Consider the following 72,089-nt stretch of genomic DNA (forward strand, 5'->3'; position numbering starts at 1 on the left):
ATCCTGACAAACTGTATCACAGTATGGTATGGCAGCTGTAGCTACTATGACCGGAAAGCCCTGCAGCGGGTAGTCAAAACTGCCCAACGCATTACCGGCACCCGGCTACCGACCATAGAGCACATATACCAGAAACGCTGCCTACGGAGGTCACGGTCCATCATCAAAGACCCTACCCACCCCAGCCACAGTCTGTTCACCCTCCTGCCATCTAGGAGACGCTACAGATGCATTCGCACCCGTACGACCAGATTTAGGAACAGCTTCTTTCCCAGGGCTGTCATCCTACTGAACTCCACAAATAAACTCTAAAGCCTGCACATCTGTCAATGCACTTTATTATGGTTATGTTTATGTTAATGTATGTGGAATGTTTAAATGTCTTAATCTAAATGTACACTCTCGGGAGCCGCAAGCCTACATTTCGTTGTGCTGCACTTGTGCACTAACAATGACAATAAAAGTTGATTTGATTTGATTTGATTTGAAGTTTTAGTTAGCTAGGATGGAGAAGACCGGCATTCAAAATTTTGCATGCTTCGCCGAGCCAGCCACGTTGGGTCCAAGATGGATGAGGTGGTTAACGTCTTTTGAGCTTTATGCCGACGGCAAAGGACTCATTATCGATGATACCTCTACAGGTGCCACAAAGCAGAGGAGAAGAGCTCTACTTCTACACCTAGCAGAACCAGATGTCCAGGATATCTTTTCGACTCTATTGGACACAGGAGAGCCAGCAGACTACACGGCGGCAGTTAGTGCTTTGAATCACTACTTCATGCCCCAGGTCAACGCAGCATTTGCTAGACAGACTTTTCATAAGTTGTCTCAGAAGGCAGGTGAGACTGTGCAACAATTTGCTACTCGCTTGCGGCAGGCTGCTAAAGACTGTGCTTTTGGGGTGGATGTGGATAATCAAATAAGAGACGCTATCCTGAGAAGGTGCACGTCAGCCTATGTGCGGAGGAAATTGCTAGAGGAAGGGCAAGGTCTAACGCTCGCCCGCACATTACAATTGGCCTCACAATGTGAAAACGTTGAGGAGCAGATGTCAGCCATGTCATGTACAGAGAAGGCGGAGACAGATACTGTTTGTCGTGTTACACAGAAATGAGGATATTATGCGAAAAGCTCAACAGAGAAACCAAAGGGAAATGGCGATAGGAACAAAAGGAAATGTTACAGATATGGACACACAGACCACATGGGCAGTGATCCGAAATGCCCAGCACACGGACAAACGTGTCATAAGTGCAAGGGAAAGGATCATTTCTCCAAAGTATGCCGCATAAAGGGTACAAAGAAACACAGTGTGAACAACGTAGAGGAACAAAATGGCATTGCATTTGCTGTTACTGGAAATAACGTGACAGAGAGACTTACCTTTTGTGTGGGGGGAGTAAACCTGAGAATGTTAATTGATTCGGGTGCAACTAGTAATGTGATAGATGAGAATACATGGGAAAGATTAAAGTCAGAACACATTAAGTGTCGGTCATATGTCCCTAAGACAGAGAGAAAGTTATTCTCTTATGCTTCTAGCCGACCACTGTCAGTTAAAGGTGTATTCACATGTGGGATTACAATAGGTAAGAGAACTGAGCAGGCGGAGTTCATTGTGGTTAAAGGCCATGGAGAGCCGTTGCTAGGAAGGGAGACAGCCATGAAACTGGGAGTTTTAAAAATAGGCGCAGATGTCTCAGCTGTGGTAGATGTAAGACAGCTACTAGAACAGCGGTATCCAAAGGTGTTCCAGGGAGTAGGAAGGCTGAACACAAAACAGATCAGTTTGTATATCGATCCACAAGTGAAGCCTGTGGCCCAGCCACTCAGACGTATACCATTCAACTTAAGGGGGGCAGTAGAAGCCAAAATAAAACAATTGAGGGACATGGACATTATCGAACCTGTAACTGGTCCCACCCCATGGGTAAATCCTGTGGTTATTGTACCAAAAGCAGATAAGGATGTAAGGTTATGCCTAGACATGAGACGAGCAAACCAGGCAATAGTGAGGGAACGATATCCAATCCCCACCGTTGATGAGATACTCCAAGGTATGAACAGCTCGACGGTGTTTGGTAAGCTAGACCTGAAATGGGGTTATCACCAGCTAGAACTGACCCCTGAGTCACGAGAAATCACAACGTTTGCAGTACATAACGGAGTATACAGGTACAAGAGGCTGATATTCGGTGTATCTTCAGCTAGTGAACAATATCAGCACGAGATAGCTAATGCCTTAGCTGGAATAGAGGGTGTTGAAAACATCCCGTACGACATTATCGTGCATGCACATGACCAGGAAACGCAAGACAGAGGCCTGCACGCTGTCATGACCAGACTAATGGAAAGTGGACTGACACTAAACTCAGAGAAGTGCCAATTCAACATGGACCGATTGATTTTCATGGGAATCCTGTTGTCTGAAAAGGGCATCGGACCAACAGCAGAGAGAGTGCGAGTGGTGGCAGACGCTCGGGAGCCAGAGAATGCTACAGAGGTGAGGAGTTTCTTGGGACTCGTTGGGTACAGTAGCAGATTCATCCCGCAGTTTGCAACGCTATCAGAGCCACTGCGACGCCTGACGAGAAAAGACACACCATTTAAATTTGGATCACAACAGAGACAGTCATTCAGTGCACTCAAGGAAGAGTTGGCCAGAGCCGGCACTTTAGCATATTTTGATAAGAACGCACCAACCAAGGTGATAGCAGATGCCAGTCCTGTAGGTTTAGGCGCAGTACTAGTTCAGGACCAACAGGGACAAGAGGTGCCAATATGCTATGTAAGTCGTAGTTTAACAGACTGTGAGAGGAAATACTCTCAAACAGAGAGAGAGGCCTTAGCTCTTGTATGGGCTTGTGAGAGGCTGCATCCATATGTGTATGGCCGAAAATTTAACTTGGTAACTGACCATAAGCCATTATAAGTGATATACGACCCACACTCTAAACCCTGTGCCCGCATAGAGAGATGGGTACTTAGATTACAGTCGTACGATTTTAAGGTGATACACATTCCAGGCAAGCAAAACATTGCAGACCCACTGTCACGATTGCTGGGGGCGACAGCAAAACAGGAGAGACATTCTCATGGCTCAGATGAATACATGAGATTTGTAGCTGTGAGTGCGACACCAAAAGCACTCACTACTAGAGAGGTGGAGGAAGCCTCTGCTACTGACCCAGAGCTGATTGAGGTACGGAAGGCAATCACAAACGGACATTTTGTGAACTGTAAAGCTTATGCATCAATTGCAAATGAGCTGTGCGTAGTGGGGTACCTAGTTCTTCGGGGAACACGCATCGTGCTACCCACAGTGTTACACGCACGAGCCCTGGGGTTAGCACATGAAGGACACTTGGGAATAGTTGGAACAAAGCAACATCTCAGAACCAAGGTTTGGTGGCCTGGCATGGACAAGGCAGCTGAAAAACACTGTAAAGCGTGCCACGGCTGTCAGATAGTAGCCAGACCCGACCCACCTGAACCGTTGAGACCAACACCATTACCGGAGGGCCCCTGGCAGGATGTAGCTATAGACTTACTGGGACCCTTGCCATCCAACCACTCCATTCTTGTGGTAGTTGATTATTATAGTCGCTACTATGAATACGACATCATGACCTCCACAACAACAGAGAAGGTTATTGATAGTTTAGAGTCAATCTTCAGCCGTCATAGTTTGCCAATCACCTGCAAATCTGATAATGGTCCCCAATTCAGATATGAATTATTCAAAGAATACTGTGAAAACAACGAGATCAAACACCTGAAAACGACAGCAAAATGGGCTCAGGCTAACGGAGAAGTCAAGCGCCAGAATGCATCGCTGATGAAGAGAATCAGAATTGCTCAGTCAGAAGGACTAGATTGGAAACATGAACTTAGAAAATATGTGACTGTGTACAGGAGCATTGACCATGCCACGACAGGAAAGAGCCCGGCAGAGCTGCTCTTTAAATGGAAAATGAGAGGAAAGCTGCCAGTCATCACAGAGTCACGCGCAGACATGGAAGTACGTGACCGGGACGCAGAACAAAAAGGCAAGTCCAAACTGTACGCAGATGAACAGCGGAGAACACAATACTCAGAGGTGGAAGTTGGCGACACGGTGCTGGTACGGCAGGACAAAGTGGACAAGTTCACCACTCCTTTTAATGCTACACCCCACAAAGTTTTGAGTAAAACAGGGAGTCAAGTAGTAGTAGAACCTCCAGATGGAGCACGCTACTCGAGAAACTCTACGTTTGTGAAGAAATACAGAACCAATGGAGCAAAGGAGACACTCCATGAGCAGGAGGAAACACAAGGGACTGAGGACAGTATAGTAGACCCTGACACACATACCACTGTGACACAGGCAATACCCACTGACACCAACATGTCAGACATACCTAATACAGCCAGACCTCAAAGTGTTAAAAGAAAACCCCAAAGACTGTCTGATTATGTCACAACATAAACTGTGCGAGAACTGCATGTGTGATGTTAAATGTTTAAACCTGGGAATTATTTAGTTGTGTGGTAAGACACAAGTTTGTAAAAAGTTTATAAACCAAATAAGTTATGCAGTGTTATTGTAAGCAACTGTTTGTAAACTGCAAGTTTGTTTCCAAGGAAAAGGGGGATGTCGTGTATTGATTGCGAGTTTGACACCAGTCAATACTGTAATGTAATGTGCATTGCATTAGGGGAATTACCCGGGAAAACGGCAGTCGGCCATTTTACGCAATAAAGTGAACATCGTAGTTATAAGCCTGTCTGCCTGACTCTGATTTAATTCGACGTATCTACATGCTTGATTGAACGCATTAAAGCATAGATACAACAACATCCTTCCTAAAATGTGGTGCCCAGAATTGGACACAATTCACTAGCTGAGGCTTAACCAGTGCTTCATAAAGGTTTAGCATAACTTCCTTGCTTTTTCTATTCCTCTATTAATAAAGCCAAGGATCCTATATGCTTTTTTAACAGCCCTCTCAACTTGTCCTGCTACCTTCAAAGATTTGGTGTAAAATTGTACCATTTAGTTCATATTGCCTCTCCTCATTCTTTCTCCCAAAATGTATACTTCTCTGCGTTAAATTTCATCTGCTGTGTGTCTGCCCATTCCACCAGTCTGTCTATGTCCTCCTGAAGTCTGTTACTATCCTCCTCATTGTTTACTACATTTCCGAGTTTTGTATCCTCTGCAAACATCACTAAAACAGAATATCTGGTCATGGCCACATCGCTGTTTGTGGATCCTTGCTGTCCGCAAATTGGTTGCTGCATTTCCTACATTACAACAGTTCAAAAAGTACTTCATTGGCTGCCCCTTTAATCCCATGGGTTTTAATTTTGCTAACAAGTCTATTATGTTGTACTTTTTCAAACGCCTTTTGAAAGTCCATATACACAACATCAACTGCACTACCCTCATCCACCCTCTCCTTTACTTGGAGGAGGATGGTGGGATTTGTAGTGTCCGAGTATCAATAATACACGGACTGCAGGAGAACAATAATAACAGGTATTTACTGAACAGAGGGTAAGCTTAAACTGAAAGTACAGAAGCCTGCTATGGCTTTATATACAGGTGTGGTCACTGCTGGTACTACAGTATAAAATCAGTTCTCTCTTAAAGGTACATACACAACAATTCCTCCCCTTTTAGATAAACAGTACATAACATTCATTTAACAATTAAATAATAACTAATTACAATTACAATTTTCTCTGTACTATATACATCAACTGAAATAATCATTTATAAGTTCAGTCTTTGAGGAGGCTTCCTGATCCTGACTGGATAGCGCCTTTCTCGAGTATCCTGTTCTTGCAGCGGAGCCGATTCTGGCTCATTGTCATTGGTTGGTTCGTCAGCTTCCGATACCACTGATTCTGAGGTAGACGCAATCTGTACTTCAGGTTCATTACCAGGTGCACATGCTCATGGTACGGGTTTGGCTTGTTCCTGTGATGCTAGAATCTGGTCAGCATGGCGTCTCACGATGCTCTCTCCAACGTCCACTGTGTACATTAGTGGTCCCTGCTGTGTGCATATCATTCCTGGCTGCCATTTTTCTGTTCGGTAGTCGCGGGCCAAGACTGGTTGCCCTATCTTGAAGCTCCTGGTTGGCTTCTCATTGATGTGCTGGAATTGCTTATCCTCAACATCTCGTCTTATGTTTGGTTTGAGCAAATCCAGGCGACATCTTAGCCTTCGGTTGAAGAACATTATGGCTGGAGCTTGGTTGGTGACTGCATGTGTCGCATTCTGGTAAGCAAACAAGAAATTATCCACCTTGTGCTGTAGTGGTATGTCGTCGTTATACATCGCCTTTATGGCCTTTTTAAAGGTCTGAACAAACCTCTCTCAGCCAATCCATTTGTGGCTGGATGATATGGGGCAGAGGTGTAATGTTTCACCCCATTATTCCTCAGGAACCTCCGGAAATCCTCGGACACAAACTGTGGTCCATTGTCGGAGCAAATCTGTTCTGGCAAGCCATTCCTGGCGAAGATGGTCCGTAGGACTACAATAGTTTTCTCCGTGGTGGTGGAGGACATTTTGATGACCTCTGGCCATTTTGAATGGGCATCCACGGCGATTAAAAACATTGAGTCCATAAATGGACCAGCAAAATCAATGTGTACCCGTTGCCATTGAGATGAGGGCCACTCCCATGGGTGTAGCGGGGCCTGCGGTGGAGCGTTTTGGACCTTCTGGCATCCTGTGCATCTCTTGGTCATATCCTCGATTTCTTTATCGATTCCCGGCCACCACACAAACGCCCTGGCTAGGCTCTTCATTTTTACCCCTCCCAGATGACCCTCATGAAGCTCATTGAGCACTCTATCTCTCACCTTGGGTGGAATTACCACTCGGGATCCACACATCAAGGTCCCCCGGCACACTGACAGCTGTTCTCTCCTTGGCATGAATGCTGGCAACAGTGAGTCGCCATGTGCTGGCCATCCCTTCACCGTCAAATCATAGACCCGAGAGAGTGTCGGGTCATTTCGGGTTTCCTTCTCTGTACTTAAGTTTGTAACAGGTAGATGGTCGAATGGAATATCCCAACAGGGTCCACTGCAGGTGCTTCCTCCACCGTAGGCAACGGTAGGCGTGACAGCCCATCAGCGTTTCCATGCTGTTTCGTACCCTTGTACTCTATGTCGTACTGATGTGCCCCTAGAAAAAGTGACCATCTTTGCAGCCATTGCGCCGTCATCACCGGAACGCCCTTCTTTGTGTTAAAAATGGAGACCAGAGGCTGATGATCAGTCAGTAGGGTGAATTTCTGCCCGTGCAGATAGTGATTGAACTTCTTCACCCCCCACACCAGGCTGAGGGCCTCCCTGTCAATCTGGGCGTAGTTACGCTTGGCTGAGGTTAACGAGCGCGACGCAAAGGCTATTGGCCTCTCTGAACCGTCAAGGAATTTGTGTGACAGCACGGCTCCAATGCCATAGGGAGATGCATCACATGCCAACCGAATCGGTAGTGTTGGATTGTAGTGGGCCAATACTTCTTTTGAAGTGATTAGGCATTTACATTTCTGAAAGGCACGCTTACACTCATCACTCCATTTCCATGTTACTCCAGTTTGCAGCAGGGTGTTCAGTGGGTGCAGAATTGTAGATAAATTCGGCAAGAACTTATGGTAGTAGTTCACCAACCCGAGGAACGACCTCAGTTGCGACACATTTTCCGGTGCTGGAGCCTTGACTACTGCCTCAATCTTGTCTGGGGACTTGTGCGACCCTTCCTCATCAATCATGTGGCCACAATACGAGATTTGTCTCCTGAAGAACTCGCATTTGGGGCAGTTGGCTCGTAGCCCATATCGTTGTAATCTAGTGAGCACCTGCTCCAGGTTGGCAAGGTGTTCACTGTCTTTTTCGCCCGTAACCAGGATGTCATCTAAATAACACTGGGTCCCCGGGATCCCTTGCAGGACTTGTTCCATCGCCCTCTGCCAAATAGCCGGGGCTGATGCTACCCCGAATACCAGTCGGTTGTACTGGAAAAACCTTTGTGAGTGTTTATCGTGAGGTATTTCCTAGATGCTTCTTCCACCTCCATTTGTAGATACACTTGGGCCAGATCAATCTTCGTAAAGCGTTTCCCTCCAGATAGTGAGGCGAAAATATCTTCTATCCGTGGAAGTGGATATTGTACTGTGTGCAGGACTGGGTTCACAGTTACCTTGAAGTCCCCACAGATGCGAACCTTCTTTGGCTCCCCAGGCGTGCTGCTCAATGATTTCTTCATTACAGGAACGATGGGAGTGGCCCACTCGCTCCAGTCCACCTTGGACAGCACACCCGAACGCTCCAAACTCTCCAGCTCTGCTTCAACGGCTGGGCGGATCACGTACGGTACCGGTCTGGCCTTAAAAATTTTGGGTTTGCGTTATCTTCGATTTTTATCATTGCCGTTACGCCTTTTAGAGTCCCAAGTCCTTGTTGGAACACCTCTTTCGCGTCAGTTAGAATTTTTTGACAGTCGTCCAGGTGTGACGTCGTCATCCTTTTTGTCAGTCACAGTTAGCGCCTGAATGGAATGCCAATCCAATTGTATTTTTCGGATCCATTCACGTCCCAACAATGGTGGTCCTCCATCTTGTAGTATATATAGATACAGTTTCTGTGTTTCCTTGCCGTTGTATTTAACTGGCACCCTTATTTTTCCTCTGGGGTAGACTTTTTGCCCCGTGTATGTCTTCAATACAATGGACGTGTCCTTCAAGGGTATGTGTGAGAATAGCCGCTAATAGTCTCGTCGATTCATGACAGTTAGGGCTGATCCTGTGTCCAATTCCATCTTTACTTGGGACCCTGCTATCATGAGGGTGACCCAAATGGTTCGGTGATCCTCCTTTGCGATCACGTTGTGTAACTTTAGACAACTTAGTCTCCTGTTCCCGGAGTCATTATCACTCTCCTGATCATCTGAACTACTGTCTGTCATTTTTTTTACTTTCTTGTACTTTTCCTTAGTAGTTCTTTTAGTGTTGGTTTTCTTTCCCGACCTGCAGACTCTTGCTATGTGTCCCATTTTCCCACATTGCCTGCATACTTTGTCCTTAAACCAGCAGTCCTTCTGATCATGGGTTGTTCTGCCGCAGCGATAGCACTTTTCTGCTCCATATGCCATTTCGTTAGCGTTGTATTCTTGTGCTTTCTGTTGTATTTCCGCAGTTCCCGTGCTATTGCTTCGTAGGATACTGCCACGTTGAAAGCCTGTTCTAGCGTCAGGTCCTTTTCCGAAAGTAGTCGTTTCTGGGTTCCTTCACTCTGGAGCCCGCAGACAAACTTATCCCTTAAGGTGTCTGCCAGTCCTGCTCCGAACTGGCAGTGCTTCGACAACTTGCGTAGTTCCGTAAGATAATCAGCATTGCTCTCATCTTTGTGCTGGTTTCTTTTATGGAACTTGAATCTTTCTGCTATCAGCAGCGGTGTAGGGTTTAGGTGTTCCTGTAAGATATTAACAATTTCTTCAAAACTTTTCTCCATTGGTTTAGCTGGGGTAATTAAATTCGCAATAGGCCGTACATTCTCGCGCCCATCAAATTTAATAATACCGACGCCTTCTTTCCATCGGCCACCTCATTTGCCTCGCAGTACACTTCAATTCTTTCCACATACGTGGTCCAGTCTTCTACCTCGTTGTCGAAAGCAGTGATACTGCCACTCTTCGGCATCTTGGGTGGTTTAAAATGGTGCCTCCCGCGCTTTTTCTTCTTCCCCAATGGATTAAAATGGCGCCTCCCGCACTTTTCCTTCTTCCCCAATGGAATAAAATGGCGCCTCCCGCGCTTTTCCTTCTTCCCCTTGCTGCCACGCTGCTCCTAGCGTTCTACAGGGTAATGGCGGCAACCCGCGGCTTCGGTGCGTCTCACTTTTCCTTCCCCTCGTTTTATTTTCTCTACGCTGCCCGGTTCTTGAGCACCGACCACGCCCTGTGCACTCCACCCTCTCTCTCTCTCTTTTCCTCCCGACGATGCTGCATGGCCCCTTTGCAGAGCCGCTCGATCGAGCTCAAGCCCGCCGCAGCCCGGAAGGGTCAGCGCACTACCTGCTACCAGCACGATTTGCCGGAACACCTCGACTGGGGAGCCAAGCCGAGCTCTCCACAGCCTCCCCTGCAATTCTCCGAACTCCGATGGATCCCTGGGTGGTTGCCCACGGTCGACGCCCGTTGCTCTGACTTCGACCTCCAAGAAGCTTCTTTTCAGGGAAAAATCCCCGTGAGGTGATGCAGTACTGCAGGTGAATTCGAACCTGCTCGTCGCCAGTGTAGTGTCCGAGTATCAATAATACACGGACTGCAGGAGAACAATAATAACAGGTGTTTCCTGAACAGAGGGTAAGCTTAAACTGAAAGTACAGAAGCCTGCTATGGCTTTATATACAGGTGTGGTCACTGCCGGTACTACAGTATAAAATCAGTTCTCTCTTAAAGGTACATACACAACAGGATTAACCATGTCAAAGGCTGCATTTCAAGACTTTGGTGCAGTGGGTGGTGATTGGAGGGATTCAAACAGGGATAAAAACAGAAAATGCTGGAGAAACTCAGCAGGTCAGGCAGCATCTGTGAAGAGAGAATCAAACAGGGAGATTGATTTCTGCGCTCCTCCAATTCTGGCCACTTGCGCATCCTCAAATCCCTTTGCCCCACTATTACCGCCAGCTGTCTAGGCACCAAGCTCTGGATATTCCCTCCCAAAACCTCTCCCTCCTCCTTTAAGACACTCCTTAAAACCTACCTCTTTGACTGAGCTTTTGGTCACCTGTCCCAATACCTGCTTACGTGTCATATTTTTTCTGATAATGTAATCTGTGAAGCGCCTTGGGATATTTTTTAACTACATTAAAGGTGCGATATAAATGCAAGTTGTTGTTGTTGTGTGGCGGGAGAGATAATCACAGACCTGGGAGGCTTTAAAACAGATCGTAGCGCAATATAAAAACAGCTAAAGCTCCAAAGATCACAGGTACAGCTGGAAAGTAATGAAAGAGCGTAAACGTACTGCCTGCGACAAATGTCACGCCCCAAAATTTGCTTGCAATCAAAAAGAAAAGCAACACAGAGACAGAGATTTACCCAGTTCTGCAGCACTGGGGATCAGAGACAGATGCTGCCCAAGGCCATTCAGTCGGGAAATACCACCAGCGATAATACCTTTTTGTCATTAGGCCGCCAGAGACTGGAGGTCCCACTCCCAATGGACCACCAGGTAAATGATCGAAACAACAAGATTAATCCTAAGAACCTCCTTGTGTTGATCTTACTTCAGGCAAAGCTAGCAACTTTAAATATACAAAAACATCTTCTTGAGAAGAAAGAAAGATAGATTTGCATTTATACACAACGCCTTTCATGACCTCAAGACGCCCCAAAGCACTTTGCAGCCAATTAAGTACTTTTTGAAGTGTAGTCACTGTTGCAACCTAGGAAATAGGGCAGGCAAATTTGTGCACAGCAAGATCCCACACAGCAGCAAAAGTGATAATGGCCAGATAATGTGTTACAGTGATGTTGGTTGAAGGATAAATATTGTCCAGAAGTGGGAGGAGGAGGTTGGGAGGTGTCTCCCACGTCGGGCTAGAAAGCCACCAGTTGGATGTCAGCTGTGGCTCAGTTGGTAGCACTCTCTAGATGGGAGGAGCTAGGAGTGAGCAGGTGTTACTAGTTGCCTGATTGCTGCAGGGAGTTGGAGTGAGTTTGTAAAAAGTTGGTGGTGTTTTTTTTTTCAGGTTTTAGGGCCTTTTGGCCCATAAACAACAGCCAGATGGCTGCTGAGGGGTCCGGAGTGCCAGGCCCCTCAGAGGACAGTGTTCCCAAGGTGAATTTAATTCGGGGAGAAACTGTGGTTGGAAGGGAAAGAGAAAGGCCCAAAGATTTGGGCTGGGACCCCAGGAGGTTTGGAAAAGAATACACAGTGGTGGTTCAGTGCAAGGATAAGGAGATACAAGCTTGGGATATTATCCAAGCAGTACATGAGGACTGTGGCGAGGGAAGCTGCTTTGCCTGCCGACCAAAGCCGAATGTTGGGTTCGAGGTGACGGTCAGTGGCCGAGAGGAGGTGGAAAGACTTTCACTGAGTTTGAAAGTTGGCGATGAGTTCTTGGAAGTTTCTCTGCTATATTCGGAAGAGGTGGTGGTCTCATTCTTAAACTTGCCAGTTTATATTGAGGACGATGTGCTAATCAAAAAGTTGGAGTCATGGGACATTAAAATTTGCTCAGCAATAAAGAGGAGATACTATCCAGGAACATGGGTAGCAGATGGAACCCGTTACATAAAGGTGCAGTTCCCAGAGGGGGTGAAGTCATTATCGTACAGCATGAAATTCGAGACAATGGAAGGAGTGCAGTACTTCCAAGTACTGCATGATAACCAAGTGAAGGTTTGTTATTATTGTCTTGGACACGACCACCTTGTAAGAAACTGTCCAGACTTGGACTGTTATAATTGCGGCGAGTCTGGACAAATCACTCAGAGCTGCAAGGTGGAGAGCTGTGGGGTGTGTCACAAAGGCCCCACCCGCTGTGAGTGTGAGGCAGAAGAAAGCTCTATGAGTGATGAGGAGATGGGAGAAGGAGCAGAAGGAGTGAGTGGAACGGCCGGGGGAGTGGAGCAATCGGAGGACACAGCTGGTAAATTGAAGGAGAAAAGAGCACAGGAAGAGGCAGAAAATTGCAGAGCAGAGAACAGGATGGAGATGTTGGAAAACACACCAACTACAGTGGAAAAGAACAAAAACAGCAGAGGGCAGCACGGGTCGAGTGCAGACTCGAGCCTTAATACAGTTCAGCTCTCCCTAAAGAACCTGATGTCCACGGGGGGAGAGAAGGCAGGAGCGGGGAGCGGGGTGCGTGGTAAATATAAGTACTCCAAAGAAAGACTGGGAGTCGGACATCTCGGTGAGCAAGAGGGGGCAAGACAAGGAGAGGGTGCAAGAGGCAGGAGCCGTAAAGGGGCAGCAGGACGGGAGCAGTGAGACAAAGAGGCCAGAAGGGAGCAAGATAGGTGTGCCATTGTCCCAGAGAGAGAAGGATCAGGGAGCAAGGGTCAGAGGTGGAGAGGAGGTCGAAGGGAGCGGCACTGTTGGAGAAACCACGACAGCAGGAAGACTCTCTATGGGAGATGATGTATCTGACGGGGAGCAGGATTATGTATCTGACGGGGAGCAGGCACAGAGGGTTACAGAAGAGCTTGAGAGTGAGGAATTAGAGGGGGACAGAGACATGGAAGTGGGGGGTGGGGTGGCATCATGTGGAAAGGCAAAGGTTAGTGAGATGCAGAAGGAGAGAGAAAGGGCAGCTCCTTGACCCAAACTTAATGCAAGGAAGAGGCTGAAACAGCAGGGAAGGTTCAAACAGGAGGTGAAAAAGAGTCGGAGGCTGCAGGAAAAAGCAACAGCTCGCCGAAAAGTTGGGAAGGAGCATGAGAGGAGGGAAGGGCCAGAGATTAAATGATGGGGAGTTTATCAATCATACTTCCCTTCTTCGGAGCCATGATTACATTGGTCTCGATTAATGTGAACGGACTGAGGGGTGAGAAGAAATTGCAACAGTTGTTGCAGGGGTTTAAAGGCACGGACTTGTTGGGCTGGATTTTCATCGGGCAGTTGAGGCGGGATTGGAGGCGTGTGGGGGGTTAAAATCTCAAAATCGGGGGGCACGAACCCATCCCGCCCCCAACCCGCCTCCATGCCAGTTTCAAAGGAGGCGGATACCCGACCTGTGCTGGGACCCACCTCCCCGAGGCGGGAAGGGGATTAGTGCCAATTAACTGCCTGTTAACAGGTAGTTAACAGGCAGTTTTTAGCCTAATCCCTATTTTTATTCCTGAAGTGTGGGATTCCCAACGGCTCCAAACTATGCCAAGTTAGCGAGGCGGACCATCGGGCTGAAGGGCTTGGAGGGTTCGAGATGTCCGTTGTTCAGGTGAGTGATGGGTGCATGAGTGCAGAGGTAAGTGTGTTTGGTGTGTGTAAAGTGTTTAAATAAGTTATACTTAACTTTTGTAACATTTACAGCCTTCCTTCCTTCAGGTCTCAGGAGTCCCTCATCTCACCGGCACAGAAAGCAGAATGGCCGCGAGCTGTCAAAAGATGCAGCATTCAGCTTTCTGTTCTGGAGAGATCTCTAAATCAGCCTGAGAGGAAGGAATTAACTTAGAGTACAGATTGTCAGTGTTTGACAGCTTCAAAGAGCTGTCAAACGCTGATATTTCAGCTGTCAAAAGCTCTTGACAGATGAAATGTCAATCTGTGATGTCACCTGTTACCGGGTGGCCCTTAATTGGCCTGCTGAGCCCGCTGGGCGGGCTCAACAAGGTCAATCAAGTGAAAATTGCGTGGGCTGACCACAACTCGATGGAGGCGGGACTACAACGCCTCCTACACACCCCTCAATGAAAATCCTGCCCGTTGTGTCTGCAAGAAACCTTTTGGGATGAGGATATCCTGGAAAGAGTTCAGAAGGTTTGGAAGGGAGAGGTGTTTGCAAGTTGTGCAAACAATAACCGTAGAGGGGTGGCTGTTTTGGTGAGTCCGTCCATAAAAGAGAACGGTGCCTTGGTGGACAAGGACACAGAGGGGAGATTTTTACGGCTAAGGGTAAAAATGTCAGAATTTAATTGCGATCTCTTTAATATCTATGCACCGAACGACCATTGCAAGCGTCGTGAGTTTTTTCGGGGGTTATTCACTGAAGTGGCAGAGGTGGAAAATCCTTGTATAGTGGGGGATTTTAATGTATTTTTATCTCGGATGGACATTTCAGCCCAGATGACCTTTAAGGATGATAACTCCAGAGGGATGATTGTAAAAATGATGGCAAATTTAAATTTGGGAGGCTTATGGAGGGACCGGAACCCCATAAAAAAGGAGTTCTCCAGAACAGGTTGGGTGGGTGATGTTTTAAAACAGAGCTGAATAGATTTTGTGTTAATGCGGGAAGGGTTAAGTTCTGAGGTGATGGAGATTTATTATAAAAAAAGTATTTTTCGGCTTTGGTTCTTAGAATTAGGAACAGCACAGTTAAGATCGGTTCAGGGGTGTGGATTTTAAAAAATCAATACCTGAAAGAAATTGCTTATAAAGAAGGGATTTTAAATATAATAAAGAATGCTCGGAAGGAACCATTGTTCTTGAAAGAAAGAAAGAAGAGTTTGGTGGGAAAATTTCAAATATGAGGTAAAAGTTTTTTCGGTATGTTATGGGAAAAAGAGAGCGGCAGCTAACCGGCGTCGAGAAGAGAATATAAACAAAAGGTTTACGGATGTCTGTAAAGCAGTTGACGGAGGGGATAAGGGAGCTGAGACTAAGTTCCGGGTGCTAAAGGAAGAGTGGGAATTATTGCAAGCTGAAAAATGCAAGGAGGCCATTCTCTGTGCAAAGGCTAGAGATGAATTGGAGGGCGAAAGATGCACTAGATATTTTCTAGAGCAAGAGAAGCTGCGACAGAGATTACCATTAATTGGAGAGTTGAAGGTTGGGGAGAAGATCATTCATGAAAGTGGGGAGATTTTAGAGGTGGCTAGCAGCTTTTATCAAGAGTTATATACAAAAGAAGACATTTCCAATTTGGCAATGGAGAAGGTTAGTGCTTTTATTGAAGAGGGTTTAAAGGTGGATGAGAGAAGCATGTGTGACAAAGAAGTAGGATTAGCGGAAATAAAAGTAGCAATAAGTGGGATGAAGGGGGGGGAAAAGTCCAGGGTCCGATGGACTAAGTGCAGAATTTTATAAAGAATTTTTTGTGATTTTAAGTCCATTGCTCTTAGAAGTTTTTAAGGAAATTAAAATTGAGGGAAGCCTGGCCCCATCTATGAGGCGAGGTGTCATAAGCTTAGCTTATATAAAAATAAAGGGGAAAGAAGGGATCTGAAGAATTGGAGGCCCATCACATTATTAAATGTGGATTATAAGATCTTGGTGAGGGTTATGGCAAATCATATGAAGGAGGTGTTGCCGCAGATAGTTTCGCCCTCTCAGTCCTATGGAGTCATAGGCCGGGACATCGCAGACTCTGTGGTCTCAATCCGAGATGCGATAGAGCTCATGGAAGAGAGTGGGAGGGAGGCTTATGTATTTAATATAGATCAAGAGAAAGCCTTTGATAGGGTCTCTCATGAGTTTTTATTGAAGGTTTTGGAAGCATTTGGTTTCGGGGAAAATTTCATTGAGTGGATAAGGATTTTTTATTCAAACATATTTAGCTGTGTTAAATGTAATGGTTTTTTATCCAAGTATTTTCTGATACAGAGATCAGTGAGACAGGGTTGTCCCCTGTCCCCATTGTTGTACACATTGGTAGCAGAACCATTAGGTTACATGATGCAAAAGAAACAAGGTGTAGTTGGGATTGTGGTCCCCAGTTCTGGGCTGGTGTCGGTGATACACCAATATGCAAATGACACAACCTTAACATTGAGAAATGGGGAGTCAGTGAGGAAAGCTGTGGATGTAGTGGAGGAATATTGTAGAGCTTCAGGAGCCAGAGTGAATTATAGTAAGTCCCAATGCCTGGTTGCAGGAAGGGGTAGGGGGGAATGGTTGGGGGAAAGTCCCTTTAAGGTGGTGGAGGTTTTGGAAGTTCTGAGGGTGCATATGGGGTGCAAGAAAGACAGGGATGAAGTGGATCGATTAAATTGGGAACTGAAGGTTATGAAATTTTAAAAGATTTTGGGAAGATGGGAAAGAAGGGGGTTGAAAATGCAAGGAAGAGCGACAGTGGTGTTTGCTATCTAAGCTATGGTACTTATTGATGGTGGAGGATATTCTTGAGTGGGTGGAAAAGTCCATCCGAGAGGCTTGTGTGAGGTTTTTATGGGAAGGGAAACCAGCCTTGGTGGCTTACAATACTGTCATTGGATGGAGAAATCAGGGAGGACTCAATTTCCCAGATACTGATTTGAAGAAAAAATCCTTTAGAATCAAATGGGTGAAGAGATTTCTTTAGAAGTCAAATACAGGAAACTTTCGATTTACCGGCACCTAAATAACCGGAAATCTCGGTTAACCGGTAAAATTCAGGAGTAGGTTCAGGTAACTTTTATTACTTGCTTTCCTCCATTTGTTGCTGTGCAAGGGTGTGACTGCAGCTGTTGCTAAGCTACAGAGACGCTTGCAACTTGTGGCCATTGTTCTGAAGCCAACAGGGTTTGTTGCTTTATACGGAGCTCTCAGCTCCGTATCTTTTACTATAGCTTTCGGTTATCCGGAATTTTTGATGAACCGGCACAACATCGGTCCCGTCCGTGCCGGATAAAAAAAAGTTTCCTGTACAAGTTTTTGGAAGAGTTGTTTTGAGCATTTTTTAAAACGAAGTGGGATAGGAGGGCACGGGATATTGTATATGGAATACAATAATATGTTTTTGAAATCGATTAAACTTTCCCCTAGGTTTTATAAGGGGGCTGTAGAGACTTAGGCCCAATTTTTAAAAAGTGTGCAGTTTATGCCCAAGGGGGCTGAGGAATTTTTAGAACAGGCCTTATTTTTGAACAGGTGGGTCAACATCGAAGGAGAGGTTTGTGGTAAACCACTTTTATCGTTCACTATCGTTACTCTATAGTTATCACTGTTGTATTGTTATCACTGTTCTCACTGTTGTATCACTATACGAGGTCGCCTCTTGTTGCGCTGTTATACCTGGGCTGACCACCTCCGACTCCGCCCATGGCTCCACCTACCTGCCCAGGTATAAAGGTAGTCGACTGGCTGGTATTCCTCCTTGTTGGACCCGATCACCCACGAGGGTGGGCTCTGTTATTTAGTCAATTAGTTATTGACTAAATTTTAAAGATGTCTACTACTGGCCAGCCAGAAGCCCTCCCAGAAGCACAGCCACAGCAGCTTTCAGACACCGGGCTACGCCAGCCACACCAGCCGGCTTGGCTGCAAGCCCTCAAACCACCGTACCTGGATCTAAACCCACAGGCAGCAAACTCAGCCCTCAACTTCAAACACTGGCTGGACTGCTTCGAATCCTACCTGGAAGAATCCGGCGTCCCTCAGAGATCCAAACTAAGAGTTCTGAACGCCCAAGCGAGCCCGAGAGTATACGCACTCATCCAGGACACGACTACATACGAGGCCGCTATCAACCTACTGAAACAGCAGTACCGGAGCCCGGTAAATTACATGTACACCAGGCACCTCCTAAGATCCCGCCCGCAACAGCCAGGAGGGTCTGTAGCTGAATTTTTACGGGCGCTAAGAGCACTCGGCAGGAACTGTGACTTTAAAGCGGTGACGGCTGTTGAAAATACGGAAGATAATATCTGCGATGCCTTTGTGAAAGGCCTACGGTCCGACTACTCACGGCAAAGACTGCTTGAAGCTAAAGACCTCGACCTGGACAAAGCTGAAGCCCTCGCTCTCTCCCTAGAGGTGGCCCATCAGGACCAGGAGGCGTTTTCCAGGTACTGCTCGCGACCCTGGGACTCGGGCCTGACCCCTACCGCAATACCCTTCGCAGCGCCGCCCCCGGGACCTACCTCAGCGTCAGCGTCCCGGACCCGACCGGGACCGCCACCCCCGGTACCGGCTCCGACATCGGGCACCCACGATCGGGCCGCCGGCTGCTTCTTTTGCGGCCAGGAGAAGCACCCGAGGTCGCGCTGCCCAGCCAGGAACTCTACCTGCTCAACCTGCAGGAAGAAAGGCCACTTCTCTAAGGCCTGCAGGAGCGGATCTTCAGAGGCCAGCAGTGCCTCATGCGAACTGTGGGGGCGGCCATCTTCTTTCAAGGCAACTGAGGCCAGCATCCCCACACGTGAGTCATGGGGGCGGCCATCTTTGATCAAGGCAACCGACCCCAATAGTGCCTCATGTGAGTTATGGGGGCAGCCATCTTCTCCGCCATTTTGTCCTACCTCGTGGGAGACGCCATTTTACCCACCACGCCCGACTGCCACCGGGCCCCCGGACCCGACGACCGCCTCGCCCGCAGACGACAACGACTCGCTTACCTACACACTAGCCTCCGTCACTCTGGATCAAGCCCGCCCACACCACCTGTCCAAGTCGATGATGGACATCAAAGTAAACGGCCACGCCACGACCTGCCTGTTCGACAGCGGAAGCACGGAGCGCTTCATCCACCCAGACACGGTGAGCCACTACTCCCTCCCTGTCCTGCCAACGCGCAACCGAATCTCGATGGCATCGAGGTCCCACGCCACGGACATTAGCGGCTACTGTGTTGTGACCTTGTCGGTTAAGGGTACGGAGTATAAAAATTTTAAACTCCTCGTCCTCCCCCAGCTCTGCGCTGCCGTCCTACTAGGGCTGGACTTCCAATCCCACCTCCAAAGTGTAACCCTAGCATACGGTGGACCCCTCCCCCCACTCACAGTCGACAACCAGCGAATGTTAAACCGCCCACCGCGTAACACCTGCAGCCTATCCACCCTCAAGGTGCCGCCACCTTCCCTGTTCGCTAACCTCACCCCCGACTGCAAACCCGTTGCTACCAAGAGCAGGCGGTACAGCGCTGGGGACAGAGCCTTCATTAGCTCTGAGGTGCGGCGCCTCCTAAAAGAGGACATTATCGAGGGGAGCAACAGCCCCTGGCGTGCCCAGGTCGTGGTCGTTAAGACCGGCGATAAAAATCGCCTGGTCATCGACTACAGCCAGACCATAAACAGATACACCCAGCTGGACGCATACCCCCTTCCCCGCATATCTGACATGGTCAATCAGATTGCACAATACTGCGTATTCTCGACCATCGACCTTAAGTCGGCCTACCACCAACTCCCTATCCACCCCGAGGACCGCCAGTACACCGCCTTCGAGGCGAATGGGCGCCTATACCACTTCCTTAGGGTCCCCTTCGGTGTCACCAACGGGGTCTCGGTCTTCCAAAGGGAGATGGACCGGATGGTTGACCAGAACGGACTGCAGGCCGCATTCCCCTATCTAGATAACGTCACCATCTGCGGCCGCGACCGGCAGGACCATGACGTGAATCTGGAAAAATTCCTCCGTACGGCCCAACGGCTGAACCTCACCTACAATAAGGAGAAATGTGTGTTTAACACCTCGCGCCTTGCCATCCTTGGCTGTGTAGTAGAGAACGGACTCATCGGCCCCGACCCCGAAAGAATGCGCCCCCTCATGGAGCTACCCCTCCCCCACTGCCCTAAGGCACTTAAGAGAACCCTGGGGCTCTTCGCCTACTATGCCCAATGGGTGCCCAATTATGCGGACAAAGCCAGACCCCTCATGAAGTCCACATCCTTCCCCCTCACGGAGGAAGCGTGCGCGGCCTTCTCCCTCATCAAGGGAGACATAGCCAAGGCCACAATGCACGCAGTGGATGAGTCCATCCCCTTCCAAGTGGAGAGCGATGCATCCGACTTCGCCCTAGCCGCTACCCTTAACCAGGAGGGGAGGCCGGTGGCCTTCTTCTCAAGGACCCTACAGGGCCCCGAGATCCGACACTCGTCGGTCGAGAAGGAAGCCCAGGCAATTGTGGAGGCGGTACGGCGCTGGAGGCATTACCTGGCAGGCAAACGATTTACCCTCCTCACCGACCAACGTTCGGTTGCTTTCATGTTTAATAACAAGCTGAGGGGCAAAATCAAGAATGACAAGATCTTGAGGTGGAGAATCGAGCTATCCACCTACGATTATGATATCTTGTACCGGCCAGGTAAGCTGAACGAACCCCCTGATGCTCTTTCACGAATTACATGCGCCAGCGCGCATATTGATAGACTTCAGACCCTCCACAACGACCTCTGCCACCCCGGGGTCACCAGACTTTACCATTTCATTAAGGCCCGCAACCTGACCTACTCCATCGAGGAGGTCAGGACCATGACCAGGAACTGCCAGACCTGCGCCGAGTGCAAACCGCACTTCTATAGGCCGGACAGAGCAAGCCTGATCAAGGCCACCCGCCCCTTCGAGCGCCTGAGCATCGACTTTAAGGGGCCTCTACCGTCATCTGACCGCAATGTGTACTTCCTCAACATCGTTGATGAGTACTCCCGTTTCCCTTTTGCCTTCCCCTGCCCAGACATGACCAGTACCACGGTCATCAAGTGCCTGAACGACCTCTTCGCCTTGTTCGGGTTCCCGAACTATATACATAGTGACCGGGGCTCCTCCTTCATGAGCGAGGAACTCCGTCAGTTCCTACTAGCGAGAGGTATTGCAGCAAGTAGGACCACCAGCTACAACCCCCGAGGGAACGGCCAGGTGGAAAGAGAGAACGCGACGGTATGGAAGGCCGTCCTCTTAGCCTTAAAGTCTAAGGGCCTCCCAACCTCCCGCTGGCAGGAAGTCCTCCCGACAGCGCTGCACTCCATCCGGTCACTACTTTGCACTGCCGTTAACGCCACCCCCCATGAACGAATGTTTGTTTTCCCCAGGAAGTCGACTACGGGAACCACTCTACCAACCTGGCTGACCTCTCCGGGGCCCGTCTTGCTGCGAAAGCACGTGAGGGCTCATAAAACGGACCCCTTGGTCGAGAGGGTGAACCTCCTGCACGCCAACCCCCAGTACGCCTACGTGGCTTACCCAGACGGGCGGGAGGACACTGTCTCCTTACGAGACCTCGCACCCTCGGGCACTCCGGAGACACCACCTTTACCCCCCCCCACCACCCCCCCAATTCCAGCCCAGGTAGACGGCATGCCGGAACCCCACGAGCCTTCGCCGACCACGCAGACACCAGCATTAACACCGGATAACGCAGCACCGCCGCTGCGACGATCGGAGAGGCTTACGAGGCCTCCGGACAGACTGACATACCAGAACTGGTAGTACACTTCACCCCGCCGGACTCCAACCTAAACAAGGGGTGAATGTGGTAAACCACTTTTATCGTTCACTATCGTTACTCTATAGTTATCACTGTTGTATTGTTATCACTGTTCTCACTGTTGTATCACTATACGAGGTCGCCTCTTGTCGCGCTGTTATACCTGGGCTGACCACCTCCGACTCCGCCCATGGCTCCACCTACCTGCCCAGGTATAAAGGTAGTCGACTGGCTGGTATTCCTCCTTGTTGGACCCGATCACCCACGAGGGTGGGCTCTGTTATTTAGTCAATAAAAACCTTTAGTTACGTTCCTAACTCGTCGCTTTTTATTGGACGAATTGATAGGTATATCAAGGTTTTATTTAATCAAGCTTTTATAAAAGCTGGTATTATAGGTGTGAAAGATGTATTATACGAGGTGATTCCAGGTTGGTTGCCGGAAGCGATAGTGAGGGATAAGGTGTGGGAGGAGGATCAGGCGGTAGAGGAAAAAGCAATAGGGATCATGTATGAGAAGATTGTGAGGGCAATGCCACAGGATTGGATGGAAGAAATAAATGCGGAAATCTCCAAAGGAATTAAAATGCGTCCCGCTTTTCCATGCTTTCTGCTGGAGAAAGGGGGAGAGTTGGTCTAATTTGACAACTGTAATACTCGAGATTTCTATGAGGTATTTAGAGAATGGAGATTCAAGACACCTGCTGGTCAGGAGTTTTGGCAGAGTATATACCCACAGCTGGACTTCAACAAGATTTGGCAGGGAGTGTGGGCGAATTTTAAATGTCTAGAGTGGATTGAACTGGATTTCAAATTGGCTCATAACCGGATTTTTAGCATGACAGTCTTGTTCAAGATTGGATGACTGGAGGCGGCAACTTGCCCAATGTGTGGGACACGGGATGAGACTCTGTCCCATTTACTGGTGTTATGTCCGCAGTTAAATGATTTTAAGTACTACTGTAAGTTCAACAGTTGTGTGAAGTTTTTTTGCTGGGTGGAGACCGAAGAGCGAGAATGGGAATCCCATGGGACTCAATTTTGAGATGGGGATTGTAGGAGAGTCTGCCCGAGTCTCGCGGAGCGGCGAATAATTTAATGTTCAGTTTGGCTAGATTCGTGATTGTGCAAAGAAGGAATGTTCTGTTTTTTAAGGGGAGGAGATAAATCTAAAAGAATATTTTAAATATAAGCTAAAAGATCATTATAAGGCTCTGTGGATGTTTTATTCAGAAAGGAATTTAAAGATAGTTTTTTAAAATTAATTTTTAAAGTACAATCGATTAATATGTTACAGGAAACAAATTAAACTTCAGGTTTTGATGTTAATATGTGGTGGCGGAATGGCTGTGCAGAGCGGCGGAATTGATTTGTATAATACAATGAAATGATCATGATGTTGTAAATGTTCTTAATGTTCAATAAAGTATATTTTAAAAAAAAGTTGGTAGCACACTCGCCTCTGAGTCAGAAGGTTGTGGGTTCAAGTCCCACTCCAGGGACTTGAGTACATAAAGCTATGCTGACACTCCAGTACAGTGCTGAGGAAGTGTTGCACTGTCGGAGGTGCCGTCTTTTGGATGAGACATTAAACCGAGGCCCCGTCTACTCTCTCAGCTGGACGTAAAAGTTCCCATGGCCACTATTTCGAAGAAGAGCAGGGGAGTTATCTGCGGTGTCCTGGGCCAATATTTATCCCTCAATCAACATCACTAAAAGAGATTATCTGCTCATTATCACATTGCTGTTTGTGGGAGCTTGCTGTGTCCAATTGGCTGCTACGTTTCCCACATTACAACAGTGACTACACTCCAAAAATGTACTTCTTTGGCTGTAAAGCGCTTCGAGACATCTGGTGGTCGTGAAAGGCGCTATATAAATGCAAGTCTTTCTTTCTTCTTTCTTACTTTCAGAAGAAGTAATCCAGTTATCATTTTCCACCATTGTCACCCATCCGAACACTATAAAATTTCACCACGGGCGAATAAGCCACACCGCCTGAAAACTGAGCCATCCCGGGTTCCACTGAGATCGATTCGAATTGACTGGAATTCTGGAAGGGACTTTCGTTTCTACTCCACAGTGAGGAAAACTAAGTTGAGACAAAACATGCAGCGGAACTTCAAAAGCAAAACCATTTATAAAATTCCATTCATTTCCAAACAGCAGAGAGCGGGATCCTTACCATGCATGGAGATGGACGGAGCGGACGGAGGGGGGGGGCGGTGATTTCTGCCATTTGCTATTTGCAGTGAAATCAGAAACGCTGGCACAAAGAATACGTTTGTTGGTTTTCTTCTACCTGTAGCTATCAATGGAATTTTTCTCTCAACATTAGAAAAAGGATATTCTTATCAGGAAAGGCTGAACAGGCTGGGCCTCTTTTCTCTAGAAAAAGGAAGGCCGAGGGGTGGCCTGATAGAGGTCTTTAAAATTATGAAAGGTTTCAATAGGGTAGACGCAGAAAAGATGTTTCCACTTGTGGGGGAGTTCAAACTAGGGACCATAAATTTTTCTCTCTCCCACATGGCAGCTGTCTCTCATTCTGCCAGAACATTTCACACCTAATCTGAGCCGTCTTTTGTCTCCACTAGTCCTATCACCATCTCGTCTGGTTTTGAATACCTCTTAATGTCTCTTCACGTCTTTTGTTCTCTCCCAGCCCTGCCTTTCGATCTGTTTCATTTCCTTTCCAGTTTTGAAAAAGGGTTTCGACCCGAAACGTCGACTCTAATTTCTCTCCACGGATGTTGCCTGGCCTGCTGAGTTTTTCCAGCATTTTCTGTTGTTATTTCGGATTTCCAGCATCCGCAGTATTTTGCTATCGACCATAAATGTAAGATAGTCACCAATAAATCCAATAAGGAATTCAGGAGAAACTTCTTTACCCAGAGAGTGGTGAGAATGTGGAACTCGCTACCACAATGAGTACTTGAGGCGAATAGTATAGATGCATTTAAGGGGAAGTTAGGTAAGTACATGCGGGAGAAAGGAAAAGAAGGGTATGTTGATGGGGTGAGATGAAGTAGGGGTGGGAGGAGGCGCGTGTGGAGCAGAAACACCGGCACGGACCTGTTGGGCCCAATGGCCTGTTTCTCTGCTGTAGACTCGATGTAACTCGATGTAAATGGTTGCTAAGAGAGTGAAATGAGTTTTAAAAGCATGTAACGCTGCTGAGGAATTGTGAAAGGACATGAACTCCTTGCCTGCGATATGTGCCAAAGCAAAGAAAAATTGTTTGCAATGTGAATAAAACAGCACAACTGATTGGGCAAAGGTAAAAATATTAACGCAGGAAGAAAGGCTATAGCTTCTGCAATAAAGAGCTGACATCTTCGCTGTCTCCAGCAAATCTGATGAGCGCTACATTAAGTTATCAATATCCAATTGCTTCATGTGTAACTCTCTAAGCTACTATCAGTGTCTAACATGAACTGCAATTTTTTATAGCTGTATATAAAAGAAAAAGAAAGACTTGCATTTCTATGGCGCCTTTCCTATCCCAAAGTGCTTTACAGCCAATGAAATACTTTTTGAAGTGTAGAATCCCAAAGATTCACAACCCTCTGAGTGAAGAAATGCCTCCTCATTTGTCTTAAATTGCTTAGTCCTTATCCTGAGACTATGCCCCCTAGCTATAGAGTCATAGAGTTATACAGCACAGAAAGAGGCCCTTCGGCCCATCGTGTCTGCTGTGTTTTGAGTTTTGCTTCAATTAAGTTTGTCCCAGTTCCCGGGTGTCACCTGAAGGGGGTGCTGGGGGGCTCGGTTTTACTTTGTCTTTCACTTTCAGTTTAGGGTTCTGCCATGCAGACAATGTGCTGTAATGTCCACCCATTTACTCAGTAAATAGTAAAAGGTACATTCCGTCTCCTCTATTCATTACTGTTCGGTCAAGATGCAATACTGGCAACAAGGCGGCTGTTGAACTCTCTAGAAGGACGGAGATAGACATGCGAACCTACAGCCGTGATATTGGAAATTGCGACGAGCGGGCCACTCAGCTGGCAACATCAACGGCATTCTGATAGTTGGCGAGCTGTGACATAGACGGCGGACAGGGTATTGTGCGGGCCAGGCAACTACCGTGAGACTAGCTACCGTAACTCTGGCCGGAGGAGAAAAAGAATTTAAAAAAAAAGGAAAAAAGTCCGTGGATCTTAAAGGGACAGTGCACATTAAAACTATGACGACCTTGGGATGTACAACTCCAGGTGCTGGGTATGATGCATGTGGAAGTTAAGTATCAGGCAGTCAAGGACACACTTCCACTTTATGTAGTGGCGGGGCAGGGCACAAGCCTTCTGGGCAGAGATTGGTTTGAGCCCCTCGGTATTGAAGTGACAGGAGTACACACGGTACAGCGACAGCCCATAATGCCTATGTTGGAGAACTATGAAGAGGTTTTTGGTGAGTTCGGGGCCTGTCGGGGACCGCCAGTCTCAATTGAAGTGGACCCAGGGGTAGCGCCTAAGTTCTTCAAGGCGCGACCAGTTCCTTTTGCATTGCGCAAGAAGGTGGATGAGGCCCTGGATAAGCTGGTGAACCAAGGGGTTCTCTTGCCAGTGAAGAACTCCCATTGGGCCACCCCTATCGTGCCCATTGCAAAGAAGGATGGGGGCCTGCGAATCTGTGGAGATTACAGATGTACGGTTAATACTGCTGTGTTACCAGATGTGTATCCCTTACCAACAGTTACAGAGCTGTTTTCAACACTGGCTGGAGGCACTCTGTTCACCAAGCTGGATCTCAAGCAAGCATACCAGCAACTGGTCCTGGATGAAGAGTCAGCCGAGCTGTTGACAATCAACACCCACAGAGGACTTTTCCGAGCCACAAGGCTGCAGTTTGGGGTGTCTACGGCTGTGGCAATCTTTCAGAGGTTCATGGACACCCTGTTGGCTGGTGTTCCGGGAGTTCAGCCTTACTTGGATGACATACTGATTACAGGCAAGACACAGGAAGCCCATGATGAGCGGCTGCAGGAAGTACTACGCCGGCTGGCTGAGGTAGGACTACACCTTCAGAAGGAGAAATGTGTGTTCGCTGCCAATGGGGTGGAGTTCTTGGGATTCCGAGTGGACAAAGACAGAGTGCATCCAACTACGAGAAGGTGGAGGCTATCAGGAGCGCTCCCACCCCCAAGAATAAGATCGAACTGCAGGCATTCCTCGGACTGTTAAACTTCTACAGTTGTTTTCTCAAGGGCAAAGCCACAATCTTAGAGCCACTGCACAGGCTGTTAGACCAAGCAACAGTGTGGAACTGGACCTCAGCTCATGAAACAGCCGACAGACAGGCAAAGGAACTGCTACAAGCAGATAAGGCTCTGGCACACTATGATGAAAACAAGCCATTGGTGTTGGTGTGTGATGCCTCACCATACGGGCTGGGAGCTCTGTTGGGTCACATAGAGCCAGATGGCCGGGAAGCGCCTATCAGTTTTGCCTCAAGAACACTCTCAACAACAGAACGTAATTATGCCCAGATTGACAAGGAGGCCCTAGCCATCATATTTGGGGTAAAGAAGTTCAGCCAGTACCTGTTCGGGAGACAGTTCGTCATCTACACAGACCACAAGCCACTCTTGGGGCTCCTGCATCACTCCAAGCCCATGCCCCAGATCATATCACCGCGTATGCTTCGGTGGAGACTGATGTTGGGGGCCTACAGTTATGAACTTTGCTACAGGCCTGGGAAGATGCTGGCTAATGCTGATGCTCTGAGTCGCTTGCCTTTGAACCGGCCGATGGCTGAGACGCCACCACCCCTGGAGGTGCTGCTACTGGAGGAGGTTCCGGAGGCCCCACTCCATGCCCAGCGGATTGGCAGCCTCACACAGAAAGACCCAGTCTTATCACGGGTGCTACGCTGGCTGCTGCATGGCTGGCCCTCCGAGGTCCAGGAGGAGCATTTCAAGCCCTTCGTTCAGAGGCGCCATGAAATGTCTACACACAAGAATTGCGTGCTCTGGGGAAGCCGTGTGGTGGTTCCTGCCGCCGCAAGAGAGAAGGTGCTGAAAATGCTGCATGACTCACACCCTGGGATTGTGCACATGAAGGCATTGGCGAGAAGCTACGTCTGGTGGCCGGTGTTGGACCGAGACGTGGAGGAGGTGGTAAAGAGCTGTGAGACATGTCAGCTGACTCGCCATAGCCCATCCAAGGCTCCCCTTCACCCCTGGGAGTAGGACCACTCGTAAATGGTCAAGACTCCACATTGACTTTGCAGGGCCATTTCAGGGGAAGGTCTTTTTGATAGTGGTGGATTCTCATTCGAAATGGCTGGAGGTGGCTATCATGAGCTCCATGACATCCAGTGCAGTGATCAACGCGTTGCGTTTGCTGTTTGCCACACATGGGGTCCCCGACGTGCTGGTTTCGGACAATGGAGCAGCCTTCACGTCAGCGGAGTTCAAGGCTTTTGCAGGCAGAAACAGGATCCGCCACGTGACCACAGTGCCCTATCACCCCTCCTCTAATGGGCAGGCAGAGAGGATGGTGCAAACCACAAAAGAGGCACTGGTGAGGATATGGGTGGGGGACTGTCAAACCAGATTGGCCAGGTTCCTGTTATCACAGCATACCACACCAAACTCAGCAACGGGGAAGAGTCCTGCCGAGATGCTGATGGGTCGCCGGCTGGCGACTGCACTGGACCGCTACACCCGGACTACAGGGATGAGATGCACACAAAGCAAGAGGAGCTGGCTAAGAAGCACCAGGGCACCGCCAGGCAGTTTGAGCCGTCAGAGACTGTGTTTGCCCGTTGCTATGCAGGAGGAGACAAATGGATGCCTGCCGTGGTGGAGCAGGCCACGGGTCCCCTGTCATACAGCGTCCATACACCTGATGGCCAGCTGCACAGACGCCATGTAGACCAGCTATGGGGTCGTACTCTGGTGAGAGTAACAGAGACGTCACAGGCTAGGCCATTGTCTCCGCCACCTCCGCCAGGCAGTGAGGGCCTGCTTCCTGCAACAACGACGGAAGCCACATCGACAGAAGGTGTCACGGAGTCATCAGCCACGGAGGAAGGTTTTCCTGCGGCTAGCAGTTGCACCCCGACTATGCCTGTCCAGCGGCGCTCAAGTCGGGTTAGATTCCGTCCCAGACGCCTGGAGGACTAAGGGGTTTTATCTGGGGGAAAGGAGTGTTGTGTTTTGAGTTTTGCTTCAATTAAGTTTGTCCCAGTTCCCGGATGTTACCTGAAGGGGGTGCTGGGGGGCTCGGTTTTACTTTGTCTTTCACTTTCATTTTCGGGTTCTGCCATGCAGACAATGTGCTGTAATGTACACCCATTTACTCTGTAAATAGTAAAAGGTACATTCCGTCTCCTCTATTCATTACTGTTCGGTTAAGATGCAATAGTGTCCGTGCTGGCCATCAAGCCCTGTCTATTCTAATCCCATTTTCCAGCACTTGGTCCGTAGCCTTGTATGCTATGGTGTTTCAAGTGCTCATCTAAATGCTTCTTGAATGTTGTGAGGGTTCCTGCCTCTACCACCCTTTCAGGCAGTGAGTTCCAGATTCCAACCACCCTCTGGGTGAAAAAGTTTTTCCTCAAATCTCCTCTAAACCTCCTAAAGTTCTAGACTCTCCAGCCAGGGGAAAGAACCTCTCAGCATCTACCCTGTCAATCCCCCTCAGTATCTTAGATGTTGCAATGAGATCACCTCTCATTCTTCTAAATTCCAGAGGGTATAGGCCCAATCTACTCAATCTGAATATCACGGGGGGGGGGGGGGGTAGATCTTGACTTCGTGCATTAGTGTAAAACAGGTGATAGCGAGTGGGAAGCCCACTCGTTTTACATCTGTCCCCATTTTTATTTCCATTGATTTCGATGATCGGATCCGGAGATGGGGAGAGATGTTAAACGGGCTTCCCACTCACTATCACCCGTTTCACTCTATCGCACCAAGTCAAGATCTACCCTCAGTGAGTTATCTTTTCCGCTGAGAAGTTCGACAAGTTGTTAACTCTGTTGGAGAACCCGTCACCGTAATGTTGCCCCTCTACTTATCCCCTAAAGTCAGCCGTGGCTCAGTGGGTGGCACTCTCACCTTCTGAGTCAGAAGGTTTTAGGTTAAAGTCCCACCCAAGTGAGAAATCTAGGCTGACACTCCCAGTGCAGTACTGCGGGAGTGCTGCACTGTTGCAGGTGCTGCCTTTGGGATGAGATGTTAAACTGTCTGCCCTCTCGGGTGGACATAAAAGATCCCATGGCACTATTTTGCAGGGGAGTTCTTTGTAGTGTTCTGGCCAATAGTTATCCCTCAACTGACATCTCTAAAACATTATCCGGTCATTATCACGTTGCTGTTTGCGGGAGCTTGCTGTGCACAAATTAGCTGCCGCGTTTCCTACATTACAGCAGTGACTACACCTCAAAAGTACTATCGTTGGCTGTAAAGCGCTTTGGGACATCTTGAAAGGCGTGATATAAAGCACCTCTTTCTTACTCTTTTAGGAGAGCCCCTTTCTGTATTTGCAAACATGAAATGAGATGTTCCCTAATATTATGTACGTGAAAATATTAAACAAAAAGATGTGGAGCAATTATCTTCTTCCCCTTCGGAGAGCTTGGGGGAGGGGTGGGTTTATGAGCTCATGGATCTGCCTTGGAGCCACTGATGTATTCAATGCTGGGTCAAAATGAGCAGCTGTAAAACAGGATGAGTAGAAGATTCTCCAAGCGTTAGTTTCAACAGTCTAATTTAACAGAGAGAAACATGAGATGTTTATTTCAGTGTTTCTGATCTGTGGGACACTTCTCTCTCTCTCTCTCTCCCCCCTGGCTGATACAAAGGGCAGACTTATATTTAAGAGAGAAAAAGAATATTGCTGGCTTTCACAGTTACTATGGCAGCAAAAGTTTGTTATGGAACTAGTGACAGCCTGTTTTTGTCAAAGATCTTACTGATTTCATCTTGTATGGTCACATGTTGATTATTAAAACCGTTGCAAAGAACAAGTTGAGCACAAGGACCTTTATTTCAGTGCATAAAACACTCCAGCAAAAGCTTAATATAAATCACATCATTACATTCGGATTCCAACAATTAATTATAGGTTTTAAATACATTATAAATAAGTGCTGACCTGGTTCTTTCAAATTACTTTTCAAATTCCAGTTGTAATTAATTTTTAGGAGGACCTAAAGAACCTGACCAATTAAAAAAAATCACAGGCACGTTAACAGGAGATAAAACTGCCCCGTCTTGAAATGAAAGAAGTACAGATGGTTAAAATTCTCATCCTTGTTTTTAAATCCCTCCATGGCCTCGCCCCCCCTCCCTATCTCTGTAACCTCCTCCAGCTCTACAACCCTCCGAGATCTCTGCACTCCTCCAATCTTGGCCTCTTGTGCATCCCAATTTTTATTGCTCCACCATTGGCGGCCGTGCCTTCAGCTGCCGAGGCCCTAAGCTCTGGAATCCCCTCCCTAAACCTCTCCACCTCGCTACCTCTCTCTCCTCCTTTAAGACGCTCCTTAAAACCTACCTCCTTGAGCAATCTTTCCTAATGTCTCCTTTTGTGGCTTGGTGTCAAGTTTTGTTTGATAATCGCTCCTGCGCAGCACCTTGGGACGTTTTACTATGTTAAAGGCGCTAGATAAATGCACATTGTTGTTGATGTTGTGCTATGTGTATGGGGTGTGGGGGGGTGGGGGAGCACAGTGTGGCAGGGAAGCAGATCTGATTCCTCATGTTGCTTATTTGCCTGGTGCCTGGTGCAGCTGAACTCCTGTGGGGAAGCAAGCGAAGGCTAGTTCCCTCTCCTTGGTGGGTGTAGGGGAATTAGAAAGTTAAGCAACAGTCACCCCTTGGCTTACCAGTTAGAAAAAGACACAAGTATATAGAGGAACTGGAGAAGTTGCAAAAAAGATTTACAAGGACGATACCAGAACTGAGAGGTTATAACTATTAGGAAAGGATGAGCAGGCCGGGGCTCTTTTCCCTAGAGAAGAGAAGACTGAGGGGTGAACTGATGGAGGTCTTTAAGATTATGAAAGGGTTCGATAGGGTAGACATAGAGAAGATGTTTCCACTTGTGGGGGAGACCAGAACTAGGGGCCATAAATATAAGACAGTCGCTAATAAATCCAATAGGGAATTCAGGAGAAACTTCTTTACCCAGAAAGTGGTTAGAATGTGGAACTCGCTACCACAGGGAATACTTAAGGCGAATAACATAAATGCATTTAATGGGAAGCTAGATAAACACATGAGGGAGAAAGGAATAGAGGCTATGCTGATAGAGTGAGATAAATTAGTGGGAGGAGGCTCATTGGCAGCATAAACACCGGCACACTGTTGACTGAATGGCCTGTTTCTGTGTTGTAAATTCTATGCAGAAAGAAAGTAAGGTGTCAGCTTTGATTTGCGCCTGCACTGAGATCACCCAGACAGCTGATAGGGTTCCACAAATGACACAAGTCTCCCTGGACGATTCAACCAGAGTTCCGTACTTCTAAAGCCCTGCTGGAATGTGTGATTGTGAGACACAACTGGGCTCAGCTGTATTTCCCTTCTCGCCCTTTCCTCTTCCCCTCCCCTCCCCTCCCCCTCCCCCTCCCTCCCTTCCCCCTTCCCCTCCCTCCTCTCCCCTCCCCTCTCCTTCCCCTCCCCCTCCCCTCCCCCTCACCCTCCCTCCCTCCCCTCCACCTCCCCTCCCCTCCCCTCCCCCTCCCTCCCTCCCCCTCACCCTCCTCCCCTTCCCTCCACCTCCCCATCCCTCCCTCCTCTCCCCTCCCCCTCACCCTCCCTCCCCTCCCCTCCCCTTCCACCCCCCCTCCCCTCCCCTCGCCTCCCCCTCCCTCCCTCCAAATCAAATAAAACTAAAGCACATTTCTCCCACAAAAGCGATGTGCGAAAGCAGTTTAACAATTCCATTCCCGGTCTTTCGAAAAGGGGGCGAGATGCTTAAAGTGATAGCAGGAGCAGCCAGGCTTCTGCGCTGCTGGAGGTAGACAGGTGGAGCTGATTAGTTGAGAGGGTTTTTTTTTTACTTCAGACTGAGACAGGATACACTAAACGCACACAGCTTACAGATGGTGAGGGCTGAACTCATTACCAGGGCAGTGGTGGTGATGTGTAATGAAACACTTGACAGGACCTCAGGCAAACCTGCACATTTATGAGCAGCGTTGGGTAGATTTAATGCAGTAAAGGCGTAGCGCAGGATCGCCCCGTCCTCAAACAGTGTAACAATAATCACTGGCCTTTAGAAGGGGGTGGAACTCCTGGAGCCCAAGTGCACAGCAAAATCTTAAACCCCTTCTTTAGAAACAGGTTTAGAATGTTGTTTCCCCACAGCAGTGCAGCTGCTGGCAAATCAGGACTTAAAGAGGGCGCAGGGGAGGTTTACCTAGAATGGTACCAGGGATGAGGGACTTTCGTTATGGGAAGAGACAGAGAAGGTGGAAATGTTCTCCTTCGAGCAGTGAAGGTTAAGGTCAAAGCTTCGATGCTGGAGATGTTGGCCTGAGCGAGAACACTGACATTGGTGCGCCTATCCTGCCAATGGATTTGCAGGATCTTGCGGAGGCAGCGTTGGTGGTACCTCTCCAGTGCTTTGAGGTGCCTGCTGTACATGGTCCATGTCTCTGAGGCATACAGCAGGGCGGGTATCACTGCTGCTCTGTAGACCATGAGCTTAGTGCCGGGTTTGAGGTCCTGGTCTTCAAACACTCTCTTCCTCAGGCGACTGAAGGCTGCACTGTCACACTGAAGGTGGTGTTGGACTTCGTCATCGACGTCTGCCCTTGTTGACAGTGGGCTCCCGAGGTATGAAAAGTGGTTCACGTTGTCCATGGCCTTGTTGTGGATTTTGATAATCTGGGGGGTAGTACTATGTGGCGGGGGCAGGTTGGCAGGGGACCTTTGTCTTACAGATGTTCAGTGTAAGGCCCATGCTCTCGTACGCTTCGGTGAAGGTGTTGACGATGGTTTGGAGTTCGACCTCCGATCAGCTCCGATGGACGGGTCACATTGTCCGCATGCCCGAAACGAGACTCCCAAAACAAGCGCTCTACTCGGAGCACTGGCACGGCAAGAGAGCCCCAGGTGGGCAGAGGAAATGCTTCAGCGACACCCTCAAAGCCGCCTTAAAAAAGTGCAACATCCCCACTGACACCTGGGAATCCCTGGCCCAAGACCACACAAAGTGGAGGAGAAGCATCCGGGAAGGCGCCGAACACCTCGAGTCTCTTCGCCGGGAGCAAGCGGAAGCCAAACGCAAGCAGCGCAAGGAGCGCACGTCAACCCAAGCACCCCACCCACCCACCCCTTCAACCACCGTCTGCCCCACCTGTGACAGAGACTGTCAGTCGTGCATTGGACTCATCAGTCACCTGAGAACTCATTTTTAGTGGAAGCAAGTCATCCTCGGTTCCAAGGGACTGCCTAAGAAGAAGAGAAGGTTAAGGGCAGATTTAATAGAGATGTTCAAAATTATGAAGGGTTTTGATAGAGTAAATAAGGAGAAACTGTTTCCAGTGGCAGGAGGGTGGGAATCCAGAGGCGACATGAGGAAACATTTTTTATGCAGCGAGTTGTGATCTGGAACGCGCTGCCTGAAAGGGCGGTGGAAGCTGATTCAACAGTAACTTTCAAAAAGGGAATTGGATAAATACTTGAAAAGGAAAAAAAAATGCAGGGCTATGGGGGAAGAGCTGGGGGAAGTGAATTTCAGATCTTAACCACTCGCTGCGTAAAAAAGTTTTTCCTCATGTCGCCTTTGTTTTTTTTGCCAATCACCTTAAATCTGTGCCCTTTCATTCTCATGTTCCTCTCTATTAAATTAGATTGTTGAAACTAACGCTTGGAGAATCTTCTACTCATCCTGTTTTACAGCTGCTCATTTTGACCCAGCATTGAATACATCAGTGGCTCCAAGGCAGATCCATGAGCTCATAAACCCACCCCTCCCCCAAGCTCTCCGAAGGGGAAGAAGATAATTGCTCCACATCTTTTTGTTTAATATTTTCACGTACATAATATTAGGGAACATCTCATTTCATGTTTGCAAATACAGAAAGGGGCTCTCCTAAAAAGAGTAAGAAAGAGGTGCTTTATATCGCACCTTTCAAGATGTCCCAAAGCGCTTTACAGCCAACGATAGAACTTTTGAGGTGTAGTCACTGCTGTAATGTAGGAAACGCGGCAGCTAATTTGTGCACAGCAAGCTCCCGCAAATAGCAACGTGATAATGACCGGATAATGTTTTAGTGATTTCAGTTCACAGAAATCACAGAAACCTCACAGTGCAGATAGAGGCCATTTCGGCCCATCGAGCCTGCACCGACACATATACCATCCCCGATCCCCGTAACCCCAACACATATCCCACCCTATCCCCGTAACCCCACGTATTTAATCCCCCTAACACTAAGGGTCAATTTTATCATAGCCAATCAACCTTAACCTGCACATCTTTGGACTGCGGGAGGAAACCGGAGCACCCGGAGGAAACCCACGCAAACACGGGGAGAATGTGCAAACTCCACACAGACAGTCACCCGAGGCCGGATTCGAACCCGGGTCCCTGGAGCTGTGAGGCAACAGTGCTAACCACTATGCCACTGTGCTGCCCGTTGAGGGATAACTATTGGCCAGAACACTACAAAGAACTCCCCTGCAAAATAGTGCCATGGGATCTTTTATGTCCACCTGAGAGGGCAGACAGTTTAACATCTCATCCCAAAGGCAGCACCTGCAACAGTACAGCACTCCCGCAGTACTGCACTGGGATTGTCAGCCTAGATTTCTCACTTGAGTGGGACTTTAACCTAAAACCTTCTGACTCAGAAGGTGAGAGTGCCACCCACTGAGCCACGGCTGACTTTAGGGGATAAGTAGAGGGGCAACATTACGGTGGCGGGTTCTCCAACAGAGTTAACAACTTGTCGAACTTCTCAGCGGAAAAGATAACTCACTGAGGGTAGATCTTGACTTGGTGCGATAGAGTGAAACGGGTGATAGTGAGTGGGAAGCCCGTTTAACATCTCTCCCCATCTCCGGATCCGATCACTGCCTGAAAGGGTGGTAGAGGCAGCAACCCTCACAACATTCAAGAAGCATTTAGATGAGCACTTGAAACATCATAGCATACAAGGCTATGGACCAAGTGCTGGAAAATGGGATTAGAATAGACAGGGCTTGATGGCCGGCACGGACACTATTGCATCTTGACCGAACAGTAATGAATAGAGGAGACGGAATGTACCTTTTACTATTTACAGGGTAAATGGGTGTACATTACAGCACATTGTCTGCATGGCAGAACCCGAAAACGAAAGTGAAATACAAAGTAAAACCGAGCCCCCCAGCACCCCCTTCAGGTAACACCCAGGAACTGGGACAAACTTAATTGAAGCAAAACTCAAAACACAACGCTCCTTTCCCCCAGATAAAACCCCTTAGTCCTCCAGGCATCTGGGACGGAATCTAACCCGACTTGAGCGCCGCTGGACAGGCATAGTCGGGGTGCCACTGCTAGCCGCAGGAAAACCTTCCTCTGTGGCTGATGACGCCGTGACACCTTCTGTCGATGTGGCTTCCGTCGTTGTTGCAGGAAGCAGGCCCTCACTGCCTGGCAGAGGTGGCGGAGACAATGGCCTAGCCTGTGACGTCTCTGTTAAACTCACCGGAGTACGACCCCGTAGCTGGTCTACGTGGCGTCTGTGCAGCTGGCCATCAGGTGTATGGATGCTGTACGACAGGGGACCTGTGGCCTGCTCCACCACGGCAGGCATCCATTTGTCTCCTCCTGCATAGCAACGGGCAAACACAGTCTCTGACGGCTCGAACTGCCTGGCGGTGCCCTGGTGCTTCTTAGCCAGCTCCTCTTGCTTTGTGTGCATCTCATCCCTGTAGTCCAGGTGTAGCCGGTCCAGTGCAGTCGCCAGCCGGCGACCCATCAGCATCTCGGCAGGACACTTCCCCGTTGCTGAGTGTGGTGTGGTATGCTGTGATAACAGGAACCTGGCCAATCTCGTTTGACGGTCCCCCACCGATATCCTCATCAGTGCCTCTTTTGTGGTTTGCACCATCCTCTCTGCCTGCCCGTTAGAGGAGGGGTGATAGGGCGCTGTGGTCACGTGGCGGATCCCGTTTCTGCCTGCAAAAGCCTTGAACTCTGCTGACGTGAAGGCTGCTCCATTGTCTGAAACCAGCACGTCGGGGACCCCATGTGTGGCAAACAGCAAACGCAACGCGTTGATCACTGCACTGGATGTCATGGAGCTCATGATAGCCACCTCCAGCCATTTTGAATGAGAATCCATCACTATCAAAAAGACCTTCCCCTGAAATGGCCCTGCAAAGTCAATGTGGAGTCTTGACCATTTAAGAGTGGTCCACTCCCAGGGGTGAAGGGGAGCCTTGGATGGGCTATGGCGAGTCAGCTGACATGTCTCACAGCTCTTTACCACCTCCTCCACGTCTCGGTCCAACCCCGGCCACCAGATGTAGCTTCTCGCCAACGCCTTCATGTGCACAATCCCAGGGTGTGAGTCATGCAGCATTTTCAGCACCTCCTCTCTTGCGGCGGCAGGAACCACCACATGGCTTCCCCAGAGCACGCAGTTCTTGTTGTTATGTAAGGTTATTATGTAAGATAAGGACTCATGGGGTTGGAGCTAATATATTAGCACGGATAAAGGATTGGTTAACGGACAGAAAACAGAGAGTAGGGATAAACGGGTCATTTTCAGTTTGGTAGGCTGTAGCTAGTGGGGTGCCGCAAGGATCAGTGCTTGGGCCTCAGCTATTTACAATCTATATTAATGACTTAGATGAAGGGATCGAGTGTAATGTATCCAAGTTTGCTGACGATACAAAGCTGTCGGGGGGCATCTTTTCCGTGGTTTATGGTAATTTACCTGGTCAGCAGCCTTTGCCTGCACTCTGACCAATTCCAACCTTTTACCTGGTTTACGGTAATTCACCTGGTCAGGCAGCCTTTTGCTGCTACACTGTAAACCAATTTAAACAGCAGTTTCGAATCACTACCCCACCTTCCAGTTCTGACTGGAGGAACTTATAATTAATGATATATTAAAAACGGACAACTGATCTGGATGTGAGAAAGTCAACTTTTATTAAACTAAAGAAACTATAATCAAATTTTAAACTATACCACACGAACACAGTAATTACAGTAAATTGCTTAACAGGGTAAGGCAGACGGCAAAAATGAGGGATTAATAGCTACAATGTTAATTAAACAATCTTAGCAATTTCCCCTAAATTACCACCCCCTAACTCCTTACTAGGTTGCCTTACTGAGGAGCCAGAAACCTGCTCACCTGTGGTCCAAGGAACATAAGAGAGATAGCTTCTCAGGAGCTACCTTTATATCCTGCCAACTCCTGCTGTTTGGCGCTGAAAAAGGTCTGTGTGCAAAAGTCCGAATACACAAGAGAAAGGCTGTGATTGGCTGATTCAAAGTGGTTGGAGTGGTTTGGGTGTGTCTACCTTCTGGGGCCGAAGTGTACCCGCCCACATCTAGAGTTCACCTGGGCTAAAACAAAAGGGAATCCAACTGCCCTATTGTTCAGTGATGGGTGATTCAAAAACCCATTCAATCCAAACTGTTCTCTTTCAAAAGTCCTTTTCCAGAGTTTCATTGTGTCTCAGTGTGTGTAAGGGCTTTGAATGGGGCTGGATTACTGTGTAAACAGAAACCGATTGTTCTGCGGTTACTACTCAAGTGGATAATCCCTTAAGTCAATAAACAAACATCAATTGCTCCTGAGAAGGGAAACTCCCTTTGATTGGCAGGTCTGACTGCCACTGCTTGATCCTCCCACTTACACAGACATCCATGAGCTGCGAGCTGCTTTCTGTCTTTTGGCCATGCTTTCTGGCGGCCATTTTTTAAACCCCTTTACAATTACCAAACTCCAGGGAAAAATTTTATTAAAATGTACTGTCTTAAAGTGTGTGAATTTTTCCACAAAGTTCCTCGATTCCGGTGTTGTCCATGTGCTGCAATGCAGCCTTTTGCAGTTCTGGGCATGTTTTAAAACATTGTCCTACCCAGAGACAATTCAAATCACACAATTCTTCGTCCACGATGTGGACCAATATTTTCCGATCTTCAGGGATTTAGGGGATTTTTGTGAACCCCTACAGTCCCCTCTTTGGATACTTCCAACTTGATTGTAGTATCCACTCGAAGGAGTGAGCAAAATTTTCTGACCCCCGACAAACAACCATTCCCTGTGTTTACCTATAGCTACCTACCACTGATTCCCCGACCCGTCTATTCCCCTCAGATTCGAGAAAAAAAAACGTGGTACGGTAGGCATCTTACAGATACATCAGTTTACAATAAGGGGTCTCATACCCCTGCATCACTTGTTACATTATACAATGCAATCAAAATTTACAATCACTTGTTACATTACCACTTATTACAATATGTTGCAATCTTAGTCATACAATGTAATCAAAATGATCCCAAGCATGGAGAGGGTCCTACACCTCTGCTCAACTTGGAGTTGTCACAAAATGATCCCAAGCATGGAGAGGGTCCTACACCTCTGCTCAACTTGGAGTTGTCACAAAATGATCCCAAGCATGGAGAGGATCCTACGCCTCTGCTCAACTTGGGGCTGTAACACAAAATACAAAAAAAATCTTGAACAACATGCTTAAACAAACCCCGACCACCACGTGCCAATGATGGGTTGTGAAATTTGAGTGGGTATTGCTCCTCCCACTCGGGCAGTAAATGTTCCTTCCACCCCCCTTGAATGGTCTTAAACCTTTAAAACATACAGAATGGATTTACAGAACAGTCTGCTCCGCCAGCCCTGAGCCGTTCCCTTGTCCCTTTGTGGAGGCGGGGTACCCCTCATGTTTAAAATTACCTAGGCACAGACCGAGACCGGGGAGTATGGGATCGCGACTCCCAGTCCCTCCCCCTCCTGACTTCCCTCGACTGGCTGCAGAAAATGATGGGTGCCTGTGTGGCGGCTCTCCCTGGCCCCACGCTGAAACTTGGATCCCAGATCCGGCCACCCACTCATCCTCCCCAGCCACACTTACACTCTAACTTTTCCCGTGGGCCCCCGGGTGAGTTCCTCCCTTCCCCGAACGCACCCACGTGACTCTTAGTTCTCCCCCCTCCCCTTTACAATCTTTCCCGGGCCATCACCACCCACTCCCGGGGAACGCATCCCTATCTGACAAGGCGACCGCGCTTCCCCACCATGACTCCTCAACAGCGAGGTCTCCCGCAAGTGAACTTCAGTCAGGATAGTGCTGGGTTGGGGGCCGTGCCCCACCCAGCTGGGGCCATCTCTTCTGCGTAGGAGGAGTAGGCAAGTTCCTCTGGACCCTGTCCGGTTTCTCCTGAAGGTTGCTGCGGGGTTTCCTTCTGGATTTGTCCAGTGGCGAGGTGATCCCCAACATTCTGTATCTTCAAATCTTCATTCAATGCCCAGCTCGGGCTGGGCGAACAGGGCTGCTTCTTCGTCCAATCTCCTGCAAAAACTTAAAAGGACATGCAGCCAGGTCTCTGACTGACCTGCTGCCTAAGGTGGAGACGTGGTCGGGTTCCTCGACCTCGGACCAAAAATACAAACATTTGGCACACTTATAAGCTTAAACTTAAACGTAAACTACAACAGTTAATTTTAAACTTACAATTTACATCTTAAAGCAAGCTATATACACACATAGCTATAATACAAATGCCGCCCGTCTCCGGACAGCCAGGCTAATCTCTGGCACTGTCGCAGATTACTGCTGGCTGCAGCGAAGCTGGACTGCCTCCTGCCTCTGGTCCTTCGCAGCTTATGGCTGCTGGTTGGGGACCTCTACCCTTTGGCTTCTCCCTGGTTCAGGAGACCGCCCTACTCAACTGTAAAGTGGGTGACCATGCTTTCTTGGGCTGGGGCACCCGAAGAGACCTTCTGAGGGGCGTCTCTGTGGGGGAAACTTTGGCTGGCGGACCCTGAGCTTGGGTCACAGCCCTAGCTGGCTGGGAACCTTCTCCCCCTGATGCAAACATCCCAGACTGTATAAGATACCTGGCAGCCTGCCGGTACTCCAGGATGGTCTCCTTTTCCCTACCCACTCCTGTACTGGGGGCAGGTATTCCCTCACCACCCGCTGCTGGTGGCTGGAAATTTTCCTCCCCATGTCCAAAACCTGTTACCAGCTCCCTTGCAAGAGGAATTGCTATCCCTGCCTCCCCAGGGTCCCACATCATGGGGGGAACCACTCTAGAAGTGGGCTGGGAAGCTGGTCCCTTTAAACAGGCGACTGTGCCTGCGCGAATCCCCTCCCCTGAGTCCCTCGGCAGAGGCTGTGAAGCCTCTGTATTCAAGCAGGCGAGTGCGCCTGCGCAAACGTCCTCCCCGGAGTCCCTCGGCAGAGGCTGTGAAGCCTCTGTCTTCAAGTAGGCGACTGCGCCTGCGCAAGGAAACCGAAAAAGAGCCGCTGTGGTCCCGCCGGCAACTGCGCCTGCACGAACCTCCTCCTCGGAGTCCAGCGGCAGAGGCTGTGAAGCCTCTGGCTTCAAACAGGCGATTGCGCCTGCACGGGAAAACTGATGAGGAGCCGCTGGGGTCCCGCAGGCAACTGCGCCTGCGCGAACAATCTTTTCAAAGGGCCAGGGAACTGCTACACTCTCACAGGCCACCGCACCTGCGCGTTCGATTTGGGAAGCGGGGGCCTTTAAACGGCCGACTGCACGCTCAGCCTCACACAGAAAAGGAGTCGCTGGGGGTTCCAAGTTCGGGACTGCGCCTGCGCGGGCCCAGTGTTGGAAAACCTCTCCCCTCAGGCGCGCGACCGCACCTGCGCGGGAAAACTGAAGAAGATCCGCTGGGGGTACGAGCTGGGGAACCGTGCCTGTATGAGCCTGGTGTTGGGAAACCTCTCCCCTCAGGCGCGCGACTGCGCCTGCGCGGGAAAACTGAAGAAGATCCGCTGGGGGTACGGGCTGGGGAACCGCGCTTGCGCGAACCTGGTCTTGGGAAACCTCTCCCCTCAGGCGCACGACTGCGCCTGCGTGAACCTGCTGTTCAGAAGACTGGGGGATTCCTGTCTCCAGACCAGCGACTGCGCATGCGCGGGCAGTCTCCAAGCGATCTTCTGTGAATGGATTGGCAGCAGCCTGCAGATTTCTAATCTCAGGTTGCTGTTTCTTTGTTTCTGAGCCACATAACTTGTTCAAAGTTAAACTTTGGCCAAAACTTAGGTTCCACTGGGGCAGGGAGGTGTCCCAATTTGTGGGCTGGACAACTTTTCCCTGGAAACAAGCCACAGTGCCTGTCTTTACAGGCTGTAAACTTGAACTTGTCTGGTCAGATTTATACAATTTTCCTAAATTTCTCTGTGTCCCATCCCTGCCTGTAATCACTGCCACTGGCCCGGACCCATATGGGTCCCAGAAAGTGCCTGCACGTGCACCCTCCTTGACCAGCATATCGGCCAGTCATTGTGGGGAGGCAGAGGTGGGTGCAGCACCACTGATGGCTGCTACCTTTCCCTGGTTGGTCAGGAGAGACCGCATTGCTTCCAGTAGCGACTCGACTGAGGCAGGGGAAGTTCCTGTCTCTACCCTTTGAGTTGAGGCTGCGGGGGTCCCGGCTTTATCGTCTCTCTCAGGCCTTTTACAATCCCTGCGCCAGTGGCCCTCCTCCCCGCACCTGTAACAAGTGACCTTGTTCTGGGAGGGACGGCTCCCCTCCTGGCGCCACTCTTTCTTATATTGAGCCCCAGGTTTAACCTCGTGGACTTTACCCTTTTGCTGGGGGGTCTCACTATTCCTCCCATTTCTATATGCTACCGTGAGCTGCCGGATTACAGTCTCTTTGGTTACGAGGGGGTTTCGGTGGTCAAACCAAGTATCAGCTTTTACCTTTATCTGGGGCAGGCAATTGGAGACCAGGCAATGAAGCCATTGGGTCTGTTGCCGCTGGTTCAGTTGTGCCCTATCTTGTCCCCCTGCACAGGCACGGTTGTAGACTGGCCACAGCCTGTCTGCAAATGCCTGTGGGGTCTCCCCTTCATTCTACAGGGTTTTCCCTACGCGATCGAACGGATTGCTGTCGTTTGCACCCATGGCTTCCAGTATTTCCTCCTTCAGGTCCTCAAAACCCTTCTGCCCTCTCTTAGCCTCATCTGAAAGGGTCTGATAGAGCTTGCTATCCACAGAGAAAAGCAACATTCTGGCTTTCTCTTCATCATCACAGCCGTTAACACCGGCTGCCTGGGCTACTTGTTGGAAGTGCATTGAGGGGTCTCCCTTTTCAGAGAGCATGGGAATATATTTCACCATGCCTCTGAGCTGTTGGGTATCATAGGGTACCAGATAGGTATTTTGAACAGTCCCTGGGTTATTATCGTTCACGGGCGGACCGTACCTCCGTTGTCGGAGAGGGTAGACTGGTCCTGGTCCCCGCCTGCCTAGCGGGACCTGCTGGCGTTCTCCTACCACCCCATTGTCCACCCCTTCTTGCTGCCAGAGCTCCTCAAAACCCGGAGCTGTGGGCTGCTGTCTTGGGATCTCTAATTCCCTAGCCAGCCTTTCTCTGGGTGTTGCCTGTGGGGCGGTTTGATTTGGGCTGCTGGTAAAATCCGGCTGACCTGCCTTCAGACCGATCAGGCAAACCATCCCCCTTGCTCCTTTTAAAGCCACGTTAAGGCTTTCAACCTCTGCCCTACAGGGGCCATGATCGGCTTTACTAAACCTTTGGTTGTAGGCCAGCTTATAAGCTACTGCAACTCCTGAGATGAGGCGGACATTCTCTTCCCGCAGTCTCATCTCACTATCTCTGGCCTCAGTGACTTCCTGCACAAGGCGCTCTATCTCTGCCTGGCACTTTCCCAACTCTGACTCCCGATTCTTGGCCTCTGTCACCTGCTCCTGCTTCCTCATCTCACCCTTCTTAACCCAGCCACCTATGCTATAATAGGTCAGCTTACACGCTGCCGCTAACATCTGCAGGGCTACCCACAGACTGAAAGCAAGAAAGGCAAGAGCTGATGCTTTCTCCAGATCACTTATCATATCAAGAAATGCCTCCAGTCCTGCCGCGGTCGCCAATGTGTAGGGCGGCATCTTTTCCGTGGTTTATGGTAATTTACCTGGTCAGCAGCCTTTGCCTGCACTCTGACCAATTCCAACCTTTTACCTGGTTTACGGTAATTTACCTGGTCAGGCAGCCTTTTGCTGCTACACTGTAAACCAATTTAAACAGCGGTTTCGAATCGCTACCCCACCTTCCAGTTCTGACTGGAGGAACTTATAATTAATGATATATTAAAAACGGACAACTGATCTGGATGTGAGAAAGTCAACTTTTATTAAACTAAAGAAACTATAATCAAATTTTAAACTATACCACACGAACACAGTAATTACAGTAAATTGCTTAACAGGGTAAGGCAGATGGCAAAAATGAGGGATTAATAGCTACAATGTTAATTAAACAATCTTAGCAATTTCCCCTAAATTACCACCCCCTAACTCCTTACTAGGTTGCCTTGCTGAGGAGCCAGAAACCTGCTCACCTGTGGTCCAAGGAAGTAAGAGAGAGAGATAGCTTCTCAGGAGCTACCTTTATATCCTGCCAACTCCTGCTGTTTGGCGCTGAAAAAGGTCTGTGTGCAAAAGTCCGAATACACAAGAGAAAGGCTGTGATTGGCTGATTCAAAGTGGTTGGAGTGGTTTGGATGTGTCTACCTTCTGGGGCCGAAGTGTACCCGCCCACATCCGGCATTCACCTGGGCTAAAACAAAAGGGAATCCAACTGCCCTATTGTTCAGTGATGGGTGATTCAAAAACCCATTCAATCCAAACTGTTCTCTTTCAAAAGTCCTTTTCTGGAGTTTCATTGTGTCTCAATGTGTGTAAGGGCTTTGAATGGGGCTGGATTACGGTGTAAACAGAAACCGATTGTTGTGCGGTTACTGCTCAAGTGGATAATCCCTTAAGTCAATAAACAAACATCGATTGCTTCTGAGAAGGGAAACTCCCTTTGATTGGCAGGTCTGACTGCCACTGCTTGATCCTCCCACTTACACAGACATCCATGAGCTGCAAGCTGCTTTCTGTCTTTTGGCCATGCTTTCTGGCGGCCATTTTTTAAACCCCTTTACAATTACCAAACTCCAGGGAACAATTTTATTAAAATGTACTGTCTTAAAGTGTGTGAATTTTTCCACGAAGTTCCTCGATTCCGGTGTTGTCCACATGCTGCAACGCAGCCTTTTGCGGTTCTGGGCACATTTTAAAACATTGTCCTACCCAGAGACAATTCAAATCACACAATTCTTCGTCCACGATGTGGCCAATATTTTCCGATCTTCAGGGATTATGGGGATTTTTGCAAACCCCTACAAAGCTAAGTGGGAAAGTAAGCTGTGAGGAGGGCACAAAGATCCTGCAAAGGGATATAGACAGGTTAAGTGAGTGGGCAATAATGTGGCAGATGGAATATAATGTGGGGAAATGTGAGGTTATTTACTTTGGTAAGAAGAATAGAAAAACAGAATATTTTTCAAATGGTGAGAAACAATTAAATATTGGTGTTCAGAGAGATTTAGGTGTCCTCATACAGGAAACTCAGAGAGTTAGCATGCAGGTACAGCAAGCAATTAGGAAGGCAAATGGTATGTTGGCCTTTATTGCAAGGGGGTTGGAGTATAAGAGTAAGGAAGTCTTGCTACAATTGTACAGGGCCTTGGTGAGACCACACCTGGAGGACTGTGCACAGTTTTGGTCTCCTTATCTGAGGAAGGATATACTTGCCTTGGAGACGGTGCAACGAAGGTTCACCGGATTGATTCCTGGGATGAGAGGGTTGTCCTATGAGGAGAGATTGAGTAGATTGGGCCGATACTCTCTGGAGTTTAGAAGAATGAGAGATGATCTCACTGAAACATATAAAATCCTGAGGGAGATTGACAGAATAGTTGCTGAAACATTGGTCGAAATTTTCCCAGTCCCGAGCGTGCGGGTTTGCGGGGCGTGTCAGCAATAAAAATCACTGAAATTGCCAACACGTCAGGAACCCGGCATCATCCCGCTGACTTCCGCATTTAGCTCGGGCGCGTTTCCCCGTGCAGCACGGACCCGCTCGGCAGAGGCGGGTGACCTCACTGAAGCACTTAAATGCTTGTTGAGAGACCCTTAAGAGGGTTTTTAACATCAGCTTTTGGCTTTAACTTCAGGACCTCGGGAACCTCGCCTGTGAAGGGGAGGCGGAGGCTCAGTGGCCATTGTGCAAGTGCATTAACTGAGAGCTGGGAAAAGCACATAAATACTCCCACATTATATGTGATTACTTGGCTAAGGGAAAAGCTCTTGCTGACTCCATTTTGTGCAGGGATTTAGCTGTCAGCAGTTTGCAGGTCATTTCTGCAACCTCAGAAATCACTCTCACCACATTGCCATTCACTATCACAACATTGAGGGATTGTGCCTCTGATCTCCACTTGACCTGCCATCTATTACATCAACATGGGTATCACTTATGCTGTATCACCTTGGACCTCAGAATTGGACCAAGATGAGCCCCAGCACCAACAACACCAGCCACAACACCAGCAGCAGCAACCACAACAGCAGCCTTCTCCTCAACGACCTGATACTCCGCAGGAGAGAAGGGATCAGCACAGGGGTGCACCTCGCTGGAGGCGATACCCCCAACACAGGGTATACAGGCAGAGGATGAGCTTCCTGGACATGGCTGAACAGCAGTGCTTGAGGAGGCTCAGACTATCGCACCAGGTCGACGCAGACATTTGCAGCTTGCTGGAGCAAGACCTGCTGCCCAGAGGACCTGGTGGACATGCCTTACCAGTGGCTGTCAACGTCACCACTGCCCTCAACTTCTTCACCTCAGGCTTATTCCAGGGATCTGCAGCAGACATTTGCGGCATCTTGCAGTCGGCCGCCCACAGATGCATCACCCAGGCGACCGATGGCATTTTGTGGCAAATCAGCCAATTATGTGAACTTTGCCACTGATGAAGCCAGTGTTACTGAGTGGGCGCTGGGCTTTGCAGCTCTGGCTGGTTTCCCACAGGTGCAGGGCATCATAGACTGCACCCCTCATCACCCAGGAGTGTTTGTGAACCGCAAGGGCTTCCACTCCCTCAATGTGCAGCTCATCTGCAACCATAAAAAGATCATCATGCAAGTGTGCGCCAGATTCCCTGGAAGCTGTCATGGCTCTTGTGTTGTGAGTCAGTCCACCTTCCCTCAGCTCTTTGCACTTCCAGATTTACCAGCTGGCTGTTTTGGAGACAAGGGCTATTCACTGAAGACATGGCTCATGACACCCTTGAGGAAGCCAAGTACTGAGGCCCAGGAGCGTTATAATGAGAGCCACATGTCCACCAGATGTGTCATAGAGCAAGCAATAGGCATGCTTCAGATGTGCTTCAGATGCCTTGACAGATCTGGAGGAGCCCTTCAGTACGCACTAGCCAGGGTCTCTAGAATCATCGTTGTCCGCTGCGCGCTGCATAACATAGCGCAGCAGCGAGGATTGGAGATGCAGGAGGAGCAAGGCGCAGCACGCACAGCCTCTTCAGAGGAGGAGGAACAGGTGGAAGACGAGGAGGAGGAGGAACTTGAGGTGAAGATGGCACCAGCAGAGGTGCATATTGCTGCCTGGGAGGCCCAGGATGGCCTCATCATGGCCAGATTTACTTAACTTGCTCCAATGCACCCGTATGGCTGTAATAAGTTTCACCTCCTCCAACAACACCATAAAGCAGGCCTACAATGACCAAGCCATTCCTCTCACCCAAACCCCCATTGCTCGAGATTAAGTAATGTCTTCACTATTCACTCCAAATGACAAGGCCACTTCCCAGGTAGCAGGCAAAAATGGACAAGACTGGAAAGTGGTGCAAAGAAATACATTTGTTCATACATCCATGTGTATACACCCTTGTGCATCTAGGATTGTGTCTTTTTTCTTTTCCGAGTGCTTCTACGAGGTGCAACCCCTGTGGCTTCAGCAGAGGTCGAGGCAGGCTGCTCACTTCCCTGCTGCAACTGGTTAGACACTTTTGGCGGACGTCCTCTGGGTTTTGGAGCCTGTGATGGCCCCGCCAAAGGCTGCTCCTCCTGCGACTGTGCAGGGGCAGACTCAGCCATCGGGATCCGCGGAAGCATGTGGGACTCTGACTGAGGGGGAGGCAACAGGGGAGAAGTGGGAACGCTTTGAGAAGAGCCCCCACTTCCATGTCCCCTCTCACCATCATCCCTCTCATGAGCCACCCGCACTTCCCTGCTAGCAAGCAGCAGGAGAGCATCGTGCCGCACATCAGTGGGCAATGAATGCCGACGTCTACGTTTATATCCCTCCTCGAGATGAGGTGTATGAGCGTCTGCCATCTGTTGTCTACAGTAAGCATGTTCTCGTGTGACTGGTGCGTTTGCTGCTCCAGGCAGGTGGCCATCCTTTACATGGAACAACACATCATCGCCATCACCTGCGACATGGTGGTACTCATGTTGGAGATGGACTCCTCCATTCTCTGTATAGTCGCACACATCGCGGCTGGAGAAGCTGCCAGAGCCTCCTGCAATTGTTGCTGCCCCTCTAAGATCACCCTCTTTCTGGATGGCCCCCGAGGCTCAGCGTCTGCATACAGCTGAGCAGAGCTTGGAGCGTCCTGCGCCCTCCGGCGAGGAGTCTCCACTGCTGTCCCTGTCAACACCATCTGCTCTTGCTCACTTGTGATGTGAGAGACACCAGGTGACAGCACTACTCTATCTCGCACAGGACCCACCGAGGTGTGCGTATCTGTGCTGGTGCTGGGTGCACATGGGTCTGCTGATGGTGGACCCTCAGAGGCTGGAGCTTCCTCTGAGGAGTCGTCTTCCTCCTCTGGCTGGACAGTGGGTGTGGGGGGGGGGCGGGCGGGGGGGCACTTGATGGGCCTGTGGGAGAGTAAAGAGATGAATTAGAAGTGTTATATTAAGAATGGGTAATGTTACCATTATGCACATGACATTTCACTGGCTGCTGACATGAGTTACCATCTTTTGCGATCTCCAACCATGCCCTTTTTGTGTCTTTCGCTGGCCTTTTGTGTCTATCGCCAGGGAAGAGGACCTCCCTGCGTGCTCTTATTGCCTGCACCAGGACTTCCAGGGAAACATCGCTGAATCTTGGTGTGGCCCTCTGCCTTTGTGTCTCCATGACCCACACTTTTATTCGTTTTACGACGCTGGATGTTGAGCCGTTGAGTATATTCAAGACTGAGATAGATAGATTTTTGGACTCTAGGGGAATCAAGGGATATGGCGATAGGGCCAGTGAATGGAGTTGAGGTTGAAGATCAGCCATGATCTTATTGAATGGCGGAGCAGGCTCAAGGGGCCGAATGGCCGACTCCTGCTCCTATTTCTTATGTTCTTGTGTTCCCACAGATTTGGCAGGGAAGGGGCGGCTGGGATGTCTAACAGAGAACTGGATCAGACTGATAACTGTGTTGCATATTCCAGTGCTTTGATTTATTTTACAGAAATGCCGCTGCTGCCAGGTTGGCTTGGCTGTCGTTTTTTTTTTCTATGAGCCAATGCCGCTGCCTCCAGAATCACCAACACCCACTTTGAAGCGGTTTTTCATCCAAACACATCAACGCTGATCCTTCTAGCTTCACAATGTAAAAAGTCTGGGCCAGTTTTCCTTAAATGATAAACCCTCAATCTGGCATAGGTACTGGGGCTCGGGCTGGAATGGTTTAATCATGACACGCAATCTTTCTCTGATCAATTTATCTTTTGCAGTACATGTAATGACCCACGCTCTTCTCCCCCACCCCACTCCCCCATCTTATAATGAGGTCCTCCTCCCACCTTCTGGCCCACAGTGTCCACACTGGGATAGCACGGCACAGTATTATTGCTCCGTATGGTATTTCGACGTGAGTTTAGATCTGGCTAATAAGCAGGCAAGACAGAATTTTGGTTTTTCGCGCATACCCTTTACGAAAAGTTACCATGACATTAAATTATTTTTTGGCAAGGTGCCCCAGTTGTCGAACTTCACTTGAAAGAGAATTCAGCAATCTTTTTTGTGAACGGGAGGGGAATTAAGAACTGTTAAGAGCTATTGCTGTCCCTCTACTTCAGTTGCAATATTTCAATATTGGAGCGTCGGCCTTGAGTTTGTTAATTGTCACTAAATTTACAATTTCTTTGAACACATCCTGTCTCCCTTTAAATAACTTTTATTTCTGCCTGAAGCACGCTATACTCCCTGTAGGACAGTCCGGGAGATCCCGGACCAGATTTCTGGAGACATACTGGAACCTACTTAAAGGGGCAGCTACCTCATAAAAGCTGTTTGAAAACTTGGCCCCATCGGGTGGATATAAAATATCCCAGGGCACTATTTTGAAGGAGTGGCAGGGGAGCTCTCCCCCGGTGTCCTGGACCAATATTTATCTCTCAACCAGCATCGCTACAGCAGATTATCTGGTCATTATCATAATTGCTGTTTGTGGGAGCTTGCTGTGCCCAAATTGGCTGCCACATTTTCTACATTACAGCAGTGACAATACTTCAAAAAGTACTTCATTGGCTGTAAAGCACTTCGTGACGTCCTGCCGTCATTGCAGGTGCTATAGAAATGCAAGTCAGTCTTTCCTTCTTTTCCTCCGGACTCTCAAGAAGTTCACCCATCCACACTTTTGGACAGAAAAAGAGGGAGTTTCTGTTTTTGTCCTGAGTGAGGTGACTTATGCTGGGGTACAGACCCATGGACACCCCTCAAGCATAGAATGTGATCACTGTTGAGCCCAATCCTGTTATCGCCCAGTGCTCATGCACGCCCTTTCCAGCAGGGGTCAGTAGATAGCGATCAAAAGTCGGGACCTGCCTGATTTTCCCCATCCCCAGGCCAGAGGCCAATAACAGCACCTCTACTGCCACCTGGCAGATCATCAGCAAACTCAAGGGATATAAGGGATCAAACCGGGAACACTTTTTTTTTAAATGAAGAAAAATGGGAGGAGAGAGGAAATAAAATTTAAGGTTTTAAAACTGAGTTAATTTAGATCGATCTAAATGTAATCACCAAACTATGATTTCTAGTTTGTTTCTGACAGCATAAATAGTTAATGGAAATAATCATCTGGACTCGACTAATTCCAATGCTCTCCTGCCCGGCCTTCCAGCTTCCACCCTTCATATGTTTGAGCTCATCCAAAACACTAACTCGCACCAAGTCCCGTTCACCCATTTCAATTTCAATTTTTTTTATTTGTCACACAACCAAATACAACAAGTGAAATCCAGTCAGTGAAATGCTTTTTTCTTAACGAGCCGAGCGCACCAAGCAGCAAAGGACACTTAGCTGCCTGGTACGCACGGAGCCCGCAAGGACGGCAGCCATCTTCATCGGCGCCATCACAACAGGGTCCGCTCTCGCCTCGCTCCGCCTTTCCCGCACTCCTGCCCGACAATCTTCAGCTGCCGTGGTACCGACGTCCCGGGGCCTGCTTCTCCCTGGCTCAGCCCTGAGCTCGCTGACCTACACTGGCTCCCAATCCGGCAACGCTTCTATTTTAAAATGATCGTCCTTGTTTTCAAATCCCTCCATGGCCTCGCCCCTCCCTCTCTATCGCTGTAATCTCCTCCAGCCCTACAACTCTCCGAGAATTCTGCGCTCCTCCCACTCTGGTCTCTTGAGCATCCCCGATGTTAATCGCTCCACCATTGGCGGCCGTGCCTTCAGCTGCCTGGGCCTTAAGCTCTGGAATTCCCTCCCTAATCCTCTCCGCCTCTCTACCTCTCTCTCCTCTTTTAAGATGCTCCTTAAAACCTACCTCTGTGACCAAGCTTTTGGTCACCTGTCCTAATATCTCCTTATGTGGCTCGGTGTCAATTTTTGTTTGATGACGCTCCTGTGAAGCGCCCTGGGACGTTTTACTACATTAAAGGCTCAATATAAATACAAGTAGCTTGTTGTTAAAAACCTTTCTAGTAAAAGTAAATATTTTACTTCTTGTGGTTGCAGTGGGCCTTTAACTAAAAGTTTCTAATTGGTAAAGCACAGTTGCTAACTTTGCTAACTCAGTAATGAGACCCATGTAGTTCGGCACATTCCTCGGAGACTTACTCAAAGTGGTTCGAGCTTTGAAGAGTAATTGGGATTGGAATATTTAATTGCATTTTCTGCGAGTTACGGCTCTGCGTTAAAATAAATCTTTAGGTCGTTGCCAGGAATAGTCTGTGCAGACACTCAAAAGCACATCTAACACTAGCCAGTCGACCTAAGATGGTTCGTTTTTACCGTTTCTGTGGCACTCATTTCGTTAAAAAGCAAATTTGTTCTCCAGCTGCTATCCACTCATGATGGAATGTCATTTTATCCTTTTTTGTGCCCTATAGGTCAAGTCCGCTACTGTGAGTCTAGATTTGATTTCTACATGTTAATTGACCGATACCACGTTCTATACGTTACACGGCAGAGGGAGAAGTGGCGTTTATCAAGCACCTTATCACGTTTCTCATGGCAAAGCAATTCACGTAGAATGAATTAGTTTGTCGTGCAGTGACTGTTGTTGTTTAGGCATACCCGGCAGCCATTTTATGTACAGCAAGATCCCACAAATACCAATGAGATCAAAAGGGTGGGTGGGTGGGAAACCAGCTTCATGAAGCTTTCTTTTTCTTTTCTTTATGCTAAGTGTTGTGTATGTAATATGTGTGCTACTTTGAACCTATGGACAGGACTGCACTACTTGTTGGGCGTAGTGATACGCAGTACCACTCCTGGCCATAGGGGTATAAATAGTACTGTGGGTACTGATCTCCCCTCAGTTCCCGCCTGTGGGCATGAAGTAAAGACCTATGTATAGTCCCTACCTCCAACCAGTAAAGACCTGTTTGAGTTATATGTTTAAGTCTTTGTGTTAATTGTTCAATACAATACACATACTTAACACTGGCGACGAGTCAGGTTCTTACCCTGCGGCAGTTGAAGAGAGGTTTCAAACATCACCACCCCACTAGAAGCGACAGGCTTTAGGACTCTGAAGCCTCCATCAGCGACTGAGCACTGGAGTGCAGCAAACATCCTGACAGCTTCCAGCGACTGACAGAAGTCTTTCTGCAGTTTCCTTGTTCAACCTAGGTGGTGGGGTAAGCCGTGCAGTGTTGGCTGCAAAGACAGGGCTGGGGAAGTTGGAGAAGATAAGGGCGATCGCAATCCCTGATAAGAGCCGCGGTGAAACGCGTGAGCGGGTAAGCCAGAGCCCGGGAGGGAGCGAGCAAGAGCCGCGCGAGCGGGTGAGCCAGAGGCCGGGAGCCGCTTCAAGTGCGAGGCGCAGCGCGGGCCAGCGATCGGGACCAAAGATAAGGGCCGCACTCGGGCGATCGCGGCGAAGATAAGGGCCGCACTCGGGGGCTGAAGGGAGACGGCGTCGGGGGACAGGTGAAGACCGCCAAGCGCGGGAAAACCGCCATTTTGTGGGCGGAGGACGACGGCAAGAGCGGGAAGCCGCCATCTTTGATAACAAGTAAAGAAAATAAAATCTGAGAAATTGCAAATCTACAATGCCTAAACACGGGAATATTAGCACCTTTGATAGTGACCTCGAAGATTGGGCCATATATGTTGAAAGAGTAAAAAATTATTGTAAGGCCAATAAAATTCGTGACCAAGATAAAGCTCTAACATTATTAAATTTAATGGGTGCGAAGACATACGGGCAATTGAAACACCTGTTATCACCAGATGAACCGGCGGATAAGACGTTCGATGAGATTGTTACTGTCCTGAAAGATCATCTAAACCCCACGCCGCTGATGCTAGCGGAACGATTTAAATTTTACGACAGAAGGCAGCTACAGCATGAAAGCAATGCTGAATATTTGCTGGAATTGCGTAAATTAGCGAAATATTGCCAGTTTGGAACGGGACTGACAGAGGCACTTCGAGACAAATTTGTGTGTGGTTTATTTAAACAGGATACACAAAAGCGACTGCTCGAGGAGAATGAGCTGACGCTTGAGAAGGCGGTCACTATGGCAGCAGCACACGAAGCCACAGCGAGAGGCACGGCAGTAATGCAGCTACGGTCACCGGAGCTCAGTGCACACAAATTGGGTGTGAGTTCTGGCAAATGTTATCGTTGTGGAAAGACAACGCATGATCAGAACCAGTGTTGGTTTAAAAACCAAGAATGTAGAACTTGTGGTAGGCTTGGACATATAGCTAGAGTATGCAGGTCAGCGAAGAAGACCAGCAACAAGAAGTCACCGCAAGGAAAATACGCAAAGGTACACAAGGTGACCGAACAGGAGTCCGATTCAGACGCTAGCAGTAATGAACTGGCTAGCTTAAGAGTACTCAACGCTGGTAAGGGTGCAGACCTCCAGACAATTTGGGTCACTCTTCAGATAGAAGGAGTCCAAGTAAAACTGGAATTGGACACTGGATCGGCATTGACGGTCATAAATAAGAAAGATTACGGAAAGTTATTCCAACATATTCCCCTACAGGATACGGGGATTATATTGGAAACATACACGGGGCAAAGAGTGTACCCCATCGGGAAAATAGAGGTTGCAGTGGTCCACAAGGGCGAAGACAGTCAAATAATGGACTTATATGTGATATCTGAAGGAGGTCCTCCACTACTAGGACGGGAGTGGATTAGGAAAATGAATATGGACTGGCATTTCCTACAAACAATAACGAGTGAGAACTCGGTGAAGATAGTCGGCCCAGACTCTGGAACGGATGATGGTAAGCCCAACTCAGGTGCAAAAGACAAAGTTTCAGCACAGAATTCCACTGAGCAACAACAACATAGTTTAACTGTGGATTCTGAGTCTGGCAAGTCTACTGATGTGCCCATTTCTGAGGGACACCGGGTCGAACTCAACTCCATTTCAAACTACAACAGCAATTAGAACAAATGCTTCGCCGTTTTGAGCAAGAGTTGAATGCAACGAAAGAGTTCTTTGATATAGAGTTGGAGAATCTGGAAAGACAACAGAAGCAGCTGATGGAGAAAATGGAGCAGGAGCACACAAAACGTCTGATGTCAGAGGAGTTAACGGTCAGCCAACTCCTGCATATGCTGAAGGACAGGACTCTGAAATGGGAAAAACTTGAACATGAACTTCAATATTCAAACGAAAGGGGTTCGGAGCTCTCAAAGGTTATTGGAAGAGCTGAGGTGGCAACACAGACTGAGATGACTGCAACAGAGCAGCCCTTGGATGCCAAAAGTACGCTGACTCACGTCAACGTAGAACAACAGACCGCTGAAACAGCTGCTCCGGTAGAGGGATTGCATAGTCCGATCAATCAATCTCCAAAGGAAGTTGAAGTATTAAAATCACAAATGAGGTCACTAGTAAACGACTTGCTGAAAGCCCAGAAAAAGCTGGATGCAGAGGTACACATGAAGAAGTCTCTTCAGGAAAGATGTCTGGATTTGGAACAAGAGCTGGCTAACGTCCAGCTGGGTATGGAGGAAATAGACGACCCTCTCACTGGTCTAGCTCAGGACGACACCGAATATTACTATGACCTGGTGGACGACACCGAATATTACGATGTCCTGTCCTGCCCAGCTTGTAACTTCAACTCCCAAAGTGCAGAAATCATGGAGGAGCACCAAAAGTCTACGGAACATCGGGAGAAGCTGGCTCTACGACGGAAACAGGAGGAAGAGAAGGAGGAACTGCGCATGCAGCTGGCAGCTGTGGCAGCTGACAATGGAGCCCAGAGAGTCTCCAAGAAGCAGAAAAGGAAAAGTAAAAACAGAAGATGACCCATCTGAACCATTATCACCTCTACCAGATCACACACGTGGTCCCTCCGAACGGAGCCAAATCAGTTCGGAAGTTCAAGCTGTTAAATCCATGAAAGGACTATTGAATGAGTAACGTGAACCGACTACACCACAGAGATTGAATCTGTGAACTGTTTTCCGCAGAGACTGAATCTGTGATATGTTACGTTAAACATGAAGTTATATATGTATATATGTTATTACGTTATGTTAAATGGGGAGATGACTGTAAAGCTAGGAAGGGAGGAATGTTGTGTATGTAATATGTGTGCTACTTTGAACCTATGGACAGGACTGCACTACTTGTTGGGCGTAGTGATACGCAGTACCACTCCTGGCCATAGGGGTATAAATAGTACTGTGGGTACTGATCTCCCCTCAGTTCCCGCCTGTGGGCATGAAGTAAAGACCTATGTATAGTCCCTACCTCCAACCAGTAAAGACCTGTTTGAGTTATATGTTTAAGTCTTTGTGTTAATTGTTCAATACAATACACATACTTAACACTAAGTGCCTACGTAAATCGCACTGGAAATGCATCGCCATCCCATTCGCACCTGACACCACTCTGATTAACAGCCACGCCGCCTCAGGGTAACTTTTGGACCTTCTTCCCCTCTCCAGATAAAAAAATACAGCTCGTTTTGCGTGAAAACAGTTCCCCCTCCGAAAGCGGGTGGTGCAAAAACAAAGTTAACGCGGCGGGGTGGGGGGGGATAAAAAGCACTCGCCTCCATTCCAACCTGTGAATAGGTCGGTTCCCGATTACGGCAGTTACTGTTTATTTTAATTTATTGGGACACCTAATTTGGTCTCGAGCAGACCTGGTTGAAAATTCAAGATTTCTCTCTTTTTTTTTCTGTTGCATAGAAGAGTTTTTAATTTGAATCTTGAAGGGGCGATGTTGGTGAGGGAGTGCAGATCCCCTTCATGTTCCTTGATGCTGCACATGGCCCCTGGTGAAAGGTACAGCCCAGAACTGAAGAGCTGTTGCCTCAAGCAACCAAGCAACAATATTAAGGCAGATAGCAAAATACTGCAGATACTGGAAATCTGAAATAACAACAGAAAATGCTGGAAAAACTCAGCAGGCCAGGCAACATCCGTGAAGAGAGAAATAGAGTCAACGTTTCGGGTCTAACCCTTTGTCAAGACTGAAGAAGCACAGGAAATGAAATAGATTAAAAGGCCAATATGGGGGCTGGGAGAGAACAAAAGAGAAGTGAAGAGACATTAAGAGGCATTCAAAATGAGACGAGATGGTGATAGGACTAATGGAGACAAAAGACGGCTCTAGATTAGGTGTGAAATGCGCTGGCAGAATGGGAGACAGCTGCCATGTGGGAGAGAAAAAAAGGGGGGGGGAAAGGGCCAAAACAAAGGTGTGGATAAAAAAAATATATAAGTAAAAATGTAATGGGGGCTGAGGTTATGATCTGAAATTGTATTAGGCAGCTCTGCAATAATGGCCAGACAAGATGGGAGCCTTACCAGCACCAAAGCATTTACAGTCACTGGCTACGATGTTAGGTGGTGTTCTTTTGCTAATGAGCAAGGCTTAAGAACATAAGAAATAAGAGCAGGAGGAGGCCATTCGGCCCCTGCATTCGAGCCTGCTCCGCCATTCAATAAGATCATGGCTGATCTTCAACCTCAACTCCACTTTCCCACCCGATCCCCATATCCTTCGATTCTCTTGGTGCCCGAGAATCTATCGATCTCTTGTCTTGAATATACTCAACAACTGAGCCTCCACAGCCCTCTGGGGTAGAGAATGCCAAAGATTCACCTCCGAGTGAAGAAATTCCTCTTCACCTCAGTCCTAAATGGCCGACCCCCTTATCCTGAGATTGTGCCCCCCTCCTAGTTCTAGATTCTCCAGCCAGGGGAAGTGCCAGTGAAAATGCAACTAAAAGCTGATAAAAGAATGAATAAAAGACCAATCTTCACAGCTGTGGTTTTGCGAGCCTTTACCCAGTTTAAATAGAAATAAAGAACTTGCATTTCTATAGCGCCTTTCATCATCTCAGGACGTCCCAAAGCACTTTGCAGCCAATGATGTACGTTTTGAAGCGTAGTCGCTGTTGGTCTTTATTTATTCGTTCATGGGATGTGGGCGTTCCTGGCAAGGCCAGCATTTTATTGCCAATCCCAAGTTGCCCTTGTGAAGGTTGTAACGTAGGAAACGCGGCAGCCAATTTGCGCACAGCAAGATCCCACAACAGCAATATGATAAATGACCAGAGAATCTGATGTTGGTTGAGGGGTGAATATTGGCCAGGGTACCAAGGGAGCTCTCCCTTGCTTTTATCCAAATAACACTCTTATGCTCATTAATAAATAGACATTCTTATTATGAACACAGCTAGCTTTTGCTAGTTACTTTATTGAGCACATGTGGACTGGGTACAGTATCTGTAGAGGCTTCCATCTTGACTGCTGCCTTGTGGGTAGCCTAGTGCCTCATGGGTAATGTAGTCTTAATCTACATACAGCTGGGTAGTGTAGTCTTATACATACAGCTATATACAGCTCTACGGCTCCACCTAGTGTCCACTATAGAATTACATGTTATTGATCGTTACATCCCCCTTTCTTTGAGGTTTAACAAAATCAATATCAATCAACCTTCAAGAAAACAATAAAGATAATATCAGTAACACTTTTGTTAGTGCTCTATAAACATAAACATTTTCAAAACAGTCAACACATTTTCAAAGCTTTACATTGTACTCAAAGATTAAGTCTATCAGGCTTTTTTACTTCATGTGTGGATCTTCTCAACACGGGTAAGTCTGATGTGTCTTCATGAGATTGTTCTGGCGGTGAATGACAAGATGCAGTTGCGGCATTGTCATCAATCTGCTCTTGTATAGATCGAGGTCTCCTTGCGATCTTTGCTTGGAGAGGGTTTCAGTGTTTCCTTCACTCTTCATGCCATAACTCTCAATGTAGTCAATGCACTCTCGAAAAACTGCTTAACAACATCTGCTGTGGTTATATCTTTGGACTTTTTCTCCTTGTGTTTTTCCTCTTTGTGCTTTTCTTCCTTTGGCTTCTCTTTGACCTTAAAGTCTTTTTCTTTCTTCTTGGAGAAACTAGGCTTTTTGAAGACATGGATACCCTTTGGCCTTTTCATCCTTGATGGGCTCTCTGCTTCATCATCTGAGTCATCTGGTCTGCTTATGGCACAGTTTATACAGTAGACTCTCTTGACCAGTTCTAAGTCTTCACAAGCTTTGTTACCTAGTATCGAATCAAGTCTTTCAGCCACAACAGAAAATATGAGATGATGCACTTTGTCTTTGACTGCCACTTTAATTCTGCATACACCTAAGCTATCTATTTTCTGTCCATTATAGCTCTTCAGTAGTACTGACTTTTTCTGTATTTTGGGCTTTTCTTTCATATTTTTTATGTCACTCATACTGATTAAGTTTGCTTTTGCCCCAGTGTCCAGTTTCAATGTAACTAATGCTCCATTTATCTGCAGTGGGATCATCCATTTGTCCACTTTTACTGCATTGACTTTATGTTCAGCATTGTCCATTTCTGAGGGCTGCACATTTTCTGTATCTTTTTTGATATCGTCACATGACACCATTCCTACAAAAAATGTCTCACTTAAATCAGTGTCCTCAATCACATTAACTTGTTGCCGTTTCGTTGTTTTTACTTTTGAAAAGCATTGTTTGGCAAAGTGATTCTTTCCATTACACTTTGTGCACATTTTTCCAAACGCTGGGCATTGTCTTAACTGGTGTTTGTAACCACAGCATTTACAATTAAAAATTTCATCCTCCGATTGCTTTTCATTTCTGTTCTGCCCATGTTTCTTCCCCTTGTAGGACACAGCACCGACAGCAGCATTATCACTTGTTACAATCGCATCATTATTGATTTCACTGAAAGTCTTCGCGTGCTTTCGAGCTAGCTCGCTGGCTTGGCATATTTTCACCGCATTTTCCAAATGTAGTTTGGTTTCTCTCAACAGACGTTCCCTGACTTTTTTATCATGAATACCAAACACAATCTGGTCACGAATCATGGATGCTTTGAGCTCAGAGAAATTACATGTCTGTGGTTTCAGTTTCAGATCAGTTATAAAGCTATCAAAAGTCTCATTTTGCTGCTGTGTCCGAGAACAGAAGATGTATCTTTCATAGGTCTCATTCTTTTTGGGAGAGCAATGTGCATCAAATTTTTTTAGCACATCTTCTAATTTTTCTCTGTTCTCCACTGGATTAAATACAAATGTATTAAATACCTCTATCGCCTGTGGGCCTGCAACCGTAAGCAGCAATGCTGTCTTCCTTGCATCTGGCTTCATACCGAATCTGATGGCTGCAATGTAGAGTTCGAATTGTTGTTTAAAAATCCGCCAATTGTAGTCGACATTTCCCTCGAGATTCAAACGCTCTGGTGGCTTCAAATTCTCCATGTCGCTTTTCACAATTTTTTAGCAGATATTTACAACTCTTGGTATCCTGGTACCATCTTATGTTCATTAGTAAATAGACATTCTTATTATGAACACAGCTAGCTTTTGCTAGTTACTTTATTGAGCACATGTGGACTGGTACAGTACCTGTAGAGGCTTCCATCTTGACTGCTGCCTTGTGGGTAGCCTAGTGCCTCATGGGTAATGCAGTCTTAATCTACATACAGCTGGGTAGTGTAGTCTTATACATACAGCTATATACAGCTCTACGGCTCCACCTAGTGTCCACTATAGAATTACATGTTATTGATCGTTACAAATACCACGGGATCTTTTACATCCAGCTGAGAGGGCAGACGGAGCCTCAGTTTAACGTCTCATCCGAAAGACGTCACCTCTGACAGTGCAGCGCTCCCTCAGCACTTAAGAGTGTCAGCCCAGAATTGTGCTCAAGTCCCTGGAGTGGGATTTAAACCCACAACCGTCTGACTCAGAGGCGAGAGTGCTCCCACTCAGCCAGGGCTGGCACCTATAGCAGTGAATCCTACTTGATACAGACGGTAAACTGGAATGAATCATACACAAAGCCCAGTCTGTACTTGTTATTGGACACTCGAAGCCACGTCTGTGAAGATTGTTTTTTTTATTGCTTCTTTTATTAGCTTTTAGTTGCATTTTCACTGGCATTTTTCGATGGCTAATGGTAAGAGATCAAACAGTCACATACAAAGTGTGTGGTCCTGAATTTCCATGTGACAAGCTGTGCCAGTTTTGTGCCAATGCGTGATAGGACAGAGTCTCATCCCGTGTCCCACACACTGGGCAAGTTGCCCCCTCCACTCGTCCAATCTTACACAAGACCATCATGGTAAAAATCCGGTTATGAGCCAATTTGAAATCCAGTTCAATCCACGCTGAACATTTAAAATTCACCCACACTCCTTCCAAATCCTGTTGAAGTCCAGCTGTGGGTATATACTCTGCCAAAACTCCTGACCAGCAGGTGTCTTGAATCTCCATTCTCTAAATACCTCATAGAAATCTCGAGTATTACAGTTGTCAAATTGGACCAACTCTCCCCCTTTCTCCAGCAGAAAGCTTGGAAAAGCGAGATGTATTTTACTTCCTTTGGAGATTTCCGCATTTATTTCTTCCATCCAATCCTGTGGCATTGCCCTCACAATCTTCTCATACATGATCTCTATTGCTTTTTCCTCTACCTCCTGATCCTCCTCCCACACCTTGTCCCTCACTATCGCTTCCGGCAACCAACCTGGAATTACCTCGTATAATACATTTTTCACACATATAATACCAGCTTTTATAAAAGCTTGATTAAATAAAACCTCTCCTTCAATGTTGACCCACCTGTTCAAAAATAAGGGCTGTTCTAAAAATTCCTCAGCCCCCTTGGGCATAAACTGCACTTTTAAAAAATTGGGCCCAAGTCTCTACAACCCCCTTATAAAACCTAGGGAGAAGTTTAATCGATTTCAAAAACATATTATTGTATTCCATATACAATATCCCCTGCCCTCCTTTGTTTTAAAAAATGCTCAAAACAACTCTTCCAAAAACTTGTATTTGACTTCTGAAGAAATCTCTTCACCCATTTGATTCTAAAGGATTTTTTCTTCAAATCAATATCTGGGAAATTGAGTCCTCCCTGATTTCTCCGTCCAATGATGGTATTGTAAGCCACCAAGGCTGGATTCCCTTCCCATAAAAACCTCACACAAGCCTCTCGGATGGACTTTTCTGCCCACTCAGGAATATCCTCCACCATCAATAAGTACCATAGCTTAGATAGCAGGAGAGCAGACACCACTGTCGCTCTTCCTTGCACTTTCAACCACCTTCTTTCCCATCTTCCCAAAATCTTTTTAATTTTTATAACCATCAGTTCCCAATTTAATCATTCCACTTCATCCCTGTCTTTCTTGCACCCCATATGCACCCCCAGAACTTCCAAAACCTCCACCACCTTAAAGAGACTTTCCCCCAAACATTCCCCCCTACCCCTTCCTGCAACCGGGCATTGGGACTTACTATAATTCACTCTGGCTCCTGAAGCTCTACAATATTCCTCCACTACATCCATAGCTTTCCTCACTGACTCCCCATTTCTCAATGTTAAGGTTGTGTCATCTGCATATTGGTGTATCACCGACACCAGCCCAGAACTGGGAACCATAATCCCAACTACACCTTGTTTCTTTCGCATCATGTAACCTAATGGTTCTGCTACCAATGTATACAACAATGGGGACAGGGGACAACCCTGTCTCACTGATCTCTGTATCAGAAAATACTTGGATAAAAAACCATTACATTTAACACAGCTAAATATGTTTGAATAAAAAATCCTTATCCACTCAATAAAATTTTCCCCGAAACCAAATGCTTCCAAAACCTTCAATAAAAACTCATGAGAGACCCTATCAAAGGCTTTCTCTTGATCTATCTTTAATACATAAGCCTCCCTCCCACTCTCTTCCATGAGCTCTATCGCATCTCAGGTTGAGACCACAGAGTCTGCAATGTCCCGGCATTTGACTCCATAGGACTGAGAGAGCAAAACTATCTGCGGCAACACCTCCTTCATATGATTTGCCATAACCCTCGCCAAGATCTTATAATCCACATTTAATAATGTGATGGGCCTCCAATTTTTCAGATCCCTTCTATCCCCTTTATTTTTATAAGCTAAGCTTATGACACCTCGCCTCATAGATGGGGCCAGGCTTCCCTCAATTTTAATTTCCTTAAAAACTTCTAAGAGCAATGGACTTAAAATCTCAAAAAATTCTTTATAAAATTCTGCACTTAGTCCATTGGACCCTGGACTTTCCCCCCCCCCTTCATCGCACTTATTGCTACTTTTATTTCCGCTAATCCTACTTCTTTGTCACACATGCTTCTCTCATCCTCCTTTAAACCCTCTTCAATAAAAGCACTAACCTTCTCCATCGCCAAATTGGAAATGTCTTCTTTTGTATATAGCTCTTGATAAAAGCTGCTAGCCGCCTCTAAAATCTCCCCACTTTCATGAATGATCTTCTCCCCAACCTTCAACTCTCCAATTAATGGTAATCTCTGTCGCAGCTTCTCTTGCTCTAGAAAATATCTAGTGCATCTTTCGCCCTCCAATGCATCTCTAGCCTTTGCACGGAGAATGGCCCCCTTGCATTTTTCAGCTTGCAATAATTCCCACTCTTCCTTTAGCACCCGGAACTTAGTCTCAACTCCCTTATCCCCTCTGTCAACTGCTTTACAGACATCCGTAAACCTTTTGTTTATATTCTCTTCTCGATGCCAGTTAGCTGCCGCTCTCTTTTTCCCATAACACACCGAAAAACCTTTTACCTCATATTTGAAATTGTCCCACCAAACTTTTCTTTCTTTCAAGAACAAAGGTTCCTTCCGAGCATTCTTTATTATATTTAAAATCCCTTCTTTATAAGCAATTTCTTTCAGGTATTGATTGTTTAAAATCCACACCCCTGAACCGATCTTAACTCTGCTGTTTCTAATTCTAAGAACCAAAGCCGAATGGTCACTAAAAAATACTTTTTTATAATAAATCTCCATCACATCAGAACTTAACCCTTCCCACATTAACAGAAAATCTATTCGGCTCTGTTTTAAAACATCACCCACCCGACCTGTTCTGGAGAACTCCCTTTTTATAGGGTTCCGGTCCCTCCATAAGCCTCTCAAATTTAAATTTGTCATCATTTTTACAATCATCCCTCTGGAGTTATCATCCTTAAAGGTCATCTGGGCTGAAATGTCCATCCTAGATAAAAATACATTAAAATCCCCCACTATACAAGGATTTTCACCTTGCCACTTCAGTGAATAACCCCCGAAAAAACTCGCGACGCTTGCAATGGTCGTTCGGTGCATAGATGTTAAAGAGATCGCAATTAAATTCCTCCATTTTTAGCCTTAGCCGTGAAAATCTCCCCTCAGTGTCCTTGTCCACCAAGGCAATGTTCTCTTTTATGCACGGACTCACCAAAACAGCCACCCCTCTACAGTTATTGTTTGCACAACTTGCAAACACCTTTCCCTTCCAAACCTTCGGAACTCTTTCTAGGATATCCTCATCCCAAAAGGTTTCTTGCATACACAACAGGCTAGATTTTATCAATGGAGGCGTGTAGGAGGCGGGACTACAACTTTTGTGGTTGTAGTCCCGCCTCCATCGAATTGTGGCCTACCCACTCGATTTTCCCCTGATTGACCTTGTTGAGCCCGCCCAGTGGGCTCAGCAGGCCAATTAAGGGCCACCCGGCAACAGTTGAGCTTTTGACAGATGAAATATCAGCGTTTGACAGCTCTGTGAAGCTGTCAAACACTGACAATCTGTACTCCAAGTTAATTCCTTCTCCACAGACTCAGTTAGAAATCTCTCCAGAACAGAAAGCAGAGGCTGCAACTTTTGACAGCTCACGGCTATTCTGCTTTCTGTGCCGGCGAGATGAGGGACTCCCAAGACCTGAAGGAAGGAAGGCTGCATTTGTAAGAAAAGGTAAGTAAAACTTATTTAAACACTTTACACACACCAAACACACTTACCTCTGCACTCATGCACCCATCACTCACCTGAACACTGGACATCTTGAACCCTCCAAGTCCTTCAGCCCGACAGTCTGCCTCGCTAACTTGGCGTGGTTTGGAGCCGTCGGGAAGCCCACACTTCAGGAATAAAAATAGGGATTAGGCTAAAAACTGCCTGTTGACTACCTGTTAACAGGCAGTTAATTGGCACTAATCCCCTTCCCACCTCGGGGAGGCGGGTCCCAGCACAGGTCGGCTACCCACCTCCTGTGAAACAGACATGGAGGCGGGTTGTGGGCGGGATGGGTTCGTGCCCCCCGATTTTGCTATTTTAACCCCCCACATGCCTCCAATCCCGCCTCAACTGCCCGATGAAATTCGAGCCCAACAAGTCCATGCCTTTAAGCCCCTGCAACAACTGCTGCAATTTCTTCTCACCCCTCAGTCCGTTCACATTAATCGAGACCAATGTAATCATGGCTCCGAAGAAGGGAAGTATGCCTGATAAACTCCCCATCATTTAATCTCTGGCCCTTCCTCCTCTCATGCTCCTTCCCAACTTTTCGGCCAGCTGTTGCTTTTTCGTGCAGCCTCCGCCTCTTTTTCACATCCTGTTTGAACCTTCCCTGCTGTTTCAGCCTCTTTCTTGCATTAAGTTTGGTCCAAGGAGCTGCCCTTTCTCCCTCCTTCTGCCCCTCACTAACCTTCCCTTTTCCACATGGTGCCACCCCACCCCCCACTTCCATGTCTCTGTCACCCTCTAATTCCTCACTCTCAAGCTCTTCTGTAACCCTCTGTGCCTGCTCCCCGTCAGATACATAATCCTGCTCCCCATCAGATACATCATCTCCCATAGAGAGTCTTCCTGCTGTCGTGGTTTCTCCAACAGTGCCGCTCCCTTCGACCTCCTCTCCACCTCTGACCCTTGCTCCCTGATCCTTCTCTCTCTGGGACAATGGCGCAACTATATTGCTCCCTTCTGGCATCTTTGTCTCGCCGCTCTCGTCCTGCTGCCCCTTTAAGGCTCCTGCCTCTTGCACCCTCTCCTTGCCTTGCCCCCTCCTGCTCACCGAGATGTCCGACTCCCCGTCTTTCTTTGGAGTACTTACATTTACCACGCACCCCGCTCAAGCCTCCTCTCCCCCCGCTGATACCAGATTCTTTAGGGAGACCTGAGCCGTATTATGACTCGACTCTGCCCTCAACCCATGCTGCCCTCTGCTGTCTTTGTTCTTTTCCACTGTACTTGGTGTGCTTTCCACCATCTCCATCCTGTTCTCTGCTCCGCAATTTTCTGCCTCTTCCTGTGCTCTTTTCTCCTTCAATTTACCAGCTGTGTCCTCTGACTGCTCCACTCCTCTGGCCATTCCACTCACACCTCCTACTCCATCTCCCATCTCCTCATCACTCACAGAGCTTCCTTCTGCCTCACACTCACAGTGGTTGGGGCCTTTGTGACACACCCCACAGCTCTCCGCCTTGCAGCTCCGAGCGATGTGTCCAGGCTCGCCGCAATTATAACAGTACAAGTCTGGACAGTTTCTTACAAGATGGTTGTATCCAAGACAATAATAACAAACATTCACTTGGTTATCATGCAGTACTCGGAAGTACTGCACTCCTTCCATTGTCTCGAATTTCTTGCTGTACGGTAATTACTTCACCCCCTCTGGGAACCGCACCTTTACGTAATGGGTTCCATCTGCTACCCGTGTTCCTGGATAGTATCTCCTCTTTATTGATGAGCAAATTTTAATGTCCCACGACTCCAACTTTTTGATTAGCACATCGTCCTCAATATAAACTGGCAAGTTTAAGAATGAGACCACCACCTCTTCTGAATATAGCAGAGATACCTCCAAGAACTTATCGCCAACTTTCAAACTAAGTAAAAGTCTTTCCACCTCCTCTTGGCCACTGGCCGTCACCTCGAACCCCACATTCGGCTTTGGTCGGAAGGCAAAGCAGCTTCCCTTGCCACAGTCCTCATGTACCACTTGGATAATATCCCAAGCTTGTATCTCCTTATCCTCGCACTGAACCACCACCGTGTTTTGTTTTCCAAACCTCCTGGGGTCCCGGCCCAAATCTTTGGGCCTTTTTCTTTCCCTTCCAACCACAGTTTCTCACCTAATTAAATTCATCTTGGGAACACTGTCCTCTGAGGAGCCCGGCACTCCGGACCCCTCAGCAGCCATCTGGCTGTTGTTTATGGGCCAAAATGGCCCTAAAACCTGAAAGAAAACACCACCAACTTTTTACAAACTCACTCCAACTCTCTGCAGCAATCAGGCAACCAGTAACACCTGCTCACTCCTAGCCCCTCCCACTTAGAGAGTGTTACCCACTGCGCCACGGCTGACACTCGGGAGGGGTAATGTCCGATGGACATGTCCTTCGCAAGTGCTGCTCTGTTCCTGCATCTGCCTCCTCCTCCTCCTCCTTCTCTATGTAATAGCATACAATGGGATGACCAAAGGGAATACAAGCTCTGAGAAGCCCTCACTGTGGGTGGAGGAGGTGGGGGTATTGAAAGTTCCCAATGCTCTAGAACTCTCAGGAGTAGTGAGATGCAAATCCAAGACTGCATTGTCAGAATGCAAAAAAAAAAGGTTTTGGAGATTGCTCCCAGCTGCAGCAATTGCTACACAAATTCTTCATACTCTTCATGCTCAGAAACTCCTCCCACCTGCCTCGCTTCATCTGATCCATGCAGCAGCTGTGCCTTATATATCTCTCAATCTAACTTACCCCAGTACATTACGAGCATTAAAAACCAGGAAATCCGGGGCTACAGTTCCACTGGCCCTCGTTACCATATATTACAATGAGCTCACTCCCGTCCGATTTCGCTGTCCCAAATCAAAAAGCCGTCCCCAGTTTTTTGCGCAGGAAGAATGCGGGAAAACTGCTTGGGAATTCCGCGACGTACATTCACCAAGGTAAGCAATATCAATCATTTCGAATGGAAAACGTTGCTATTTAGTTTCATGGGCAACTAAACACTGCCAGAGATTAGACACTTGAGCGGCAAAGGGAGATTGAGTGAGCTGGGAATGTTTACACGGAGGGGAAAAAGTGACCCATGGAAACCTGACAGAAATGTTCCAAATTTTATGTAGTTTAGATAAACTGAAGTGTAATAAATTGTCTGATATAAACACAAATTGTATAATGAGGGGGTGGGTGCAGGGGGCATGGACCCGAGCTCGGTAAAGGGAGGGCACTGAGTGCAATGCTAACTGAGTGCCTCGTATACAGAGTGGGAAGTTGAGAATTTGGTGAGGGTGGGAATTCGGTGCAGAGGGGGAAGGAAGTGCTCCTTTTAGTTAAATTAATTAGTTTAAAATAAACTAAGTGAAGGTAACCAGACAGTTACACAGAGAGGATGGTGAAAGTGTGGAAGAAACTGTCCGGGGAGAAAGTGGAGATGGATTTGTATCGGCAAGTTCACAAGGCGAATTAGTTTCTGGCAGGAACAAAGGTTGAGGGCTCTGAGACGGTCCATGGTATTCTTTGTACTACTCGGCTGGCTAGATAGACTGCAATAACTATTTCCCGACTTTTATATCCTGCTGTCAACCACAGCTCAGTGAGTAGCACACTCGACTCTGAGTCCGAAGGTTGTGGGTTCGAAATCCCACTCCAGCAACTTGAGTATAAAAATCTAGGCTGGCACTTCAGTGCTAGTACTGAGGGGGTGCGGCGCTGTCGGAGACACCTTCTTTCGGTATGAGACGTTAAACCGAGGCCCCGTCTGCTCTCTCAGGAGGACGTAAAAGATCCCATGTGAAGAAGAGCAGGGGAGTTCTCCACGGAGTCTTGGCCAATAATTATCCCTCAACAAACAGCTAGCATTAGATGATCTAGTCCCTGCTGTTTGTGGGAGCTTGCTGTGTGCAAATTGGCTGCAGTGTTTCCTACATTAAAACGGTGACTACACTTCAAATGTACTTCATTGGGTGTAAAACACTTTGGGATGTCCTGAGATCGTGAAAAGCACTATATAAATGCCAGTCCTTTATATCCTTGATGATCCCCTGCAATATGGTCCATCACTTTGGTTTCTCAATTTAAAAAAAATCACATTCATTCATTTGTTGTGTTCTCATACTGCAGAAATAATTTCTTAATAATAAAGCAAAAGGCTTTGAATAAAACAAGTATTGTTGTAAAAGACCGTTCCTTTGATGTGCAGGAAGCAAGGATCTTGAAGTGATTGCAACCCTATGGATGTGTGTGCAATTTCCCCTCTATCCTGGGAAATGTAAGTAACATTAAAGCCATAATAGGTAACCTAATGATTTGTGTTCCTTCCTGTACATCAGCCTCCCTTCCCTCATCCTGCGAGCAATATGTCGTAGAATCCGGAGCCGCTGACTATTTGCACGCACTGACTCGGTCTAGGAAGATTCTGGATAGTGACAGAGGGAGATGTATCAAATTTCAGGACATCTCTGGGGGAATAGGAATCCAGTGTACTTAATAAGACCACAGAGTGAATACCATGGCTTCTTTTGTTTCTAAAGAGAACATGAAGTATTCCTCTTTGCAAGACCACACAGGCTGTATCCCACAGTTCTTACAAGTAAATTGGACACTAAGAATGTTGCAAAATGTTCATATTTGACAATTAGTCATAGCTCTTAATGGAAGCCTTTTCTTGTGGCCAGCTAGCTCCAGTGATTGATCATCAGATTCTGGAGCAGCGTCGCAAATTTAACTCCCCACCATTGACAGTCAAACCTTGGGCCTACCCTAATTTAGGGAGTTTTGATCATTTTCACTTGACTTCCAAATGTGCCACTGTGGAGAAGTCAATCCCTCTGTGATGACCGAGAGGACACTGGGGGGTGGGGGGGGGGAGGTCGGGGGAGCGGTGGGCGATTAGAAATTCCTCCGCCAAATTTTAGAGCGTGGATTCAACACTGGGCTTGCAAATGCTGCAGCCGGACATCTCGCCCACGGAACGCAAAAGGTGCCAGCCGCCATATTGGTAAAGGCGGACATTAGGCGTCCCTGGTAACTGCCTGAAATCAATGCTGGCCTCATTAAAATGTGTTAAAAGGGGTCCTGCGCTCAAATTAGGAACCCTTTAGGAAATTGGTACCTGGGAGCCTTTCATTCACACCAGGAGCGAGTTGGGTAGGATTGATTGGGGAATGGCACTCAAAGGGTTGACGGTGGATAGGCAATGGCAAACATTCAAAGACCGAATGGAGGAGCTACAGAAATTGTTCATCCCAGTTTGGCATAAAAATAAAACAAAAAAGGTGACTCAACCGTGGCTAACAAGGGAAATTAGGGATAGCATAAGATCGAAGGAGACGACATATAAATTGGCCAGAAAAAGCAATAATCCTGAGGATTGGGAGCAGTTTAGGATTCAACAAAGGAGGACAAAGGGATTAATTAAGAAAGGGAAAATAGAATATGAGAGTAAGCTTGCAGGGAACATAATAACTGACTGTAAAAGCTTTTATAGATATGTGAAGAGAAAAAGATTGGCGAAGTCAAGCGTAGGTCCCTTACAGTCAGAATCAGGGGAATTTATAATGGGAAACAAAGAAATGGCAGACCAACTAAATTCATACTTTGGTTCTGTCTTCACAAAGGAGGACACAAATAACCTCCCAGAGATGCCGGGGAACATAGGGCCTGATGAAAGGGTGGAACTGAAAGAAATCAGTATTTGTAGGGAAATGGTGTTAGGAAAATTGATGGGACTAAAGGCCGATAAATCCCCAGGGCCTGATAATCTACATCCCAGGGTACTTAAGGAAGTGGCCCTAGAAATAGTAGATGCATTGCTGGTCATCTTCCAGAACTCGATAGACTCTGAAACAGTACCCATGGATTGGAGGGTAGCTAATGTTACCCCACTATTCAAAAAAGGTGGTCGAGAAAAAGCGGGGAATTATAGACCGGTAAGCCTGACATCGGTAGTGGGGAAAATGCTAGAATCTATTATAAAAGATGTAATAGCAGAGCACTTGGTAAGCAGTGACAGGATCGGACAAAGTCAACATGGATTTACAAAAGGTAAATCATGCTTGACTAATCTACTGGAATTTTTTGAGGATGTAACTGGTAAAATAGATAAGGGAGAACCAGTGGATGTGGTGTATTTGGACTTTCAGAAGGCTTTCGATAAGGTCCCACATAAGAGATTAGCGTGCAAAATTAAGGCACATGGGATTGGGGGCAAGGTATTGACTTGGATAGAGAACTGGTTGGCGGACAGAAAGCAAAGAGTTGGAATAAACGGGTCGTTTTCCGAGTGGCAGGCAGTGACTAGTGGGGTACCGCAAGGATCGGTCCTAGGACTCCAGCTGTTCGCAATATATATTAATGATCTGGACGAGGGAATTGGATGTAATATCTCCAAATTTGCAGACGACACAAAGCTGGGTGGGAGGGTAAGCTGTGAGGAGGATGTTGTGAAACTCCAGTACGATTTGGACAGATTGGGTGATTGGGCAGAAACATGGCAAATGCACTATAATGTGGATAAATGTGAGGTTATCCACTTTGGCGGCAAAAACAGGAAGGCAGATTATTATTTGAATGGCAATAGATTGGGAGAAGGGGAAGTGCAAAGAGACCTGGGTGTTCTTGTGCACCAGTCGCTGAAGGTAAGCATGCAGGTGTAGCAGGCGGTTAAGAAGGCAAATGGTATGTTGGCCTTTGTAGCAAGAGGGTTCGAGTACAGGAACAAGGATGTCTTGCTACAGTTGTACAGGGCCTTGGTGAGACCGCACCTTGAGTATTGTGTGCAGTTTTGGTCGCCTTACCTGAGGAAGGACGTTCTTGCCATGGAAGGAGTGCAGCGAAGATTCACCAGGCTGATACCTGGGATGGCAGGAATGACGTATGAGGAGAGATTGTGTCGATTGGGCTTATACTCACTGGAGTTTAGAAGATTGAGAGGGGATCTCATCGAAACTTATAAAATTCTGTCAGGCCTGGACAGATTAGATGCAGGAAGGATGTTTATGATGGCCGGGGAGTCCAGAATCAGGGGTCATAGTCTAAGGATAAGGGGTAAGCCATTTAGGACTGAAATGAGGAGGAATTTCTTCACCCAGAGAGTGGTGAACCTGTGGAATTCTCTGCCACAGAGGGCGGTGGAGGCCAGTTCATTAAATATATTCAAAAAAGAGTTGGATATATTTCTTAAGGCTAAAGGGATCAAGGGATATGGGGAGAAGGCACGGACAGGGTACTGAATTTGGATGATCAGCCATGATCTCATTGAATGGCGGAGCAGGCTCGAAGGGCCGAATGGCCTACTCCTGCTCCTATCTTCTATGTTTCTATGTTGTACCCACCCAATGAAACATGGTGCCAACACTCGGGAAGCTGGCTGAAGCAGCACGATTTAAAGGGGCTCCCCGCCTCTGTCAAGGCAAGTCACTGGAAAGTCGTTTTTTGGCTACTGGGAGTTTTTGGTGCCATTTTTCTTGGCTATTTGGCG

This window comes from Somniosus microcephalus, chromosome 7 (genome assembly GCF_052327205.1).
Source record: "Somniosus microcephalus isolate GS21.2 chromosome 7, FLI_Smic_1.0, whole genome shotgun sequence".
Lineage (NCBI taxonomy): Eukaryota > Metazoa > Chordata > Chondrichthyes > Squaliformes > Somniosidae > Somniosus > Somniosus microcephalus.